This window comes from Alosa alosa, chromosome 10 (genome assembly GCF_017589495.1).
Source record: "Alosa alosa isolate M-15738 ecotype Scorff River chromosome 10, AALO_Geno_1.1, whole genome shotgun sequence".
NCBI lineage: Eukaryota > Metazoa > Chordata > Actinopteri > Clupeiformes > Clupeidae > Alosa > Alosa alosa.
The window spans coordinates 23,817,359-23,889,447 of NC_063198.1; the positions used below are offsets into that span (position 1 = coordinate 23,817,359).

The 72,089-nt window shown below is 42.3% G+C and overlaps 2 protein-coding genes and 1 pseudogene across 3 annotated transcripts; all 3 read left to right on the forward strand.

Annotated features, from left to right (window-relative positions):
• The first annotated feature begins 5,713 nt into the window (after positions 1 to 5,713).
• On the forward strand, positions 5,714 to 9,410 carry LOC125301650 (annotated as a pseudogene).
• Positions 9,411 to 26,129: 16,719 nt separating this feature from the next.
• Positions 26,130 to 31,498, forward strand: LOC125301646 (keratin, type II cytoskeletal 8-like). The gene is made up of 9 exons (XM_048254292.1): positions 26,130 to 26,563; positions 27,859 to 28,067; positions 28,192 to 28,252; positions 28,922 to 29,017; positions 29,193 to 29,357; positions 29,543 to 29,668; positions 29,858 to 30,078; positions 30,962 to 31,005; positions 31,155 to 31,498. The coding sequence occupies exons 1-9, from the start codon at positions 26,210 to 26,212 to the stop codon at positions 31,337 to 31,339; spliced, it is 1,461 nt and encodes a 486-aa protein (XP_048110249.1). The 5' UTR covers positions 26,130 to 26,209; the 3' UTR covers positions 31,340 to 31,498.
• Positions 31,499 to 65,916: 34,418 nt separating this feature from the next.
• On the forward strand, positions 65,917 to 70,366 carry LOC125301645 (keratin, type II cytoskeletal 8-like). 2 transcript variants are annotated; one of them, XM_048254290.1, is made up of 8 exons: positions 65,942 to 66,168; positions 67,467 to 67,675; positions 67,834 to 67,894; positions 68,000 to 68,095; positions 68,266 to 68,706; positions 69,062 to 69,282; positions 69,403 to 69,458; positions 69,646 to 70,366. In XM_048254290.1, the coding sequence occupies exons 1-8, from the start codon at positions 65,944 to 65,946 to the stop codon at positions 69,801 to 69,803; spliced, it is 1,467 nt and encodes a 488-aa protein (XP_048110247.1). In that variant the 5' UTR covers positions 65,942 to 65,943; the 3' UTR covers positions 69,804 to 70,366. The 2 variants fall into 2 exon arrangements, with proteins under 2 accessions (XP_048110248.1, XP_048110247.1); XM_048254291.1 differs by lacking the exons at positions 69,403 to 69,458; positions 69,646 to 70,366 and having other exon boundaries at positions 65,917 to 66,168; positions 68,266 to 68,430; positions 68,581 to 68,706; positions 69,062 to 69,286.
• The last annotated feature ends 1,723 nt before the right edge of the window (positions 70,367 to 72,089 follow it).

The following is a 72,089-nucleotide window of genomic DNA, read 5'->3' on the forward strand; positions in this document are numbered from 1 at the left end:
CCTCATAAAGCTTTCCCCACAAACCAGTGCAAGTCATTTGGCAACAAGTGTTGCAACAATATCTGTTTACAGACATTAGTGACTTCAGTGAGGATGTTTCTGTTTCTGTTTCTGTGAGGTATGCTCACTGGCAGAATATGCCTATAGGAAAATGTCAGAATATTTTCCCACACTTTTTTAAAATAGAAAAAGCAAATAAAGAATAGGATGTTTTGTTGCTGATGAAGTATTGAATTCGCCAAAGACATTTACCATTATCATGTCACCATTGTTTTGGCATCCAAAGTCAGTCCCCTTTTTTGCATCAGTATTGTTGTCCCATCTATTTAGGTTGAAATCAGCCTTGATGTTGGGAAAGCACACAATGACCTCAAATAAAATAAATAACTGAAAATTCGCCTCAAATGCTTATTGCAAAAGTAATGAGCTAGTTTCGAAAATGTAAGGAGTATTAAGTACAGATATTTCTGTGAAAATGTAGGAAAGTAAAGTAATACTTATGGCCGACTCAAGGGTTTGGTCTCAGCTTTAGTGGGGATGCATCCCCAACTCCTGTTGTCACGATACCAAAATTACTGTTTCGATACTAATAAGAAGTGAAGAAACTTGATTTTGATACGCTTGCGATTTTAAAAAAAATATTTGATTTGGGGGCCCCCACCACCTTGACGCCATCAGTAATATTAAATGCTGTGTGATCATTCACATCAGTGGTGATCCTAGACTTTGATTGACCCTCCACACACACACACACACACACACACACACACACACACAAAGTGTCTTATGTCATAGGTTTCTATTTCATATTTTGGAATTCATATAAACTTTATATATATTTTAAAATAATTTATAGTATTTTATGATCTGCATAAATACTAATGGCTAAACATATTTAGTATATGCCATAGGCCTAGGCTTTACCTTGACACACGCACTCAACAGACAGTTTTTTTCATAGAAATTGATTACTTTTAATTAATTTCAACATATTATTGATTATAATAGTCCATATCTCATTTCAATTTCACAATACAAAGAAATAGACTAAACGATTTAGTCTGTCCCATTCTCAATTTCACAACGTAACTCATTTAAACCAGAACACCGTCTCAGATAGGCTATCCTCAGTGTCAAACACAATAATGCATGTAGTGTAACTTATACACAGGGGAAAAAGCACTAACTGGCAGAAATGAATAAAGCCAGCCAAACTATGTTCTAGTAGGCTAATGTGTTGAACCGTGGAAAATTGACAAACAATTTTGGAGTTTGCACTGAGATATTGTCGGGTAGCCATTGAATATTCCGACATCAGAGATTGCTAACAGGTGTTTCAAAATAGCTGGGAACTTTCCGGAGCTCTGAATGGCAGAGGATAGATAGATTGATAACACAATCATTGTAGGCTGCATTATGACACACTCGCATCAAAGCAGGGTGACTTCTTCAGATTTGCGAGTGCTGTCAAATCGATACGGTTTGCTCATATAGTCTATAGAGAGACCCCCTCAGGTTTTTGACTTTGTTGCTTTCATGGGAGCCAGTCCTCACTCTATGGGAGCTCGGCTCCCTCTGGCTCCCACGTAATTCGAGCCCTGCTGGAAGGGCAAGGGGGTAACATCAGGACAACACAGAGACAGGCCAAATGGCAGGACTAATGTTATGAGAGTATTACAGTAATATGGGATATTCTACGGGAAAATATTAAAACGGCAAGACAGCGGGGGAAAAGTTAAAATACATGATAAACCCGGAAAAGTTGGCATGTTAGGTATTTTTTTCGGTCCCTGTGATTATTTGTGAAATTGTGCAAACAGCCTTTTCAAGTCATTTGAGAATGAAGGAGTGGTAGCATGCAAGCTCCCAAATTGACGCTCGTCTGAGAAATGGAGTTTTGGATAATGTTCAGCTTTGGCAGCTTTACAATGACTGAGGAAGCCTAGAGACGAGTCCAACCAGTTCATGTGTTGAATTTGTTATTACCCAGTGTGCTTTGTTGAATGGTCTCAATGTTTTATTGTTTTATTTCATGTGAATACTTACTAGAGGAGTAACTTATTTCGAGTAGGCTAATGCAGTTGCAGGAAGTGTGCATTTAGCTTCCATGCTTATTGTGTTTCCACAACAATGTTAGTGAGTAAATCTACTGAAAAATAGATTGAAAATCGTTGAAAAATTTCCCTTACTGTTTGCTTTTGTTTATGTAAAGCTCATTGAATGACCTCTGTGTATGAAATACGCTATATAAATAAACTTGACTTAACTTGAAGACAAGACAAACTCATGTCTCACACTGAGCATAGAAAAAACAAACTCCATCTTTGTAAATGGGGCATCACATATTACTTGAATCCTGATCGTCCATTATAAGTCTCCACAATTCAAATAGTTGCATTATCAATCCAATTTCACTTGTAATTTATCCAAATATAAATGTGTCCTTTGTCCTTTTCATATATCCGTCAGCAACACTCTTATGCAATTATCTTTTCAGGTGAGACTCTAGGAAAGCAGTCCCAATTTTTGGTAGCCTTCTTGGAGAGTGGCCATTTCTCCAGCTACCCCAGAATTTCAACAAGAATTCTGAATAGATTCACAGATCAAACTGCATTATAGGCTTTAATGCATAGACCATTTCCAGAAACAAAAACGGTTTCTAACACTGAAAATAGATTCACAGAACAGACAGTATTTTAGAGCCATTTCCAATACAACAGAAATTGTATTAACTCCCGACCAGCTAGGACTGTTTAGGACTACTCCCTATAATCCCACTCTGTCAAACAGGATGATGAAGATCTCTCAGCAGACCTGAATCCGAGTAAATCTAAAGTTATAATAATCTCAGGGAGGAACCTCCATAACTGATAGCATATTTTTACTACCATATTTCTCTAGAGACTCAGTCAGGACGATGGAAAATCAGGATACAGGCTTTTATTCTTTTCAATAAGGGCCAGTGCCCCTCAAGGGAGAGGTACATGTTTGTGACACCCCAAGCAAGGGTACACCAGTATTCTCTAACTCAACAGAGAAATGACCTGAGCTTAAGTATTACAACAAAGAGAGGGGTCGTGAAGCAGAGGGCTCATTCTCCTACACTTTAAATGGTAATGAGTTGTTTTGGGAATGCCGTCAAGTCTGGTCACCTTCTATTGTCCTTTAATTACAACTAACCCCTTTCCTAGGAAGTTCCTCAGAGGCCTGGCCCCGTACTGTTTCTACAAACATTGACGTTTCACACCTGGTGATAGGCAAAAGGCCTCTAGACAGGCTTTCATTGAATTCTGACCACAAGAAATACACACAGAGAATTATTCTGATTCACAATCCTTTCAGATGTCAACTGCATTTCATTGGCTCTGTACCTGTCTGCTAGCCTCGCGAGCTCCATTTTCTACTCACAGATTAGTCTGGCTTCTTGTGATGGAGAAAATTTGGAACCGTTCGCCAAACCAACAGCCAATCAGCGTTGGTTTTTGAGGCAGGTTTTAGTTAAGGGTAGCCTAGCTTGTGGTTGTATTTTTGTCGATTCTGTTAGTACATCATTCGCTTCATTGATCTGATTGGTTGATTTGGCCCGTCTATCACCAATATAGGTGGTGATGGTTTATCCAATCAGCTAACCAGTATTTTTGCCTCTTCCCAAAAGTTCTCCAACAGAGAAAGTTCCCAGATGGATATGCCGATCAAATGCGAAGCAATCCATCTGGCGGAGTCTCTGCTAAATGACAATAAAGTTGAATGTAATTTAATCTAAGATAAGATAAGACACATAAAAAATCTTGAATTTCCCCTTGGGGATCAATAAAGTATCTATCTATCTATCTAAGTATCTATAAAACACACATAAAAGCTGATTTGATTTTTAATTGCTGTGACAATTTGGCTTGTACCATACAATATTACAGTATTGTAGAAAGCTAATTATAATATAATACTTTTATTGTATCATATAATTGCACACACTCCCTTTGCGTGAGAGATTAATCCAAATTAATGTTACACATGTGCACACAATAACACAATAACTCCTTCCAGCCCTACTTTGTAAAGCTATAAAGGAGGAACACTGACCCTACTCGTCCCATTCCTCCATGGGCGTAGATTTAGGGTGGGACGCTAAGGACTCGTCCTAATCAATATTTTAAGATGACAAAATTGTCCCCACCAATATTTTAGCTTATTTGTGCTGCTGATCATTCCGATAGCCAGCACAACAGGCTACAAGAAACGTCGTCATATGATTTGCTGAAAAACAAAGGGGGAGGGGGAAGGGTTATCTGACATGCACGCTACAGTAGGCCTACACGCACGGAAAATGTCAGGCTACTGTACTTGTTTGCACCGGCAGTCAAGCGAGCGGGTGTGTCAACGACAACGGTAAGTTAGGGCTGTCTGCCAATACACAGCCTATCCCATAAAAGGCCAGAGTAAAACATTGTGATATTCTCTTTGCCCTTCAGCATGTACATGTTTGCCCCTTTTTGTGGTTTGTAGATCAGCTATGCCACAAAATACGAAGCTTTTTCATTGCAGTCTAGGCAAAATAATTAGCCATACAAACTGGCAACTGGTGACCAGGCTTTCAAATGCGGATTTTACTGTGTAAAATAGCATTAGCTGTTAGGATATTACCCAGGATATTGTCACAACGAACCTAGCTTCTGTAATCTTTCAACCAAAGTTAGGAGTCATGTTGAATAAGGGTGTGCCGCAGGGACAGTCACATAGGCTATAAGTCACCATCACTGACTGTTAGGCTAATTGGGCTACCAATCTTGCAGTAGCAATAAACAATGGATCCGAGACATTTTCCTGTTCCTATATTCTGTTTATGTAGGCTAATGTATTTGTGAATGTAGCCTGCACAATGCAAAGAAATAAAAGATAAACTGGTGCATTTCCATACTCATAGAAATAAACATTGCGAGACACTTATCTCTTCTATGATCTCATCCCAGAAAGATTTTCTTTGACTTGTTAGTTTTTTGAACATTTATTATATCTAATGACATGATGAAACATGATGAATTTAAATCAAACATGATGAATTTAATCCACATATCCTTGCACTTGCGAAACTATTTTTCAGCATTCACGTTCCTCTTAAAGTGACAGGCACTCAATTAGATTTACACACCAAATGTGATGATATAGACAAGTGTACCCTAATAATTTAAATATCAATATGATGTAATCAAATTACTAAATATGTTTAGCTATTAGTAATCATGCAGATCATAAAATACTATACATAATTATCAATACAAATGTATAGTTTATATGAATTCCAAAATATGAAAAAGAAACCTATGACAACCATCACTTTCAATGTGTGTGTGTGTGTGTGGAGGGTCAATCAAATTATATGATTGCCACTGATGTGAATGATCTCACAAATCACACAAACCAAATCAAATTTTAAAAAATCGCAATAGTATCAAAATCGAGATTCTTCACTTGCTATTGGTATTGAAATGATAATGTTGGTATCGTGACAACAGGAGTTGTGGATGTGTCCCCACCAAAGCTGAGACCAAACCTACGCCCTTGCATTCCTCCCTGTCTCTCCATCTCTCTTCCTCTCCATCTCAGCATTGTGCGTTTGGTAGACTACAGCAGGATGTCAGGCCACTTCAGTAGCCATACAGACTTCATCCGTCATCGCGGTTATCGCGTTGCCCAGATCAACAAGGCAGGGTACGCTGTGGGAGGAGTGAAGATGGTGCAGGGGCATGCACGGTATGGGGTATCGGATTACGCGTACCGGGTCGGGGGCTGGTGCAACAGGCCGGCCGTGAGCGCTCCACTCCGTACACATGTCGACTACGACAAGAGGCTCCTGACCCCCATCACCATGAATATCGACCCCGACTACAAGAATGTCCGCAATCAGGAGAAAGAGCAAATCAAAGTCCTGAACAACCGCTTCGCCTCCTTCATCGATAAAGTGAGTCTCTGTCAATCGATCTCTGCCTCTACCCAAAGTGCAGCGCTTCGGATTTTTCTTTCAAGTCAATAGAACCAAATGTGCTTTGATGTGTCATTTTTTGGAACATGATTCACTATGATTGTCAGATTTATCAGTGCTTCTGAGAGATCTTTTGTTATGCTTCAATAACAAGTAGGGATGTAACGGTATGGAAATTTAACATCACGGTTATAGTGACCAAAATTATCACGGTTTTCGGTATTATCACGGCATTTCTAAAAGTGTTTTCAATATGTCCAGAAAGCACTGATAGGCCTACACAAGCTGAAATAGTTTATAAGTGTCCCGTTCACTTTTTTCTTCATGTTTAATCGGCTATGTGCTTATAGCTTAACTTACCCTATAACTTGGAGTTAGCTATTTCTGTTATTTGGATGCAATGAGTGAGACCAAAGTAAGCGTTCAAAATAAAACTTTAGGCTACTGTATTCTCCTGATAACGTGAGTGGAATGGATTTAATGTGGACGTGAACATGATACAGTGCACATTTTGCGGTGAAAAAGTTCCGCCTTTTAAAATTAGGTGTAACCTAATCCGAATCATAGTTAAAACCATCAATTAGACAACAGAATCAGTAGGGTACCAGTATTGTTCCATTGTACCAGGCCTACTGTATGTCAAAAGCAGGCTCGGATGAAGCTGGGAAGGATTAAACACACGGTTTCCACACCGCGGTAATCAACAGTGATAATCATGATGTTTGAAATGAAAACGGTAATTATTATCGTCAACATTTTTATCGCGGTTTACCATTATACCGGTAATCGTTACATCCCTAATAACAAGTATACATTTAAAACAGTGATGTGGGTTCCTCCTGATATTGTAGAGAGTGTTATGCAGCGGCAGGGTCAGTGTTATATGTTTGGGTCTCATAAAAGCAGCAGCACCAGTGTTACAGTACCTCTTATTGTTTATTGTTACTGAGGATGCTTTTAAAACGGATTTTACATTAGGATTGTCACAAAATAACATACATTGATTGTAAGGATAATTAATGTGTCCATCATGTGTGTATCATGAACTGCTGACCGAATCTGCTTAGATGGAATGAATGAGAAGTTAAGAATGTCTTATAATGTACTAAATTAGCGCAGGAGAATTGTTGGGCAATTAAATCATTAAGTAATTAATAGGGTAATTGGGTATCGGAACTCCCCCTATTACCATCGGTCCCATATTTCCGCCGTCTTGCGTGTATGTGTCACTTAATATCCATTTCTATTCAAACCAAGACGGCGGACTCCTAAAGAAACGCAACCGCCCACACCATAGGTGTATCTAAATTAGCTATGTACCAAAAATTACATTTTACCGTGACTCGAAGAGCTGTAAACAGTTTTGTAAGGCTGTGTGTACACAACCGCTTGAAGCTCCAGTGGAATTTTAATTTCATGACGAGAATTCTCGGTCTAAGCGTTCATGTGCCGTTGAAATGGCGTAAATAGGCGACCCATCAGGCCAGCACTATAACTCCCTAATGCTCCCGATAAGAACCAAACCAGATTTTGTTCAAAAAATGTAAGGTTCATTTAGCAAATGTTATTTTGAAGTGTTAAAAAACATTGTTGTTTTAGAATTTCTGAACAAAAGTGGTAATAAATGGGGGTGTTACAATAGTTAGGTAAGGAAGCTTTATGGAGGTATAAAGTATAAGAAATACGTGAACTGAGAAGCTTTGATATAGACCATTTTCTTCACAGAGGGTGCGTAACCTGGAGCAGCAGAACAAGATGCTGGAGACCAAGTGGAGTCTCCTGCAGGACCAGACAACTTCTCATTCCAAAATCGACCAACTATTTGAGGCCTACATCAGTAACCTGCGCCACCACCTCGACTGTCTGGGTCATGACAAGGTCCGTCTGGAGGGAGACCTGCACAATATGCAAGAACTGGTGGAGGACTTCAAGAAGAAGTGAGAGGATATTCACACACACACAGACACAAACACACACACACAGCTCTGATATACACATACACACAGCTCTGACAATAGTCTTTATGGCATGATACGCTAACTGTCTGTTGTTCAGATACGAGGATGAGATCAACAAGCGCATTAGCTGTGAGAATGAATTTGTGCTCTTGCAGAAGGTGAGAGTTCCCTCATGGCCACACTCATACACCTTACACACACATCCACATATACGATCACAGCACACACACATGATCACGTCCACATATACGATCACAACACACACACATGATCACACCCAAATACACAATCACAGCATACACACATGATCAAATCCACACGCCTCACACTCACATGATCACACCCACATATACACTCCCCCTATAGGCTACTTACTATATATATCCCAGATACTCACACAAGTTCATATCCATATAACAACATCCCCCAACACACACACACACACATATTCACAACTCCTTGTCTGTTATGTTGCCAGGACTCAGAGGACGCCAAGATGGCTGCATGGGAGCTGAAGGCAACACTAGACAATCTGAATGATGAGGTCCACTTCCTCAGGAAGCTCTATGACTTGGTACTTTCACTCACACACTTACACACTGCATGCACGTCTTTATCTGTAATGTACACTGTTGACTGTCATGACCATGAGAACTTACCAATGTGTGTGTGTGTGTGTGTTTGTGCGTGTGTGTGTGCGTGTGTGTGTGTGATTATAGGAACTGCAAGAGCTGCAAGCCCAGATAAAGGACACATCCGTGGTGGTGGAGATGGACAACAGCAGGAATCTAGACATGGACGCCATCGTGGGGCTGAGGTCAAAGCCCAGTATGAGGACATCACCAACCGCAGCAAGGCTGAGGCTGAAACCTGGTACAAACAGAAGGAATGGCCCTGCATCATATTCCTCGAATACACGCACAATCACTCACACACACACACACACACACGCACACACATAACAAGTCTTCCTCTGTGTTGTAAGTTTGTACAAAGTGTTTTCCTTTCCCTTGAATAACAAGTGAGTGTGTTTGTGTGTGTTCAGTATAAAGAGATGCAGGTGTCTGTCACTAAGTCCAGCAGTGAAATGCAATCCTCCAAAGCTGAGATTGCTGAGTGCAACCGCATAATCACAAGGATTCATTCAGAAATCGACACCATCAAAGGACAGGTAGCCTATGACCGAATGCACTCACATATGCACACCTACGTATTTAACCATCCTTAACCTTTGGCCCACCCTTATTCAGCGGGAAAAGCTAGAGACACAGATCGTAGAGGCAGAGGAGTGTGGACAGCGGGCAGTGACAAAGGCCCGTGGCAGCATCAAGGACCTGGAGGCTGCCCTCCAGCGCACCAAGCAGGACATGGCAAAACAGGTGCGCGAGTACCAGGAGCTCATGAATGTCAAGTTAGCGCTGGACATCGAGATCGCCACCTACAGGAAGCTGCTGGAAGGAGAGGAGAGCAGGTGAGACTGGCATGATACTGTACTACCACTATATATTTTACTGCCTCTACAAATGCCACCACTACTACTACTGCTGCTGCTGCTACTCATAACGATAACAGTCATCATCATCATTTTACAAAGATGTTTCATATGGAGAAAAAAAAGAGATGAAAAAATAAGCCTAGTATCATGACGTTAGACTGTATAACTAATGATAACTACAATAAACCTGATATGCAAAATTCAATATTATTTGTAGAGCCAACTCACAAACATGAATATGTCACATAGATAGATAGATAGATAGATAGATAGATACTTTATTGATCCCCAAGGGGAAATTCAAGAAACATACAGGACATTAAACAAATCAAATAGAGCAGTAAGAACATATTCCATATTCAAAGATTAAAATTAAACTAAAAAAAAAAAAGGAAATTGTGTAGCCATAGACTGAGTGGAGTTAATACGCTTTTAATAATGAGACTGTTTTGAATAATGATCTCTCTTCCTGTGACCCCTACACTAGACTGGTACATGGCTTCCAAGCCATCGCCAAGCACAGATGTGAGTAATCATCTTATACACTAATTCAAGACTGACACTTCTCTTCTCTTCTTACAGTCACAAACTACGCGTTCCCTTTGGAGACCTCGGGCATGACCCTTGACCTCCACTCCCCAAGCCCGATGGAATCTTCGCGCTACAGCCTAGCTCCTCATCCATGACCGCAGGGACCTCAAGGGACATCGGTGAAAGTGTCCCAGTCAAGGGCCCAACAGCAGAGGAGTTGATATTAGGGCTGGTTGATATGGCTTAAAAAAAATCTCAGATTTTTTCACACCAAACCCGATTTTGTCCTTTTATCCTATATGAGCTGGTAATTGCATAGGTTACAATGTGCGAATTGTAGGCTGTTTATTTGGACCTTTTGACCTTTCTGTCTCTAATATATGTTATACCTTGTCCTCTTTGAATGGCTGTGTGCATGAAATAACCAGTCACATAACATAGCCTAAACAATAGCAATATTATCTGGCTAATGCATTTCATGTCTAGGCCTAGTCTGTTTTCTTTGATGTGAAGGCCTATTAGTGAAAAAACTGGCTGTGTCACTACTTGAGTCCCAAAGCTGGAAAATGTACCATGTTTCTATTGTTGCACATATAGCTGCCAAATATACCCCATGGTCAACAACCACTTGAAAAATCATACCAAGAGTGGGGAACATGCCAAATATACCCCATGGTCAACAACCACTTGAAAAATCATACCAAGAATAGGGAACATGCTATGTTGGCAATCAAAAATTACTTATTTGTCTGCCTGATCCTCAACAGCTGTCTCAAAGTTATTGGGAGGGTATTTTGTAAACATTCTGTTCATGAAATTTAATTTCGGCATACTGTATGTTTTACAATCAGAAATGATCATATTATGTCCGATAGAGAGAGTAGATTAGCTGGAAACAGCTGTCACAGTTTGCAGGTTTTCACCAGTATCAAGCACCAACCTTTAATCACCTTAATAATTTACGTAATAATTCATCCATCTGTTAGCTATATATTTTTCTGATAATGATGATGATTAGCCTTTATTGCCTCCTAAGATAAATTATTTTGTGCAATCTGGAGACAGAATAAAGTGGATGCACACAGACAGCCAGTGGTGGGTAGTAATGCGTTACAAGTAACGCAAATGAGTAAAAAAAGTACTTTTTTCGGGTAACGAATACTTTCCAAGTTCCTTTTTTAAGGCTGTAATTTTACTCTTACTCGAGTAAATATTTGAACTAGAATTTGTACTCTTTACTCAATTACATTTCCCATTGGGCCTTCATTAAAATGAGCATTTCGATAGAAGTAGGCTACACATATCTTTGTTGACTATAACACAAGCATACATGTTAGCGACACGCCCTCCCTAGGTTGCAACATTGTTGCGATTACACAGCAGAGAAGGGAGTCGGCCGTTATGTTGGTACTGAGGACTAGAAACGCCATGGATGCAGAGATGAACGTTAGTAGCCTACTACCAAAAGCAGCCCCGACTCCCATGGTCAACGTCTGGCCACATCTGCAACACTGTTCCGTCCCATGCGAAGGAAGGGAGACAACCGTATAATGAAAGGAATGTGTCAGCCTAAGCATAACAATATCAGCCTTCAAAATGTTGAGGTATTATTTTCTATCAGTGGTTCTCGTAGTGCTACTTAGCGAGCTAGTACTAGCTGTAGGCTATTCGACTGAAACAAAGGCTATTTCTTGACATAACTCAGGGGTCTCCAAAAATGGTGCCCGCGGGAGAATAGTTATTATACAATGCGTGAACAAAACAGGCATGAACTTTTTAAAAGATTGTGAACCGTGGCACTGAGGATGAAGAATCTTTTATGGTATGTTGGTCTCAAGGGCCCACATCAATCTGGCCCATAATCACTCATTTGTGATTTGCACCCCGGTAAAAAAAATGAAAATGCAATATTATTCTGCTTTAATCGCCCCTATCTTCAGTTAAGATGTTCAGAACTGCACCAATTTTATGTGTATGATTGACCTGGCATTCTCTGGGGGTATGCCAAGTTTTGTAGAATTTCATCCATGGGGGGGTCTAAAAAAAATTAGGTTATGTGTACATTTAGTGACTGTACACTCATTGGCCTGTAGATGGCGGTGCACACATATACACATGCACACACACACAGGCACCCACATACTATCGGTATTAGAGCGGCCCGATACATAATTACAAATTCAGTAGGATTAAAGAAAGCCAAAATAAATATTCATCATCATCATGATGGCTGCATTTCCAGTATTGGCGATAAGTAGTCGTTTGTCCACTAGATGGCGCGTCGTTGCAGTGGGACGTAATTTTGTTGGAAGCTAAAGCATTAATGCCATCTTACTCCCTCTATGGCTACGGCAGAGCCTGCTAGCATAGCAACATGCTAACACATTAAGCGCCCACATATAGGCGTTTGAGTGCACATACCGACGCGGGAGAGGTATGACTCAACTCGTGAAAGTTAAGGTAAGAACATATATTACTACTGATTTTGGGTGTCGTGTTCCTTTAAAAGTGGGTTGGAAAAACAATGGACGCTTCATACAAGGAGTGTAGTTTACTGCAGAGAACATCTAATAAGGATAGGATGACGTTCAAATGAAATGTAATTTCCATTTCTTCTTGAAGCCGAAATAAGGATGTTTATCGGACATGCTTGGTTTTTACTGCAGGTACGTTAATCTTATAATATCAATAAGGACCTAGGTAATGTTACTGTTAGCGTTGGTTGAGTGATGGAGGTCAATTTGATTGATTGCATTTGTAGAAAACTATAAATGCGGTTATACCAAGCAAATTGATAGCAGCACTGTTTGTATCTTTCGACTGTCATTTATTGCACGTGCTACAAAATCATTCTGTGCAATGGAAGATTTACCAGCGTTACACGGTCTGATACAGTTTGCCTATACATGCGTGAGACTGAGGCGCATGTTTATTTTGTTTTAAGTGCGTGCAGGGTGTGAGAGGGGAATCGATGTGCTTTGATTCCAGCTTGGTAGTTGTAGTCTGTGAAATTAAAAAGCACGTGTGTGTGAAGTATCCAATGCAATCCAATTTCATTATGGCTGCTTTAGCAACACACCTTGCTACTGTGTAGTGGGTCCCATTTAGAAGTGGCTACTTCATTCGGCTTTCCTTGACTCATGGAGCTGCGTGAATTTTATTACAACTTTTAAGCCCGCGATATGGCAGTTTAAGTCCGCTTGATACTGTAAAGGCGTAAGCCATTGGTTTCAAAGGAGATTCTATTTGTGTCGCCAGCATAGCCTATTGACAATTTATGTTGTAGGCTAAATAGGCCTACCTTATAAGTAGCTTAGGAAGCTATCAGCTTTCTATTAGGATCTAGTTTGTTAGTTACAGTTTTGTCATAACTCCCTGATGCATTTTTGCATTTAGAATAGCCAGGCGTGGATATCTCAATCGGAAAATTAAACAATATCGGTGCCTATGGACTAGGCTGGGTGAACCAGCCTGATCTGCCCGCAATTTATTTTTTTTTTTTTGATTTCTTAAAAGATTGAGCTTGGTCTGGTGAAAGCCAGACTAGCCATGGACCTCAGTTACACAATGCAAGGGAACATGAATCAGCCTATATTTGCACAAACAATAGCGGACAACAGCTCTTCAACTTTGGCCCGTTAAAATGTGTATATGAACAGTCTGACGCATTTCATCAAGGCCCATTTTCGACATGTCAGTTATTTTGCACCACTGGTTAGATGTAAAACAGCATTTTGTTTCAGACTACTGTTACTTAATTTGTGCATTAACAATAACGTTTCAGACTACTGTTACTTAATTTGTGCATTGACAATAAAGTATTACATGAACTAAAGATGACTAAAATCTTATGTAGAAGAAGAAACATTCACAAAAAATCCATCCATCCAAAAATGACCTTTGTTTTTGATAGCTGTTGAAAACGGCATGGAACTAACAGAGATGTTTCGAGTGCTTTAAATAGCAACCACAAGCTTCGAGTCAAGAGTGGGGGATGGAGTAAAATATGGAGACAAATTGAAGTGTGATTTCTTTTCGAGGAACGGATGTACAGGACTGAGCGGCGGGCATATTTTGTACCGCAATGCAGTACATCTAGTATTTAATTTATACTACTTTAAACCACCTTCTGAAAACAACTGTACACTGTCTACACTGCACTATATCTTTTGTCTGTCTATGCACCAACTACTTTGTATATCACATTGCACTTTTCTGCTTTTTTGCACTTCTGGTTAGACACAAACTGCATTTTGTTGTCTCTGTACTTGGACTCTGCACAATGACAAAGTTGAATCTAATCTAATCACCTGCATTCGCCACTCTCCCATTTTCCCACTGTCTGGATGACTCTGTCCTCTTTTATGGAGTTTACCCAGTTTCATTATGTACTGCCACCTGCTGTCTGTAGCACTTGTGTTCTCAGTCAAAGTGTATCTAAGCAATTTTAGCAAGGTGGACTGGGAACATACAAAATTGCATGTACCGTCACCAGCATGACAGTAACCTCTGTCTCACTGAGCCTGTGAAGACACTCCCAGATTCTTTACTGATTGCATTGAACAGGGCTGATCTCAGCCGTTTTTTAAAATGTTTCTTAATTCCTCTTTATTTGATCTCTTCATTGGGGCTGGAACCTGTGAACTGTGAATAACACATGCTGGCCTTTTTGTCTTGTATTAATGAACTGTTACACTTACTTATGCCAAAAACCAATGTTTGTTTTTTAACGATCAGAAACAAACCTACAAACTTGCACTTTTCAATGTTTATGGAACTTTTCTAACAGATATTGAACCCAGTTACACCATTTCCTTTACTTATTCCAAACCAATGTCTGTTTATCAAACTTTAGTTTTGAGGGCACTGAACTTAAATATGAAAACACTTGAAAATGTGTATGGAATTACAACTACATTTAACTCATTACAACTTGTATCAAACCAGTTTTTGTCTATGCTGTCAAACATTATGGATTATGTTCCCAGTTTTGATGTGGGATGTCATCACTTTATATGATATACAGTATCAGAATATTCTATTACTGTTAAGCCACAATGAATATTAAAATACACACAACCATGTTTCCTGTATCAGCTCTTCTACTCTGAGTCAATTTACTCAGGTTTGTCACTCAACCACGTAGCCTACTTGGAATAGCCTACCCCTCAGGTGTCTGAATGGCTGATCTCACACTCGATCAGTAAGAAAAATGTGGGCAGGGGAAGTGGTTGAGCACTGCTCTTCCATGCCCACATCCACGGCTGAAGTGCCCTTGAGCAAGGCACCTAATCCCCTTACTGCTCCCCCAGCGCTGCTGTAGCCGGTAGCTCACTGCTTGGGGGTAGTGTGTGCTTCACCTCACTGTGTGTTCACTGTGTGCTGTATGTGTTTCACTGATTCACAGATTTGGATAAATGCAGAGACCAAATTTCCCTCACGGGATCAAAAGAGTGTATATATACTTATACAGAAAGGTTCCATAAACATTTACATGAGATCAGCCAGGGAAGGTGGGGTGAACAGTCTGTGGTTGGGGTGAGAACAGTCTTTGATGATGCTGCGCGCCTTACGCAAGCATCGCTTGCCCTGGATGGCCTCGATGGAGGAGAGTGAGGAACCGGTGATGCGTTGGGCAGTTTTCACACCCTCTGCAGTGCTTTCCGGTCATGGGCAGAGCAGTTGCCTTACCAAAAAGGTGATGAAGGTGGAGCTCATAAATCAAATATTCAGTCACAGTCTAGCAGATGCCCTGCAGTAATGCAATGTAAAGCTACACCTTCCTCAGTTCCAGGGGTGTGAGGAGACCGTTCAGCTCATTCGTGGTAGTCCTTGAGCAAGGCAGTTGTTCTGGGGAGATATAAAATAAATAAATGAATAAAAAGGGATTTGAGATGCATCTTATTTTTGTTAGAGTGAATTACATGTGAATAATACAGTGTTGGGCAAGCTACTTGGGAATTGTAGTGAGCTAAACTATCAGTTACTCTGCCATGAATAAAACTTCACTACACAAAACTACCACCCCAGTCAAATGTAGCAAGCTTAGTAACACAAACACAGCAGTAGGCTAGTTCACTACATAGGAAGCTACTTTAAATTGTGCTAATTTCACATGACAAAAGTGTAGCTTGTTTGGCCAAGCTACTTCATATAAAGAAGTTAAGCTATTGAAAAGTTACTTTATTCAGGAAATAGTGAAGCTACCACCAACACACTTATTACTAGCTAAGCTACAAGTAGCAACTGCCCGATAATAGGCTACAGTCTGTGCCACTTGTGTAAAATTAAAGCGGACCAATGTTATATTAGTAATATTTGATTCATTTCTACAATAGCATTCTTGTGTCAGTTGTAATGTAAGTCAGTGTAATGGAATATGACTCATCAAGTCTCAGTTCATAGCCGGGTGAACATCTGAACACCTAGCAAGTAGCCTAGCTAGCTGGCTACGATTTACATACAATAACAAAGATCCTTGCTCCTTTTCAACTCTCTGGTAATATTGCATTCACAAAATACAACCAATAGTACGATAATGTTAAATCTTACTTGTGAAAAGTAATCCCCCGAGCCCTGTTTGCGATGGTCCGCCGATTTGAGCAGGAATATGCTGCACATTGCTCTGGCATCTCTCTGCTGCAACTATAGCGGCTGCATTTACTGTTTCCAGCAGCCAATGCCGTGTCTACTCTGGCACAAAGGCTCTGGCATTGCAGCAAATCACCCAGACGTCATTTTTTTACCTCTGACGTCAGACGCTAAGTTTTTGCGCGTGGCACACGTAAAAATGTGGCGTCTGGCGGCTCAGCCGTCTATTTTTTACTCCTGAAGAAGTAAAAAATCTACACGTGGAGGCGTTATTTTGACAGACGTTTTGTCTTGAACGGCTTGCCATATTTTTCAGGCATCTGACCGACCGGGTTGATACTTCAGCGTGAGAAATCAGGGGTGTGGCTAGGGTTGCCACCTGTCCAGGATTTTCCTGATTGTCCCGGATTTTCATGGTCTGTCCAGGAAAATAAAAATAAAAATCCTGGACACTGAATGTCCCGGATTTTTGTACATGATGCGCAAAATGTGTATTTCAGTTTAATTGAAGCGTGCCTACGTCCATAAACGTATGCACAGCCTTATTGGCTCTTAAATGACGTAGCATAACATGGGTGGTGGTGGTGGAGACTTGCACCGGGTCCTTGGGCAACTACACTACGCCACTGGCCGGCAACACCACCTGCTTGCACAGCAAAGTGGCCTCACTCACAGCACCTGTCACCACATCAGGTCCGTAGAGTACTGCAACACTATTGCCACTGAGGTACCACTTCAACAGCAGGTCCTAGACAAAATGCGCTAGAGCAGGGGTGGGCAAACTTTTTGGCTCAAGGGCCACATTGGGTTTTGAAAAATGGCCGGCGGGCCGCACAACGGCCAACGGTCATTTAGTATCAAAAGTATGCTTTAAAATATTAATTGCTAATGCTGCTAATTTGATACTGTTTAACAAATGTATAAATTGTGCACTGTCGCTTTAAGGACAGTTTATAAATGGTCAGTAGTGGGAACTACTGTTGCCTTTATGATTTCCTTTTAAAAGTTTCTTATAAGAAGGAGATATCAATTATCAACAATGACAAGCCAGCTGGAACCTGCCGCTCTCTCTCCCTCTCGTGAGCGCAGACGCGTTCCCAATTAAATGGAGTAGCATTACGTTCAAGTTAGATCTGCTGCAATGGAGATAACTAATAGTAGGCCTATCATCTCTATTTAACATGATGTTTTGACATTGACATTGTAAACGTTTTCTGAGGAGAGTGAAAAGCAGTTTGCAGTAAAGCTAACCAACGTTGTCTCTATCGCAGGAAAAAGCGAACAGCCTGATAACCAAATGAAATGCTCGGCGGGCCAGATACGGCCCGCGGGCCGCAGTTTGCCCACCCCTGCTCTAGAGCAATTTTTTTAATCACTCCAAGGTGGCAGTGTGTAGACCCTCTTGTGTGTGTTGGTGGAACTGGGTGGTTCTAAAAGTAATATTTGCCTTTCAATCTACCAAGGCTACTACAGCACCTTGGGCAGGTTAACTCACATTAGCAAAAAGAACACCTGGCATTGCCCCTGTGCAAAGGGAAGCACATCTTGTCCTCACCAACATATTGTGAAGTGTCACCTTTTTCAGACAGAAAAAACACCTTTTCATGACCACCCACCACAGCATCACCACCATCAACTCCTCTTACCACAGAGATGGAGAGAACTGTGAGGTATGTGTATGGGAGCACCTGGAAGTACCTGCCACTCTTCTGAAGCTCATAGACATTAGCCTCTGTAGTTGTTTCTGGCTGAAACAACATGGCAGTTGTGTTCAGGGAACCCCAACTTAGAGGAGGCCGTGCAGGTCACCAGCAGAGATAAAGTAGCTGGCATGAAAAGTGTTACACAAAGTAAGTTCAATACATCTGTTGAAATTACACATACATCCAATTTAATGCCCTGAATCTATGTCAGACATTTCAGCTTACAGAAGAAGCTGTGTCTACTTAAGGAATACGCTATTGTTTTCGATGCAATTCCTACAGGATTCATAATGCTCTTCATTTACCCCCTACACACCTTGCTATGTAACTGCCTTATCCAACACTGTTGTGGGTGACTTATGTCTCTCTACAAGACATCACAACATAAATAGGGAAATTAGAGCATTATTCCAAAAAGACATTGTTACTGTTCCTTACATCATACCTTTCTGGAATAGTGTTACAGAGAATACTGTATACCATGGAGAAAAGTTTGGTCATTGCCTTTCAAGTATATATTGTCATAAAAGAGAGAAGCTTCAATAAAACAGTCAAAATGTCACAAAATCACATAGGCTGTTACAAATATATATCCTACTTCAAATATTTTTATATAACATAATTCAGTGATAATTTAGAATGACATAATAATTCTTTAATATCAGCTATTTCACTAGTAAGCATTAATGAGTCCCGTATTTAAGTCCCACTTATACTCGCACCACATACAGAGTGTTATACTCACACCAGAGTATAAGTCACACTTTGGCTGGTCCTGTGACTTATATATCTATATATATATATATATATCTATATATATATATATATATATATATATATATATATATATATATATATATATATATATATATATACATATATATATATATATATATATATATATATATATATATATATATATATATATATATATATATATATATATATATAATTATATAATGTAACATGTTTTGAAATATTAGTCAGTATGAATTGACATGAACACTACATGAAACATTACCGTCTACAGCCACGAGAGGGCGCTTTAAGCTTGTGGAATGTGAACTTGCCTCAGGTCAGACATTTTTTCATTTCAGCCCAAAAGTTAGAGGGGGTTCGGGGTTGTCACCACAGGGAAAATGTATTAAATATTGTTATGTCAAAATGTGCTAAATATTGTTACGCACTTTCAGTCAGAGATTATGGCTTGCACTATTTTTTTCCCAAGCTTATTTATATAGCACATTTAATACACAGCGGTCATTCAATGTGCTGTACATAAACAAAAGCAAACAGTAATAACAATTAAAAGCATAGAAGGGCAATATAGTGAAAGATAGTTCAAAAGGTAAAGATCATAATAAAAAGAAAACATAAGGTAAAATCATTTTAAAATAAAAAATAATTAATAAGCAAAAAATAAAAACAAAGGCAAAAGTAGTAAAAAAAATAATAGTAATAATAAAAGTAATAAAAGACAAGGTTGAATAATTTTCAAGGCAGACAATTTGAGTTACAATTTGTAACTCAGCGCATTTAGCAGAAAGCATCTGAGAACAGTTTGGTCTTAAGTCTAGATTTAAAACTGGCTATAGTATTTTTTATCTTTTTGATGTCATCCGAAAGTTGGTTCCAGAGCTAAGCCGCATAGCAGCTAAAAGCTGCTTCACCATGTTTAGTTCTAACAGTAGGTTTTACTAACACGTTTTTCACCTGGGACCTGAGAGGATGAGAAGGTGTGTAGTGCTGAAGCATGTCTGATAGGTATTTAGCTCCTGCTCCTTTTACTGATTTATAAACAAGCAGTGCTTTAAAGTTAATTCTGTGACTTACTGGTCAGTTCTTTTAATTTTTGTTAGAATCCTAGCTGCTGCATTTTGTATCACCTGAAGCTGTTTAATAGTATTTTTAGGAAGGCCTGTGAACAGTCCATTGCAGTAATCAAACCTGCTGGAGATAAATGCATGAATGAGCTTTCATGTTTTCATCAGTCATCAGCCCCTAAGTTTGGCAATATGTTTGAGGTGTTAAAAAGCTGATATACTGTAGTTATCGCTTTCATGTGGCTGTTGAAATTTAGATCACTGTCAATTTATACACCAAGGTTTTTAACAGTATCCTTTGCCTTCAACCCTAGTGGCAACCCTAAGTCTTTCCTCCTTTTTACCAAATCTAATTACTTCAGTTTTTTCTTTGTTCAGCTGAAGAAAATTTTGAAACATCCAGGTGTTGATTTGTTCTATACACTGACACATAGATTCAAGGGGACCATAGTCGTATGGTGACAGCGAAGTAAATTTGTGTGTCATCTGCATAGCTATGATATGAAATCAAATTATTTTGGATGATTTGTCCAAGTTGGAGCATATAGAAGTTGAATGCCCCAAGATCGACCCCTGGGTAACACTACAGGTCAAGGACGTTGGTGTTGAGGTACAGTTTCCGATGGCAACAAAGAAGCTCCTTTCTTGTAGATATGACTTTAGGCAATTGATAACTATGCCTGTAAATCCAACCCAGTGTTCTAGTCTGTGTAGTAAAATATTGTGATCAACAGTGTCAAATGCTGCACTAAGGTCCAATAGCACTAGGACTGATGTTTTACCTGAATCTGTGTTGAGGCGTACGTTGAGGCTGTATGTCATTGAAAATTTCGATGAGAGCTGTTTCAGTGCTGTGATTTGCACAAAAACCAGACTGACTAATCAAAATACTAAATTTGACGTTAGGAAGGTGGTTGATTAAAGACTACTTTTTCAATAATTTTGCCTATAAAAGGTAGATTGGATATGAGCCTGTAGTTGTTTAGCATGGAGGCATCCAGGTTATTTCTCTTGAGAAGTGGCTTTACAACAGCTGTTTTCAGTGACTTAAAGTGCCAGACAGCAGTGATACATTTACAATTTGACGGACATCTGCCGCTATAAGGTGAAAAACAGTTTTGAAGAAATTGGTAGGCAGAGTGTCTAAGACGCATGTGGAAGAGCTAGCTATCTATCAAGCTGAACTCCGACATCAAGTTAAGTTTCCCTCTGTTTGTAGCTGGAAGTTCCGGTTGTTGAATTAGTAATTGAGCAGATATGTTGAGTCTGATTTTGTCAATTTTACCTTTGAAAAAAGATGAAGAGTCATTGCATTTATTAGCTTATAGATGCCTAAAACACGTGTGCATACCGTAAATTTGCCTACATTGTTTCGATTTAACTAATTACCTACATTGTTTCGAATTAAAAGAGCTCTTCTTAATATTTTATATTGTTGGTTGGTTTAATACTGCTGTTAATGAAAACTCGTCCTATACACTGGGTCTCCAACACGTCACACTGGTGCATTTCGACTCAAACAGAGTCTTTATCAAGGTGCTAAAGGTGATAAAGACTGTTGAAATGCGCCTACAGTAAGCGTCAGAGTGCGCTCAATAAAGGACTTTTTATCAGCAGAGTGCCTCGGGATCTACCTTCATTCTCAACATGGACCCATTGCTCTGAGGAATAGCCTTATTGTCATCAAATTATACAGACTGTCATATTTCTGGCAAAAAGAAGGGAGGCGGACTGGTGCTGTACATTAACAATAGATGGTGAAGGGAGGCGGACTGGTGCTGTACATTAACAATAGATGGTGAAGGGAGGCGGACTGGTGCTGTACATTAACAATAGATGGTGCAATCCCGGACATGTAACAGTAAAGGAGACTGTATGCTGTAAGGATGTGGAGTTATTAGCGGCTAGTCTCCGTCCGTACTACATGCCGAGGGAGTTCTCGCACGCAATTGCTGTCTGTGTTTACGTTCCACCTCGAGCTCTTCCGGATACAGACCTCATGTATGCAAACGTGAGGGATGCATACAGTGCAAACCCCCTCCCCCCACTGGGAAAGTCAGACCACAACCTCATTCATCTCCAGCCAATGTACAAGCCCAAAGTACAGAGGCTACCAGTTCCCACACGCACCTTCAGGGAAGTGGACACCCAAGTGGATGAGGCTCTGAGAGACTGCTTCGAGTGTACTGACTGGAGTGTGTTACAGAATGGAGAGGACTTGGAGGAGGTCACACAGTGCACAACTGACTACCTGAACTTCTGCATGGACATTGTTGTTCCCACCAGAACTGTACGCTGCTTTCCCAACAACAAGCCTTGATAACCAGCAATGTCAAGACCCTTCTCAACAGGAAAAAGATGGCTCAGAGAGGGGACATGGCAGAGCTGAGGCGCTGCAAGAGGAACTCAAATTCAAGCTAAAGGAAGCTAAGGAGGATTACAGAAAGAAGGTGGAACAGAAGCTGCAGGAAAAACAACTTAAAGGAGACATGGGACTGCATGAAGGTTATCACTGGCCTGAAGAAGAACAGCAGCTCTGTGGAGGGGGGACCTGGACAGGGCTTAACCAGTTGAACCACTTCTACAACAGGTTTGACTGCCCTGCTCCAGCTCCAATGGCGGTGGTCTGTCCACCATCCCCCAGCCCCCCCACCCTCACACCCCTCAATACCAGCAACACTCACCTCCATCATCACAGGCTATCGCATTCCCCACCATCAATGGATTTTTGCACCCCTCCCCACATGGCGATCATGAACAATGAGGTGACAACGACCTCAGTCAACAGCCATCAGACACACACAGATCCCAGATGCACCCCTCCCTCCCCTCACCATTACACCCCTCACCATTACAAAAGATCAAGTGACAGTCCAACTTAAGAAATTGGCGCAGCAATAAAGCAGCTTGGCCTGACAGACTGTGCCCAAGGCTACTCAAGTCCTGTGCTGCTGAACTGGGGAGCCACTGAAGCACATCTTCAATTTGAGCCTACGCCTTTGGACAAGTTCCAACACTGTGGAAGACATCATGTCTCACCCCTGTCCCTAAGAAGCCACACCCTAGTGAGCTTAATGACTACAGACCTGTCGCTTCTTACATCACATGTGATGAAGACAATGGAGCGATTGGTCTTAGGCATGCTCAGACCCCAGGTATGCCATGCACTAGACCCGTACAGTTTGCTTACCAGGAGAAAGTGGGCGGGACGATGCCATCACTTATCTTCTACACAGGACACATTCCCACCTAGACAAGGGGAAAAGTGCTGTGAGAATCATGTTCTTTGATTTCTCAAGTGCTTTTAACACCATCCAGCCCCTCAGATTGGGAGACAAGCTCTTGCAGATGGGTGTGGACGCCACCTGGTAACCTGGATTACAGATTACCTGACCGAAAGCAACCACAGTTCGCCAGACTGAAGAACTGTCTCTCTCGCTGTGATCTGCAGCACCGAGCCACAGGAACTGTGCTCTCTCCAGTCCTGTTCACCCTGTACACATCTGACTTCTGCCACAACACCCGAGTCATGCCACATGCAGAAGTTTTCTGATGATACTGCAATTGTGGGGTGTATCAGGAACGGGCAGGAGGAGGAGTACAGGAGCCTGGTGGAGGACTTTGTGCAATGGTGCAAACTCAATCATCTTCAACTTAACACTTCAAAGACCAAGGAGATGGTGGTGGATTTCCGCAGGTCTAAGCCCACTCTGCTACCAGTTCACATTGATGGGGTCAATGTGGAGGTGGTTAGCACCTACAAGTATCTGGGTCTCCACCTGGACAATAAACTGGACTGGTCAGCCAACACTGATGCACTCTACAAGAAAGGGCAGAGCAGGCTGTACTTCCTGAGGAGGCTGCGGTCCTTCAATGTGTGCAGTAAGCTCCTCAGGATGTTCTACCAGTCTGTTGTTGCCAGCGTCCTCTTCTATGCAGTAGTATGCTGGGGAGGAAGCACAAGGAAGAAGGATGTGGGGCGAATTGACAGGCTGGTAAGGAAAGCTGGCTCTGTGGTGGGAGCTGAACTGGAGTGCATCACTTCACTATCTGACAAAAGGGCCCTGAACAAACTGATCAACATCTTGGACAATAAGTGTCACCCACTCCACAGCACTATTGTTAAGCAGAAGAGCCTGATCAGCTGGAGACTTCGCTCACTGCCTTGCACAACTGACAGACTGAGAAAGTCATTTTTGTCCCCAGGGCCATTGAACTGTTCAATGCCTCACTTAAGGAAGAGGAGAGATAGACTTCTCTGCATAGTCTGTCTGCCTCTTCACCCCCTCCATGTTTGGTACTGTCTGTCCACTAGCCACTTGTACCACTGTCTTTATGCCTCACTGTTTGCGTGCTATATTAGCACATTAGCACATATGCATAACCCCCCCCTCCATGCCACAGCCGAACTGTGGCCACACTTATACATTTTCTTAAATAGTTAAATATATAGATATATAGACTTTTACTTTACTTTATTTCTGCATTGTTGCAGTGTTGACTTACTCATTTGCACTATCACCATGACCACTATCACCATTGCACTACCACCATGACACTCATTCACACAGAGCACATACCTTACTATGCACGGAGAACCACAGGCTCAGTCCCTGCCTCAGTCATTGCAAGCGCCTCTGATTTATGAAATCACCACTATGTGGATACTGTTTTTAGAATTGATTTAGATTAAGTGTTAGTATAATTTGTATTTTTGTAATTTGTATTTTAGTATATTTTTATATATTGTATTAAGTGTTAGTATAATTTGTATTTTAGTATATTTAGCATATTCTTTATCTTCTACTGTCCTTACTGCTTAGTTGTGTTTTTATATTATATACTTTAATTACTCTTTCTGCTGTTAAAGAATGTGTTTGTGTTGTATGTATGCTGCTGCTGCTGAGACCTTGAATTTCCCCTGGGGATCAATAAAGTATCTATCTATCTATCTATCTATCTATCTATCTATCTAGACATCAACTATGACTATGAAATCAGTGTTTGATTATTGTCATCCTGTGACCTCAAGGGCAAGGGTGCTGTGCAGATCTGCCAACCATCACGCATTTGATTGGTGTAAGAGTGTGGAGCCAATCAAATGAATGAATCTCACTCTCAATGTGTGAGAGTTGGCAGCTCTGGCTGTGTGTGTAGGTGTGTGAGAGAGGGGTTGTTCAATAAAGACACACAAGCATTTAAAAATGTATTTTCTATACTGTCTACACTGAGTTATATATTTGCTCTGTACCACACAGAAAGAGCATAGACACTTATCAATAACCTATGTGAGATATGAGGCACGAAGAAGAATGACTGGGTGTTGGCAGGGCAGGAATGTAAGGAGTGTCAATTGGGGGTGAAGGGCACCAGGCTATCAGTACACACACAGAGAGACACACAGACAATCACACACATGCACACACACACACACATTCACACCCACACACTGACTCACACACACACACCCTAGATTTATCTGTTTATTGGGCCATGGTGAAGTGTCCACAATTAAAGACAAACACAACTTTTTTTTCATACTTACACACCCAGTACTCCACGGATGATCTGTAAATTAAACTCTGCTAAACAAAAACATTTAAATAAACAAAATAAAAAGTCCATACTTCTGCAACTGTGTACAAAACTATGCTTTATTTATGTAGAGTAGTTTATGTTTTGTTAATGAAGAATGACTAACCATGATGAATCAAATTATATTTCTATTCGTAAAACGTTCACTGAAGATTAAAGGAGAAGGATGGGGAAATAAAGTTAAGGCAAAACACTTGTACTGCAGTGTTCTCACATCAATTGATGTTTTTATGAAACACAGTTGAGTACCATTGAGTAAATTGCACACACCCCTTTTGCACGTCCCTACAAACATGCAGACACATGTAGAGATAGGCGAATTATGTAAGTTATGAGAACTGTTCACATGTACCCTAGTATCCATAGAGATTAACCAAGTTAATGTTTCATGTGTGCACACACAATAACCCCGTCCAGCCCTACTTTGTAGAGCTATAAAGGAGGAGCACTGACCCTACTCGTCCCATTCCTTCCTCTCTCTCTCCATCTCTCTTTCTCTCCATCTCAGCATTGTGCGTTTGGTAGGCTTCAGCAGGATGTCAGGCAGCAGCAATATGAGTTCGAGAAACTACAGTAGCCGTACAGAGATCACCAGTACCAGTTCGGCCGGTCGTCCCAGTCATGGCGTCGCCCAGATCTACAAGGGAGGGTACGCTGTGGGAGGTGGGATGGTGGGGGGGTATGCGGGATCGTTGGATCACGGGTACCGGGTCGGGGGATGGGGTAACAGGCTGGCCGTCTGCCCACCACACCTTACACAGGTCGTCTTCAACAAGAGCCTCCTGACCCCCATCACCATGGATATCGACCCCGACTACCAGAATGTCCGCAATCATGAGAAAGAGCAAATCAAAGTCCTGAACAACCGCTTCGCCTCCTTCATCGATAAAGTGAGTCAATTGATCTCTGCCTCTACCCCTACCCAAAGTGCATCGCTTGGGCTTTGTCTTTGAAGTCAATAGAACCTAATGTGCTTTGACGTTTCATGTTTTGGAACATGATCCACTATGATTGTTAGATTTATAAGTGTTTATGAGGGATCTTTTGTTGTGCTTCAATTACAAGTATGCATTTGTAATGTAAATGTAAATCAGGTTTATAGGCAAAGTATACTATACTTGCGTATACAAGGAATTTGGTCTCTGCAATTAAGTAATTAATAGGGTAATTGGGTAGTTACTGTAGGTAAGGAAGCTTTATGGAGGTATAAAGTATAAGAAATACTCTGAAAGACAGGCTGGGGTACTTTGGAGACTAAACCCAGGGATGACCAGAGCACTCCGAATACTTTTAAACTTTTTATTGTGGTGCAAACAATTGACTGACGTTTCGACACATTGCGTCTTCCTCAGATTCCAACCATACAGGCAACATTGCGCAAATAATAAAGACATTTCTCCCCTCCCTCTCTCAAGGCATTGGTTAATGGTAAGGGGTGGGTATTTGCAACAATTAACCAGTAAGAGCATTTAGAAAGAAAAGTGAGCATAAAGTACATCTTTGGTCAGTGTGAATTTCAAGGTTTCTATAAGTGCGGTCGCTGCACTCACTGTTCCAACGACACTAAGCACTTTTCTCACCCACACACTGATAAACGTTACAACATCAATGCAATTCACACTGACCAAAGATGTACTTTATGGCCACTTTTCTTTCTATGAGTTCTCTTACTGGTTAATTATTGCAAATACCCACCCCCATTCACACTGACCAAAGATGTACTTTATGGCCACTTTTCTTTCTATGAGTTCTCTTACTGGTTAATTATTGCAAATACCCACCCCCATTCACACTGACCAAAGATGTACTTTATGGCCACTTTTCTTTCTATGAGTTCTCTTACTGGTTAATTATTGCAAATACCCACCCTTACCATTAACCAATGCCTTGGGAGAGGGAGCGGAGAAATGTCTTCATTATCTGTGCAATGTTACCAGTATGGTAGGACTCTGAGGAAAACTAAGTGTGTCGAAACGTCAGTCAATTGTTTGCACCACAATAAAAGTAAAAATGTAAAAGTATTCGTAGTGCTCCGGTCATCCCTGGGTTTAGCCTCCTAGAAATAGTCCAGCCTGTCTTTCTGATCCTGTGGTCCTGGACTGTGAGCATCAAAGAGACCTGAGTGCAAGTGACACCCTTCTTACAAGATGAAAATATTCTATTCCCTCCCTTTCTCTTCATGCAGGTGCGTTACCTGGAGCAGCAGAACAAGATGCTGGAGACCAAGTGGAGTCTCCTGCAGGAACAGACCACTTCTCATTCCAAAATCGACCAACTATTTGAGGCCTACATCAGTAACCTGCGCCACCACCTCGACTGTCTGGGTCATGACAAGGTCCGTCTGGAGGGAGACCTGCACAATATGCAAGAACTGGTGGAGGACTTCAAGAAGAAGTGAGAGGATATTCACACACACACACACACACACACACACACACACAAACACACAGACACACACAAACAAACATATGGACATACACACAGCTCTGACAATAATCTTGATGGCTCTGTTGTTCAGATACGAGGATGAGATCAACAAGCGCAATGAATGTGAGAATGAATTTGTGCTCATAAAGAAGGTGAGAGTTCACTCATGGCCACACTCACATCTCATATATACGTGTCACAGCACACACACATACGATCACAGCACACACACATGATCACACACACATACGATCACAGCACACGCATACGATCACAGCACACACACATGATCACACCCACATACGATCACAGCACACACACACATGATCACACACACATACAATCACAGCACACACACATGATCACACACACATACGATCACAGCACACACACATGATCACACCCAGATATACGACCACAGCACACACACATGATCACATCCATAGTTTATATACATATACTAAGATGCCCCACACTCACATGATCACACCCACATATACAACCCCCATGGGCTACTTACTGTATCCCAGACACTCACACAAATTCATATCCATATAACAACACTCAGTCATTCTTCTTCGTGCCTCAGATCTCCCTCAGGTTATTCATTATCCTCAGGACATACACAGGTTATTGATAAGTGTCTATGCTCTTTCTCTGTGGTACAGAGCAAATATTTAACTCTCCGTTTTTAAACAGTAGACAGTATAGACAATCAATCAACTTTTACATGCTTGTATGTCTTCATTGAACACCCCCCCCTCTCTCTCACACACACACACACACACACATTCACAGTTCCTTGTTTGTTATGCTATCAGGACTCAGATGCCGCCTACCTGGCCAGAGTGGAGCTGGAGACTACACTGGAAAATCTGAATGATGAGGTCCACTTCCTCAGGAGGCTCTATGACTTGGTACTTTCACACACACACATACACACACACACACACACACACACACACACACACACACATTGCATACACGTCTTTGTATATGTACACTGTCGACTGTCATGACCATGAGAACTTACTGTAGTATTGATTTAACCAATGTGTGTGTGTGTGTGTGTGTGTGTGTGTGTGATTATAGGAACTGCAAGAGCTGCAAGCCCAGATAAAGGACACATCCGTGGTGGTGGAGATGGACAACAGCAGGAATCTAGACATGGACGCCATCGTGGCTGAGGTCAAAGCCCAGTATGAGGACATCACCAACCGCAGCAAGGCTGAGGCTGAAACCTGGTACAAACAGAAGGTATGGCCCTGCATCGTATTCCTCGAATACACGCACAATCACTCACACACACACACACACACACACACACACACACACACACACATAACAAGTCTTCATAGTAAGGCTTCTTCTGTGTTGTAAGTTTGTACAAAGTGTTTTCATTTCCCTTTGAATAACAAGTGAGTGTGTTTGTGTGTGTTCAGTATGAAGAGATGCAGGTGTCTGTCACTAAGTACGGCAGTGAAATGCAATCCTCCAAAGCGGAGATTGCTGAGTGCAACCGCAGAATTACAAGACTTCATTCAGAAATCGACAACATCAAAGGACAGGTATGACCAAATGCACTCACATACTGTATGCACACCTAAGTATTTATCTATCTCCTTGCCTCATGGTGGACATATACAGTAAACCTATAGTTTGACCCTGGCCCCTAACAAAGTGGGCAAACGCACACCAGGATGTTTGTAGGAGTTGGTATCGGCAGCTACCTTAACCTTTGGCCTTCCCTTATCCAGCGGAAACAGCTAGAGACACAGATCGCAGAGGCGGAGGAGCGCGGAGAACGGGCAGTGACAGAAGCCCGTGGCCGCATCAAGGACCTGGAGGCTGCCCTCCAACGCACCAAGCAGGACATGGCACGCCAAGTACGCGAGTACCAGGCCCTCATGAACATCAAACTGGCTCTAGACATCGAGATCGCCACCTACAGGAAGCTGCTGGAAGGAGAGGAGAGCAGGTGAGACTGGCATGATACCCCTTACAGAAATGTCAGGTTTCTGGTGAAAAGTTGCCGCAAATTTGCAGCAAGGTTATATTTTCTCATGCAAATTAGGTTTCTGGCAAACAGTTGCAGTTAACTCTTGTTAACTGGCAGCGTTGCAGCAAATTTGCAGCAATGTCATATGAAAATTAGGTTTGTCACCAGAAGTTCACTGGAAGTTTGCCATTATTGGCTAACTGTAGTGGCAAATCACTGGTGAACACATTTGCCACTAGTGGCAAACTTCTCATTGTTGCCAGAACTTTGCTGGAAGTTTGCCTCTAGCGGCCAACATTGCCAAGCTTCTGGCAATGTTTTCTAGTAAACTCACAAATCACCCACAAGTTTGCTGCAAATCTGCCACAAACATTTAATTTTTGTAAGGGACTGTACTATCACTATATATTTTACTGCCTCTACAAATGCCACCACTACTACTATAACAATAACAGTCATCATCATCATTTTACAAAGATGTTTCATATGGAGAAAAAAGATGAAAAAATAAGCCTAGTATCATAACACCAGACATTATAAAAGATCCAAAAGAGCTACAAAATAATTACAATAAACCTGATATGCAAAATTCAGTATTATTTGTAGAGCCATAACATGAATACCGGTATGTTTTAATCACAAACATGAATATGTCCCAAGGCACCATACAGGATATTAAACAAATAGAGCAGGAAGAAAATATTCCATATTCAAAGATTAAAATAAATTAAAATACCGGTAATGCAGAACTAAAACCAGACGGAAATTGTGTAGCCATACTAGACTGAGTGGAGTTAATACGCTTTTATTAATGAGACTGTTTTGAATAATGATCTCTCTCTTCCTGTGACCCCTACACTAGACTGGTACATGGCATCCAAGCCATCAACATCACCAAGCACAGAGGTGAGTAATCCTCTTTCTCTCTCTCTCTCTCTCTCACATACATACACACACACACACACACACACAGAGAGACAGAGACAGACAGAGAAATCCGTACACACATGCTTATACACCAATTCAAGACTGACACTTCTCTTCTCTTCTTACAGGCATGCACTACAACGCGTTCCCTTTGGAGACCTCCGGCATGACCTTTGACCTCCACTCCCCAGGTCTGATGGAATCTTCCAGCAGCCATAGCTTTAGCTCCTCTTCAAAGATCGTAGGGACATCAAGGGACATCGGCGGAAGTGTTACAGTCAAGGGTGCAACAACAGAGGAGTTGATAGGTTAAAAAACAATCAGGAAGTTAAGGGATTTTTTTTTTTTTCACACTTCCAAATGTATGTCCTGTACAAAACTATTACTAGTGGAGAGTATTGGTCAACTCTGAGAACTCAGGGCTCAGCATGTTCACAACTTTTTGAAACTGAAATAAAATAAAAAAATATAATTTGTGTTTTAATTCACCACCACTCTTTTTTTTTTTTTATTTGCAAACATCATTGACATTACAGAAAATGCAACACTACGACATGCACATGAATACTACATACCGACAAACAGGCGTACATTACATAAACACATACTGTAACTTAACAAGACATCACATTGACTTGGCTTCCACAAACATAACACAACATAACATTAATAACAGAAAGGCTAAGGATGATTTAAGTCCAGGATGATTACAGATATGATTATCAGGGATGAAATTGATGACCCGGAATGAAAAGAAGGGGGGATGGGGGTCTTGGATGGTAGCTCTAAGAGTGTGAATGAGGTGGTGTTGGGATGGGGTGGGGATGGGGGTGAGGGGTAGTGAGGATGTATGTGTGTGTGTGTGTGTGCGCATATGTATAAGGCTGGCTTGCTGTTGGGCCAGGAGGAGAGAAGCTGGAACATAGAGAGGGAGGGTTTCAGAGGAGAGGAGTTGTAATTATTCTATTAATGATAAGTATAATGATAGGAATAACTGATTGCCTGGTTGATTGCCTGACTGATTGCCAACCTGGGCACCCATTAATGGCCACAGTTCCACCCAGCCCCTGCAGTTATACTGCGACGAGCTGACAGAGGGGGAGACCTGCGTGCCACCCATCGCCCCAGGCCCCCAGCATATGCACACATCCCCCACTACCACGACCAACCACACCTCGCCCCCAGACCTTCACCCAACACGCCACTCTTGACCTAAATATGTACAGTATGTGAATGGCTAGGTTGAGGGGTCTATCTAGAGTGTAGTATTAAAAGAAGTGGGCATGCATGGTGAATATCTGTCAGGATTTCCCCATGCACACCACACTTACCCTGTGTAAGATGTATGCCTCCTCAATGTGTGCATTAAAGGCATGCAGATAGACACCTGATGAGGCATCTACCTGCACTCCACTCTTACCCTAGCCTGTTTTGTAGTTTTTGTTTATGTATGTCACCTAACATGTAGTGCGATTAAAAGAGAGTAAAGCGTGCTGTGTGCTTCCAGGACAAGGCGTGTGCATGAGCGTATGAGGAGGGTGCACACCGGGGGCCCAGGGCCAATAGATAACCCACAGGACCCAACCAATGCCAAAACCACACAGCGACCCGCCAGGACCGAGTCTCCCAAGCCATCCAATGGGGCCCCGTCAGAATAACGATGGGAGAGGCAGAGAGAAAGAGTGAAATTAGTATCACTAATAAGTAAGTTTATCAGAGAATGTAAATAAAAGGGGGAGGGAAAGAAGGGGATGCTATTTATATTACTAATAATAATAATAATAACAATAATAATAATAACAATAATAGTTCCAGCTACCCTCCCCTGCCTAGTGTTCGATGATATGTGTGTCTGTTGATGAAGTGTGTTATGATCGTGTGGAGATGGAACTCAGGCATAGAGGGTCAGGACTGTAAGTAGGTGATAAAGGGGTACCAAGGAGAGGTTGTATCCTGAGTATTGATTAAGTTTGTAGTTGATAGGTTTTCTAATGATATATAGTCTGTTAACAAGTTTTTCCAATGAGTGATGTGAGCTTTTTCTTAGATTTCCAGTTCATGAGGATTGTTTTCTTGGCGATAGTCAAGCGCTACCAGCAGTGTTTTATTGCAGGAGTTGCTTAAATTGACTGTGGATGTATCACCAAGTATGCATAAGGAAGGGGATGCTGGGATGTGACAGCCAAAGATGGAAGAGAGAGATTTTGTGACACTCACCCAGAAGTGGTTGATTGGAGTGCAATGCCAAACCGCATGAATGTATGTATCTGGGTTATTTTGTGTGCAGTGAGTGCAAAGATCCGAGCCAAACCCCATTTTAGCCAATTTATGTGCAGTGAAGTGGAATCTGTGAAGAACCTTGTATTGTATTAGTTGTAGATTACTATTCTTTGTCATGAGGTAGATGTTTTTGCACATTTTGGTCCAGAAGTCGGCACCGGGGAGTAATTGATAAGTCTGATTCCCATTTGTGATATGGCAGGCCAATTGTTTTTTCTGAACGAGATATAATTTTGTAAATTTGGGAGAGTATTTTTTTGGGAGAGGGAATATTAAGCAGCTCTGAGATTGGTGGGGAATGTCAAGGTTAGCTGTCTGGATGTTAATTTTTCCTAGGATAGATGATTTAATTTGCAGGTATTGTAAGAAGTGTTTACTCTCGATGCCGTGCTTCTGGACCAAACAGGAAAATGAGGCCAGATTATTGTCTTGAAGAATGTGTTGAAGGTGAGTGATGCCCTTTCCATCCATGTGTGAAAGTTAAGTGTTTTTATTGTGGTGAAATCTGGGTTATTCCAAATCGGGTGCTTGATTGATGGTGCTATAGGTGAATCAGTGATGTGGTAGAATCTCCACCAGGCTGTCAGAGTAGCTGAAATTGTTGGGGCTTTGAAGGATGGATGTTTTTGACCGACTGACTGCAGAAAGGGAGATCTGAGATTTTAATTTCTTTACAGATTGTTTGTTCTAGGTCTAACCAGGTGTTGTCTGAGGGGGGGGGTGTAGCCATTTGTGGATGAAGTGGAGCTGGTTGGCCAGGGCATAGTGCTGGAAGTGTGGGGCCTCTAGTCCTCCCATTGCTTTTGGTTTTGGAGAGTGGCGAGTTTGATCCTTGGGGTCTTATCTTTCCAGTAGAATTTAGTGATTAATGAATCGAGAGACTTAAACCAGAGGGTGGTGGGCTGGGTTGGAATCATAGAGAATAGATAGTTTATTTTGGGCAGTATTGTCATTTTGATTACTGAGATTCTGCCCATGATGGATAATGGGAGGTTCTTCCAGCGTTGAAGGTCATCATCTATTGAAGTGAGTAGAGGGAATAATTTAGGCTAAATAAGTCTGACAGCCTGGGGAGACTTTTATCCCTAAGTAAGTGATATAGTTAGTGCAGAGTGGGATAGGTGAAGAGTTGGCTGTCACATCCCAGCTGTTGGGATGTAATGGGAGAACTGCAGATTTATTCCAATTGATTGAGTATTCAGAAATTTTAGAGAATGTGTCAATGAGTTTGATGGTTTCTTCTACTGATGTTGTGGGATCTTGAAGAAAGAGAAGAATGTCGTCAGCATAAAGGCTGATTTTGTGATGCATATATGGAGTCTGGACACCTTTGATGAGGGGGTTCTGACGGATGGCAGCTGCTAGGGGTTCAATGAAGATTGTAAATAGTGAGGGGGAGAGTGTCTAGTGTCCTGTCTAGTTCCCCGGTGAAGAGTGAAACTTTGTGATGTTAGTCCATTGGTGATTACTGTGGCTGAAGGAGAGGTATATAGAAGTTTAATCCAGTTAATGAACGACTCCCCGAAGCCAAACCTCCCTAATGTGGAAAACAGGAAATTCCAGTTCACCCTATCAAAAGCTTTTTCTGCGTCCAGAGTTGCTATGATGGTATTATCTTGAAAATTTGTAGAGTGATACATTATATTTAACAGTCTGCGGGTGTTGGTGGATGAAATTCTACCTTTAATGAAGCCTGTTTGGTCTGGGTGGATAATGGATGGGGTGACCTCTGCTAATCTGTGTGCTAGCATTTTTGCGATTATCTTATTGTCCACATTGAGGAGAGAAATTGGTCGGTAGCTGGATGGCAATGTTGGGTCCTTATTGGGCTTGAGGAGCAGTGAAATTGAGGCTGTGGTGGAACTAGTTGGAAGACGTCCTTTCTGTTTTGATTCATTAATCATTCTGATGAAAAGTGGAGCTAAGATGGTCCAAAATTGTTTGTAGAACTCAGCAGGAAAGCCATCCGGACCTGGTGCTTTATTATCGGGCATCTGTTTCAGGGCATCAAACAGTTCTTATTGAGTTATAGGTGATTCTAGGTTTTTGTTTCGGTCTCATTGAGTTGTGGTAATTCGATGCTGTTTAGGAAAGAGTCTATGAATTCCTGGTTGCGGTTTATTTCTCTTTTTTTAACATATCAAGGAATATCAGAAATACTTCAGAAAATACAGCATTCATGTTCTGAGTATGTTCTTAGTAATTGTGATTATATGAATTTATATATAGACGTTTAAGGAACACAATGTCCGAAAAACTGGCATAATCCTTAACACCCTACAAGCATGCCACATGGCAACATACTATTTTAAGATCAGTGTTCACTGACTTGGCATTGTATAACTACTTTTGGCTGGCTTGGTCTGATCTGACTAAACACTGGTCTCATACTTAAGATTTACATTTCGTTTTTTATGTGAAGCTAGTTTGAAGTAAAATACATTCTTGTACAAATGCAAAATAATCATGCTACTAAACAGCTACCTGAGAAAATGGCCAGTTCTCTCAACATAACATGCATGCCGATTTTGTTTAAGAAATGTTTGGGAACTGGGCATCACCTGTGCACATGAAACTTGCTGAGCTTTTAACCCCAGTAGGCTGATAAGAAAGGTGAGGTTTTGGAACCCAGGGGATTTCCTAGGGGTTGAAAAATAAAAAGATACCCGCACACTGTTTCTATAAGCTCCCAGAGTGGTTTATTAACACAACGTTTCGACCAGAGGTCTTAGTCAGGTATCAAGAAGATGAGCGGGTGGGTGGAGATATATGATATATAGACAAAGTAGTGGGTAATGCCCCATGTCCACCAATCAGTCTGTCCTATCCATTAATGCATCAGACAATTGTAAGCAAATGGCCTATATGGCCTACATCAGCCCACCAAGTGTTACAGTTGCATCAATTCAATCCTTTGTATAGGTCATTATACATCAGACTGAAAAACACACCCAATCCCTCACATCTGTACAAGTGCCACACATTACAAGAAAAAAAGAGAAAAAAAGGAACATAAGAAAAAAAGGGAAAAGTTGATATTTCCAAGTGTCCAATGTCTTGTGTCAGTAAATGTGCAGTATGGTCAATCTCACACACTCTCATCTCACAAGAAACAAATGACAGATTTTTAGAAAATAATTATAAACGTTTTGAAAAACACTTATAAAAAGGGTTTTGTATCAAACTCCTCGTTCAGTCCAAATGGAGCCATGGTATTGAGGGCATGTATATAATACGTTTCACGCTGTAAAAGCAGTCGTTCAAGGTCACCACCCCTAGGTGGCCGTTTCACTTTTTCAATGCCCATATAGTAAAGGGTGCTGATATTGTGCCCAGCTTCTTTAAAATGTGCCGCTACAGGGTTCCTCACATCCCCACACCTGATATTACTCCGGTGTTCACTAATGCGTGTGCGCAAAGCTCTACATGTCTTCCCAACATAAGCAAGACCACAAGGGCATTTGATCAAATGTACAACAAACGTGGTGTTGCAGGTTATGGCCCCACAGACCTTAATGGTTTTGCCACTGTGAAGGTGTGTGTATGTCTTACATCTAGTGGTGTAGCTGCACTGTGCGCAACTACCACATCTGTAGTTACCGTCTGGAATGTTTATTGTACCAGTGCGTTTGTCCCCAGGTGTATATGATCTCACTACCTGATTCCTAATGTTGGGAGGGTGTCTGAAAACCTGCTTAGGTGGCTCCTTGAAGACATTTCCCAGTCTTGGGTCAGATTCGACTATGTGCCAATGCTTACGGATAATTTTCCTAAGCTCAGACCCGATTGGTGATTTTTGGTTACACAGAAGGGGGAGTTAGTGTTTTTGCTTCTAGCTTTAGGATGTAAAGCCTCATCCTGAGAGATGGCGCTGAACCGGTCAACAGCAGCTTCAACCCATTCCTGTTTGTAACCCCTCTCTATGAATCTGTCAGCTAGGTCAGTAGCTTGTTTTTTGTAACTGGTATCAGAACTGCAGATTCTCCTGACCCGATGGAATTGACTGATGGGGAGACTTTTAATGAGATGAGCGGGATAGAAACTATCCCCACGTAATATAGTATTCCTATCAATGGGTTTCCTGTATAGATCTGTCTGTAGAGTTTTTCCTTGTTTGATGACCATAACATCCAGAAAGCTGATTTTGTCTGGACTAAATTCTAAAGTGAAATTAAGGTGTTCATCGACCGAGTTCAGATACTGGTGAAATTGTTTCAGAGCCTCTATCGTGCCTGTCCAGATGAAAAAAATGTCATCAATAAAGCGTTGGTACTTGGTACAGAAGGATATTCGTAAAATATGTATTTACTTCTGGATTAAGGACAAAATTATTCTCAAACAAACCCATGTATAGATTGGCGTAATTGGGAGCCATTGTACAGCCCATAGCAGTACCCTTTGTTTGTAAAAAGTAGTCCTTCTTAAAAAGAAAGTAATTGTTGGTAAGTACAATCCTGCTCAGGTCAGTGACACATTCAACACTAGGCGTACTAGCAGGAGGATGGATGGATGGATGGATGCTTTCTTTATTGATCCTCAAGGGGAAATTCAAGAATTCACTTTTGACTCAGAAAAAAATCCACTGCTTCTAAACCGCCATTGTGTGGGATATTGGTGTAAAGACTGGAAACATCCAATGTAGCAAAAAAGAACTCTGCACTGGGTAAATCTACAGTCTTAAGTTTACCAATGAAGTCAATTGAATCCTTAGTATAAGAGGGAAGTGAAGTTACCCATGGTTTTAGGCAGTAGTCAACAAAAGTGGAGATATTGGAGGTTAAAGAACCTATGCTACTAACTATGGGTCTACCCACTAGGGGGATCGTTTGAGATTTATGAATCTTCGGAAGTCTATAGATCACAGGAGTGATGGGGAAGTCGTTTTTCATAAACTCATATTCTGATTTATTGATTTCACCGCTCTCAAACCAGATTTTGAATTTCTCATCGACCACAGTCTTAAACTGAGTGTAACGGATGCCAGCTAGCTTAGCGGTGCTTGTGGAACGTTGGTAAACCTCACTCCCCGACGCCTCAAGAGTGCTGCTGGCATGCGAGCCAGTAGCCTGGGCGATCCGAGGTGCTGCTGTTCACGGGTTCGAGTCCGGGTGTGTGCAGGGTATACCTCTCCTGCACTTTTTGGGGCGCGTTGTGGATTCCGTCCTCGCTGGGGATTCCCTCAGCCTCAATGTGCGCCCCCATGTGCGCCCCGACGTGCGCTTCCATGTTGGTAACGTCGTTCGGGATTTCCTAAAAAAGAATTCCTGGATCACAGAGGGAACATGTCGACCAGCATCAGCCAAACATACTACAAGAATGGCCATCTACTTCCTCAGTCGACTCCAACTGCAGCATTCAATCCAGGAATTCTTTTTTAGGAAATCCCGAACGACGTCACCAACATGGAATGACCAATACAAAGGATTGAATTGATACAACTGTAACACTTGGTGGGCTGATGGAGGCCATATAGGCCATTTGCTGGATAGGACAGACTGATTGGTGGACATGGGGCTTTACCCACTACTTTGTCTATATATATATCTCTACCTACCCGCTCATCTTCTTGATACCTGACGAAGACCTCTGGTCGAAGTGTTGTGTAAATAAACCGCTCTGGGAGCTTATAGAAACAGTGTGCGGGTATCTTTTTATTTTTCAATTGTTGGCTAAGCCTTATACCCAGCACCTGTTTAAATTTTGCAGATGTGCGTGCATTCCACTCTTTGATTTCCTAGGGGTTACCCACTCTCTGTGCTGGGCCCCCTAGAATTCAGGTAGTCAGTTGTTGTGGCATCCGTTGCAATGAGGTAAATTGACCTCTAGGAGGCACATCACACTAGGCCATTTGGCTGCTCATTTCTGATGATGTGCCACCGTCAATAGAAAAATCTAGTATTTCAGTTGCCAATGTCTTGTGGAAGTTGGAAATTGAATGATATTTCACATGTAGATAATAGACATATTGGATGCGCACCCAAATCTGTAAAATTGAGTCTGTAAGAGCAGGCCATGCAATTGATCTCTTTCAATCTCTCATAAACCTGCATCACACAAGGAAATTCCCTTACCGAATACTTTTTTTTATCAGGTAAACTGAAGTGTAGTTGAAGTATAATTCCTAAGTTTACTTTAGGTAGTAGTATATTAGTATAAATGTATACATGGTATACTTGTACATGTACTATGTTTACACATCTTCAGACTAAATTGGCCCACTTTCAGTTAACTAACAGTAAACTCGTAAGTACTGTAAGTAAACTATTGAAGATACATAGTTATACTGTATACTTCTAGCACACCTTTTAATTCATTACAGTATACATTAAAGCGATGGTTCGGAGTTATTTCACTCTAGGGTCCTGACCATCATGATCCCGAGCCAAACACCCTCCCAGAACCCTGTTCACCCTCCCAGTTTTCCCTTGGTCGAACCCTGGTCGAGTAGCGCTGTCAGAAACAAATGACTTTCTGCAGGCGCTAATGGAACCAACTTAGTATCTCGTAAATTACCCCACTAATAATTCCCAGAATGGTACGAAACGCTGGTTACGTATGTAACCATGGTTCTATGAAGGAGTGGAAGACCGTCAGAGGCAGTCGATAGACTAGTGGAAATCCTCATGCGCTCGCGCATTGGTCGAGAAACATGTATAAAACTTCTGTCATCACGTGACCATGAGACCGCAAGGTACTATACAAATACCGATGCACGGCTCATGATGTTCTCAGCGGTCATTCTCGCCCTTCCGAGTGACCAGAGTCACTTTGGTCAGAGGCCACACACAAAGTTTCAGCCTCTCTGGGTGGGAATGCCAGAGGGTCCCTTGCATTTGGGACAACAGGTCCCGTCTGAGTGGTAGAGGACAAGGTTGAGCTGCAAGCAGCGACAGCAGAAGAGGAAACCACGGCCTGTACGGCTGGTGAGGAGCTATTAGCAGGACTCGGCAGCCTGTCTCTTGGATGCATGTGAGAGTCATCCAGATGAGAGAGGGGGGGGGAAAGGCATAAAGCAGGCAGTTGGGCCATTCGTGAGCTAGGGCATCCTTTTTTTTTATTTTTATTTTTTTTATTTGCAAACATCATTGACATTACAGAAAATGCAACACATGCGACATGCACATGAATACTACATACGACAAACAGATGTACATTACATAAACACATACTGTAACTTAACAAGACATCACATTGACTTGGCTTCCACAAAAACAACATAATATTAATAACAGAAAGGCTAAGGATGATTTGCGTCCAGGATGATTACAGATATGATTATCAGGGATGAAATTGATGACCGGAATGAAAAGAAGGGGGGATGGGGGGGGGGTGCGGATGGTAGCTCTGAGAGTGTGAATGAGGTGGTGTTGGGATGGGGGGTGAGGGGTAGTGAGGATGTATGTGTGTGTGTGTGTGCATATGTATAAGGCTGGCTTGCTGTTGGGCCAGGAGGAGAGAAGCTGGAACATAGAGAGGGAGGGTTTCAGAGGAGAGGAGTTGTAATTATTCTATTAATGATAAGTATAATAATAGGAATAACTGATTGCCTGGTTGATTGCCTGACTGATTGCCAACCTGGGCACCCATTAGCTAGGGCATCCTGGCCCAGGGACCCTGGTTCGTTCATCTCCGCAAACCAAGACGGGCACAGTAACGACTGCTGGGTGGCGAACAGATCTGCTTCCGCCTCGCCATATGTCCTCCACAACATCTGAGCCACTTCCTTGTTGAGACACCAATCTCCCGCACGCAGGCCTCCCCGAGAGAGGACATCTGCGGTGTGGTTCGTGACCCCTGGAATATGTGCTGCTCTGAGAGACAGCAGATGCCTATCTGCCTAGACAAGAATCCTCTGTGTCAGGGTCAGACACTGCCTTGACCTGGTGCCCCCTTGATGGTTGATAAAGAACACTACTGAAGTGTTGTCGGTCCGAATTAACACATGCCTCCCTCTCAGTTCCACTTTGAAATGGCGAAGTGTCAACCACACAGCCATAAGCTCCAGCAGATTTAGGTGCTGGGAGCAGAGCTCCAGCCCCCAGCGTCCCTGTACTCCGCGGTTCCAGGCCCCTCCCCATCCCGTCAGAAAGGCGTCTGTCGTCACCACTTCTCGCCGCGCCCGCGCAGGCCCTAGTGGCACACCACGCAATAACAGACTCTGCCGTTGCCATGGCAGTAGTGCTCTGATGCAGCCCTGCGAGATATGAACAAGCCTGTACTGATGTCGTTCTGGGGAGAGTCGTTTGGACTTCAGCCAGCGCTGGAAAGGATACAGGAGGCCGAAAGGGTACAGGAGGCTGAGTTTCACAACCGATGTTGCTGCAGCTAGAAGACCCGCAAGGCGAAGCAGGGTCAAGAAAGGCAAGTGACGACCCCTGCGCACCAGTGTGAGGGTGCCTTTGATGGCAAGCTGTCTGGCCGGAGTTAGAGAGGCCAACATCAGCCTGGAGTCCAGATTCATGCCTATAAATTCCACTGACTAAGATGGAGTCAGAGAACTTTTTGCCCAGTTGATGGTAAACCCCAGGGCCATCACATAATTCAGCAGTTGGTGAGTATTTATCGCCACCTGTTGCGGAGAGTGTGCAATCAGCAGCCAGTCGTCGAGATATGGCAGCACTTGTAACCCCTGACGTTGCAAGGGATCGAGGGCAATCTGCACACAGCGTGTGAACACACGGGGAGCTAGTGAGAGGCCAAAAGGAAGGACGCAAAACTGATATACCCTCCCTTGAAAAGCGAACCTGAGGAAGCGACAATGTTCTTGGGCAATAGGTACATAAAAGTATGCGTCTTTCAGGTCTACTGAAGTGAACCATGCATGAGGCATGACTGCTTGTGTGACATCTTTGATGCGCAGCATGCGAAATGGTAGATTCTTGAGATAACAATTTAGTCCTCTCAAGTCCAGAATGGGCCTGAATCCACCACCTTTCATTTTGACAAGGAAGTAGGTTGAATAAAACCCGTCTGGGTGAACCTGTATATCGATGTGTTGTATCGCGCCCTTCTGCAAGAGCTCGAGAATCTCTAATTGAAGAGCATGTGTCTGTCCGTGATTGCGGACCATTGTGGGTCGCACCACGGTATGAAGTGGGGGTCGACAGCGGAATTGGAGACAATATCCCTCTGAAAGTGTACGCAAGAGCCAGCGATTGGAGGTAATCTCTGAGTTGAGCTCCTGTGAACCACCCCACTGTCGAAGGAGTCAGCGACGTGGGACAGTGGTTCTGGTATCTCTAGGGGGGCACCGACGAAGCAAAACCCCTGTAGGCCTGAAAGTATGTGGCTCCTGATGTCTGGGTGGCTGCCATTGGGTTGAGGTGTGTCCCCGGCCAGCGGGAGGGCGAGGCTGAACAGCAGGGCTCCGAACCGGTTCAAGGAACGAAAACAAAAACCGAAAACGAACGGAATTTTACGGAATTTTATGAGGAGCGGAAACGGAAACGAAAACAAAATGGTCTTCAACTGTTCCGGAACAGAAACGTTATTCTGAAATCCACAAAACCGGTTAATAAGGTTTTTTTTTTTCTCTATATATTTTATAAAATTTCACAAAAGCATATCCTATGTCAGGGAGACTATTTCCGGTTGTGCGAAAAACAAGCCCGCATCTACACTGTTAATGTGAGCTAACAAGCCGCTATGTAGCCAACTACCTATCCGTCTGCCACTTCGGATCCAGCTCGTAGCGTAGGCTACTGAAACTGATTTGGAAATTGTTTGTAGCCTATGCGTAATAGCCTATTTTGCCTGTCCACGCCTTGTCGTTTTAAAGTTGGGATTTGAAATGTTTGTGCAATTATAGCCTATTCTATGTAGAAGAGTTAAACGGGAAATTTGAGATAGGCCTTGTCAGCAACAGACAGGTTCTTTTATAAACAGGGTTGGAATTATAGCGCAAGCCTTTGAAGATCTCCATATGGATAAAACTCCTTACAACCAGGTAAGGAGTTAAGCACGTATCCAGAAATATTTTTGATAAGAAATTATTTATATGCATAGGTTAGGCCTACAGTAAGTCTGTAGGCTATGGTATAAGCTAAATCAAGGGTAAATAATGAGTACCTCTATTCTAGGGTAAAGTTCACAAAAATAGACTTGATAGGCTCGCTAAACACTGTCGGAACTTTAAGAACGAACGATATTTTGCGTTCCGAACCGGTTCAGGACCGATATGTTGGTGGCGGAACGCATGCAAGAATGAAAATGTTAAACATAGGCCTACCTGAACCGTTCGGAACGGAACGTTTGAAAAATAATTTCGTTTTCAAGCCCTGCTGAACAGGACGTGCGGCTGAGCGACGGTAGGTGGCAGCCTGATGATGAAAGGCGCCGGCGCCATCACGGCGTCGTGACTGAGGAGTCTGTGTGGGGCGCCGAAAGGCTGGCTGAGAGCCAATGAGATGATTTCAGGTCTCGGAGACAAGGACGCGGCGTTCAAGGGCCTCCTGAGCTGCGGGACCGAAGATCTGCCCCGGAATTAAGGGCAAGGCCCTCATACTGTTCCAACAGGGTTCTGGCAGTGGGGATTGGGCTAACCACACCTGCCTCCTGGCTTGTACCAAAAGCCCAAGGGTCCGACCACATTCGTTGGCAATTGCACCAAAGGACTGAAGAGAGGCGTCCATTAACTCGTTCACCGTAGCATCCGCAGATGGCGCAAGTGATGTATGCATGGCCAGCAGCAGGTGAGCCAAAGAGTTACCTACTCTACCAAGAGAAGCTGTGCGGCGGCATTCTGCATTTGGGCAGCGAATAATCTGCCGCAGGGCTTCATCGGGTGAGATGATAAGAGAAGCAACACAGGGCTCCACTGTAGGCATTCTCCCAAGTCCAACAGTATCAGGCTCCACCATTGCCGCCAATGCACGAATAGTGCAATCAAGTCTGGATGCCATAGCCATTCGATATGAGTCTGTGACAACACCAGTGAAATCAGGGCACTGTGGCATGCGCAGGTCATCAGAAGACCCAGCAGGGCAGCGCAAAAGATTAGAAGGTCCAGGTGTAGTCTGTGGGACCGGCCAAAGCTACCTTCAGTGTGTTTTGAATGGGTGCTGCTGAAGGATTTGATGCTGATGCAGAGCTCTGGGGATCCAAACCGCTCCCACTGAGCGAATGTGTTGAAAGGGCATGCTCTGTAGCAGGCTCCTCCTCACCATAAGCACTGGCCAAGCTGCCAGAGAAGAGGGTCTCAGAAGCAGCGACTGACACAGCATCTGAGTCTAGCAGAGTGATTGAGTCTGCGCTAAATTGTGACAAAGCTGAGAGCGGACCATGTTGTCCCTCTCCAGTCTGTAGCCTGTCAGCAGGAGCTGGGTGCACAGCAGACAACAAGGCTTGTAAATGCTGAACACTACATGATAGCTCAGCTAGTTTGCAAGCCATGTCCACAGAAGATAATTTCTTGTTCGCTTTGGAAGCAAGCGGTCCACAGCCTTCCTTTTCTTATCAGCAGCACTCACCCCCGAGGGGGGGGAGAGTCGCATCAGAATCCCAAAAAAGGCCAGGCTAAAACATTTAATATTCCCTTTACTCAGAGTAATGGGTGAAATCATCACTTGTGAAGGTGTCATTAAAATCATTCAACAAGTGTATTTTGTCATGACTGTCAAAGAACATGATACTGAAGTACATATCTCATTCAATCGCTGCTGCTTCAGTGAGTGACATGGAGACTCTATGCAAACTAGTGGTGAGGTTTCGTCCTGATCAATCACCACCTCTGAGGTTTTGAGAGGCTGTGACACACATTCTTGGCAATGAGTGATCATTTAGATTTATTATCATAGTTGAAATATCTGAGCCGGATGTATCGTGTGAACTAGACAACTATGAGATGCCGTTTAGGGCATTCTGCTTATAATATATCAGTGATTCTCAGTGAGCATACAGCACATTTGGGTCAACTAAATGTATTATCTTTATTGGTGGTCACTTTGGCTAAAAGCTTCCGTTAAATAAGTAAATAAATGTAAATCCAATATTTGAAAATGATCCAGAGCACTGGAGTTATATAAAACATTTAATGTTCCCTTTACCCAGAGTAATGGGTGAAATAATCTCAGAAATAATTTGTTATTTAAAAGAGACTAAAATGTTTTGACTAAAACTTGACTAGGCTACCTTGAGTTCTCTTTTAGTCGACTAACACTTGACTGACAAAAATTATATGTGAATGACTACAAAAACTAATAAGAACATATGACACAGGACTAAGACTAAGTTAAAAAATGAAAGACAATAGTCCTATAATTAACCTTTTCAGATTTGGTAGTGCTTTTAGCTATCAGCTTAAATGACTCCATGACCTGCCTGAGTAGCCGGTGCCAACAGACTTCTCCCCACATTAGGACAATTTAGCGTAAATGTAAATGTTGAATGACCCTGACAAGCCAGTATAATTCAATGAATAGCACATGTCTTATTACCCCCTTTCCAATTACATCATATAATTTTCACTTTCACCACATACATCACAAGTACCATCAATTAAACATCTATTGAATCTTTTTTTTTTTTGATGAATGATGATTTGATATATGATGAATAAGCAAAGGCCAAAAACACACAATAAAATGCAATATGGGAGCTGTTGGATTCTAATTCATGATGCTGATGTCTCTCCTCGCCAGCAGATGTCACCCAGCTCTTCAGAGAAAATCTCCTCTCGTAGGACTACTTACAACCTTGCTAATTCTAGCACTTATCTCCTGACTAGAACTGACACCTGACTGTATAAAAACAGCACTCTGTGATGCACCAACTTGCTCTTTGTGTACTCTACCTTTTAAATTGTTTTAAATTGTTCTAGAATTGTTGGGAGAATTAAAAAAAAAAAGCTTTAAACTGTTTACCATGTTGTAAATCGCTTTGGTTAAAAACGCGTCCGCCAAATGTAATGTAATGTAATGTAATGGGCTGTGTGTAATGTCACTCACAAGCACAACCTCCAACATCAACCTACTTTTCAGTAGAATGGTTTGAAAGTATATGTGCTGAAAAAAACCTTGGTTTGTCATCACTAGCCACAACCACTGGGGGGGAAATCTCCCATCAAATTAAAAGTCCTATCTATGGTGAGGTACCATGTACTGCATATGGATATAGGTTTGTTTGAGACGTGTTACTGTGGTTGTATAAACTCTTATGGTCCAACCAGCAAGCCTGGATCTTTGGTGGGTTGCGGGATCTCAGGGTGGGGGATCTCAGGGTGTATTGCGTTTGAACTGGAAAGATGGGTTCTCGGCCCAATGAGATATGCTGTCTTTACTTGCTACAAAATTGAACTTCTGCTATCCAGGATACCTAAGGTGACATTTGAATAGGAACACCACGTCTCACAGTAACATGCCACATCATTCCCAGCAAGTCAGCAGCTAGCAGACCTACAGTATTAATCCTCAGTGAAGAGTTGGGCAGGGTGTCTCCATGGCTGCTTGGCACACCCTCTGGAGACAAACATAGTGCACTAACAGTGCAGCACTCTGCACAAGGACACTGAAGTAGTGGTTCTCAGAGGAGGTTGGAGCGAGCAGTGAATCATGCAATTGCAGAGGGTGTCGAGTTATTCAGTTTTATTGTCATCGGCCACTGCCTTCATACCTAGTCTGGCCCCATCCATCTATCTCCATTCATTTTAATTTCAGTGAGATACTAGTCTGCCATCTGACAATACGTTAAGGTTTCCCACAGCCATCAGGGTGCTTGGCCAATCAGCAACAATGGGGGATGAAGTTAGTTTCGAAATGTGGCTGTGGTAAACAGTAGTAGTAACGGTTCCATACATAAAAAAGTCGGAAGAATGCAGAGGTGGACAGTAACTATATTTATTTAATTACTATACATAAATATGATTTTTGAGTATCTGTACTTTATATTTTTGGACACTTGTGATTTTTACTCCCCTACATTTGAAAGACAAATACTTTTGACTCCACTACATTTGAATTATGAGCATGAAGTATTTGTTACTTTTAACCACATTTGATTCTTTAAATGCAATTATTGCATCTATTTGGACAGTTGCAAAGTTATGAAAATAGGTAAAAGTTTTTGTTGTATGTATGGAACTAAAGGTCGCTTAATAGTCCTATGACCGACCAAAGGATGTATAACTTATTAATGACCAAATAAACATAACATTACAATACATTTTAAAGGAAAAATACGTGTACTTCTGAATACTTAAGTATTTTTAAAGGCAAGTACTTCTGTACTTCAACTTATGTAAAAATCTGACTTAGCAACTTTCACTTGTATCGGAGTAGTATTTGACATGGTGTATCTATACTTTCACTTAAGTAAAGTACTCTCTCCACCTCTGGAAGAATGATGTACAGCAAAGATAAATAACTTGTTTCCTGACTGGTGATGCGGTTTATTATCAGTTTGTAAAGGTTAGGCAAAGTAGAAAGTAACGTTAGTCGTAACGTTAGAAGGCTACTTCAAACCCAGCTTTTCATATTACATAGAAAATATAAAAATTCTCACCACATTCCAAATGTAAAGGGTGCTGAACATATTTTTTGCCGTCTTTAAATTTCACTTTTACAACATTGCTGTTTTCCATCCAAAATAACAAACAGACAACAATTTAGAGACTCCACAAATTATCTATTTTAACACAAACATGATTTTTATTTAGTCATGGTGCTCAACCTCATTGGCAACAAGTAGCAGGCTGCTGGAATTGGAATGACACCAGCGTGCCACGTTACAGTTGCTCTTTTCAGAGTCAAGACACTGGACATAAATTATATATAAATAAAGTTGATTTGATAAACCGGCTGATAAAACACAAAAAGCTACCCCAAATGCAATGCTATCACACATGCAATCATTTTCTAATTCAAGGCTGGAACTATTTGGAACACCTTGTCAAAAATCGCTATGAGACTTATTCCCCTTGAATGGTACTGAATACTGATTGACCAAAATTATGGGGTCTGGCTCAAGGACTGTTTGTGATTTTGATTGCTTCACAGGTGCCAGTGGAAAGTTGAAATTTGCAGAAATATGACAGTCCTGTCCGTACCCTTATTAAATCTACAAAATGTACCTAGCATCCATCATTATAACCATCTTGATGTTTGCAAATAAATTTTGTTGTATGCACATACAGTACACAAAATACCAAGTGGGTGTGCCCTTGGGGATCTTGACTGCCTCCATTGGCAACCTCAAACATGCCAATGGAAGAACTTAATACTAAAGTACATATCTCATTCAATCACTGCTGCTTCAGTGAGTGACATGGAGACTATGCAAACTAGTGAGGTTTCATCCTGATCAATCACCATCTCCGAGGTTTCGAGAGGCTGTGACACATTCTTGGCAATGAGTGATCAGAAACACACTCAGCACACAGTGAGGTGAAGCACACACTAATTCCGGCGCAGTGAGCTGCCTGCAACAACAGCGGTGCTCGGGGAGCAGCGAGGGGTTAGGTGGCTTGCTCAAGGGCCCTTCAGCCATGCCTACTGGTCGGGGTTCGAACCGGCAACCCTCCAATTACAAGTCCGAAGCGCTAACCAGTAGGCCACGGCTGCCCCCAGACTTCATCCTGGGTGGCAGGTCCTTCAGTGCCTTGGCCCCCAAAATCTGGATTTTCCTCCTGCAACCTTCTTGTCCCTCTCTTCCTTTCTTCAAAGCACATCTCAAGATTTTTTTGTTTAATGATCACTTCTCCTCCACACCCAACACATACACTGTAGCTCTATACACTTCTCTTTATTGTTTTGTATTGTATTGTTTTGTTTGTTTGTTGTATTTTCCTTCCCACTATGTAAAACGTATTATTATTATTATATATTTTACTAAAAATATAAACGTATTGAACAATCCCTTTTGCATGAGCCGACCTCACCATGAGCCATCATAGTTCAAAACCTGATACAATCTGATACTGTTGATTTCTAGAGAGAGACTAAACTGCATGTTCTCAAAGCAAGCTGGTGGAATTTGTTAAACATCACTTGCAATTCAGTGTTGAAGTGCTAATATATTCTGTTGGTCTTTGTTAAATATATATTATGCATTGTATTTCTTTATTCTTTGGGTGTAAATCTTGCCGATATGGACTCAAACATACTCACACTGTACGCCAGTCCACAAACCAGTTTTTATCACCTGAGGATGAAGGAGTAATTAGACTTATGGTACAAATGAGACAGATTAAATCTGTTAAAACACACATTTACGCACCCAGATACACACCTAACAGGAAGACTGTGCGGCTGAGAGGGAAATTAGGCTAATGCTTTAAGCAATATACAGTAGTGTGTGTGTGTGTGCCAAGCGTGTGCCTGTGCCTGCAGCCAGCACTGGGGATTAAACCACTCTACAGGCCTCGACAAACAACCTCTCTAAGTCTTTCCTCCAGCTATGGAAGTCTAGACTGGGTGCTGCCCAGTGATGCCAGTAACGCGTTACTTAGTAACGCGTTAGTCTATTTTGACCACTTTAAATCACTGTGCGTTACTATTTTTGTCATTTTCCTTAGTAAAAAGATATATTCTTTGCTTTCTTCTTGTCTCGGGGATTAACGTCATGTAGGCTATGCCAACCTTTTCAGCATGAGGACAACTCACGTGTAAAACCATGCAGCAACACAAACGTAAACAACAATGGAGGAAGGAGAGAGATGCGCGTTTTATCTATGCAGTCATTATTTTGAGTTTGTGTCAACTAAACATGACAACATTAAGTACGTTGTAGGCTACATTCTGTGCTGGTGACAAAGTACTGGGAGTTTTGGGAGTCTCCCACATATTGATATCCTGACGCCCACAAATTACATAAAATCTCCCGGAACTTAGAGCGAACAAGAGGACGCAAGCCAGACCGGACTTTGCGTGTGCATCTAAGTTTAACACGCACACAACGGAGAGGGAGAGAGAGAGGAGTGGTGCGTGTGCGCCTGAAGCGCATCCAAGACAGAGAGCATCCTGGTCTGTTTTGCTAAATCAACCAATCAGTTTTCAGTGTAGGTGGGCTTATATCTCTTTTCTCCTGAACTTAATTAATCAGTTCAGTTAGTGTATCTAGGAACAGGAGCGTCATGGCTAAGGAAAGTCAGTGCCCCTCAAAAAGGAACATTTAAGACCCATTTCACATCAGACTACACAAAAGTACTCATAATGATAGTATTGCACACTGCACTGTTTGTAACAGTGACTTTAGCATTGCTCACAGCGGGTTAAATGATTGCAAAAGACTTGTTGAGGTGAGTTTAACAAGTGTAATTTCATTTGCATATTACTCAGGCCTATACAAAACCGGTTATCATTTTTATGTTAAGGCGGTGGGGGTGTTGTCGGCAGCTGCTGAAAGTAACTAATAAAGTAACTTGTAATTTAGGGTCTAAGTTACTTTTAAAATCAAGTAATCAGTAAAGTAACTAAATGACTTTTTAAAGGAGTAATCAGTAATCAGATTACTTTTCAAGGTAACTGTGGCAACACTGGTGCTGCCATACTCAATGCAAAATGATGGCTCAAGGGTTTGAATTTGGGTTAGTGTGAGTGTTAGAGTAACAGAGTAAAGGTCAAGGATAGCATGTTTGAAATTCTCTCTCCCTCTCTCTTTCTCTTCTTTCCTCATTATCTTTCTTTCCATTTTGGGCATGGTAACTCTGATAACGGCTGAACAGGCTCGGTGTCTTCATACAGCCCCATACTTCAGCATGATCATCTGCCTTCCATGCGGCTGCACTCTGTTATATATAAATCTACCCATACAGATGTGTGAGTGACTGATTTGGAGCATTGTGTTCCAGGGTAGGTTGACATGCCACAGTGTCTTTATAGCAGAATATTTGTTGAGCGATAAGCAGAGAGGGTGTGTGTGTGTGAGAGAGAGAGAGAGAGAATGTGTGTGTGTTTATAATATACACATCAGATTATTAGTGTAGAAATAAATAACAATTCTTCTCCCACAGACAGCCTCCCTTGCCCTCGCACCCTTCACAATCATGCATGTACACACACACAGACACATGTAGAAACATGACACAGAAACATGTAGTCATGCAAAGACAGACCCACACACACGCACGCACACATACACTCACACGCACTGACACACACACTCACATGCACGCACACACACACACACACACACACACACACACACACACACAGTGTCATGAGTAATGGAGAGACGTGGTGGCTGTCATGGGTAAACACTCCGGTGCACAGGCCTGCTGCTGCATGCTTGGGGCTGGGTGTTTTTTAGAGGAAGGGGATTACACATGCATACTTTCTCAGATGTATTGTGAGTCCTGTTCTCTTTCCTTTATTCCTCCCTTACTCCCTCTTTCCCTCTCTCCCTTTCCTTCTCCCCTCTTTCTCTCTCTCCCTTTCCTTCTCCCCTCACCCATGTACAGGTTTCAGAAATGCTTCAGCTTTGGTTTGATTTGACAGCAATAAGTGCTTCTCCAAACACACACACACACCGCCCTTGTTTCTCTTTCTTTGCATACCTGGGTGTGGCAGGTAGCCAGTGAATACCTCGCTGAGGTGTGACTGAGCTAGTGTGTGGGAACCCATGAGAACATAACAAAAGTAGAACAATGTCACTTTCTCTGTCTTCATTTCAGGAAAAACAAAAAGCTTTATTTTATTTCCCTGATCAGATCTAGTGATTTTATTAATGGATGCACACATTGCAACAGCAGTTTAAACTAAGTGTGAGAATATGGCTTAAGGATTGTATATATATAAAAAGGCTCTACATGTCTGCCCTACTTTAATGTAATTTGAAGGTTGGGTCCAGCTTTCTTGGTCCTTCCTATAATGTACTAAAACCTTTGTAAGAGCCCAAAAGATTCAACTTTGGTACCAAAATGGTGGTCATGTACAATACAGTGTGCAGATGGGTGTTGTCAAACACAGGCAGTGACCTCTTACCCAAGACTGGTGCAGATTTTTGTATTGTTGTTGGCTGTGACAGTAAAGTCAAGAAGGCCGAAGATCTCTCCCTCATAAGACATCATCCCCACACTCAAGATGCTGCTTTCATACACACTCTCTCAAAAAAGAAAAAAGAAAAGAAAATTCTGAATGAATCTGTCTTTTGTCCAGCCTAGTGACATAATTGATGTCAATTTAACATCAAATCTCCTGAGAAATTGCCATTCTCTATTCTCAGCCAAGTCAAATTTAAGTTCAACAGAAGATCTCAAAACAGTCTTTTTTTCCTTCTCAATCTAAGAGACCTCAATAAGAGAAGATTTATTTCTTGTGAGACAAAGCAAAGACATTTTCAAGACAAGAAGTGGGCATGATGACATGACAGTTCCATGGAACGGGTACAGCCCAAGGCAAGCCACTGATGTGCCGGTGAATCTTTCTGCACCATGGCCACATACCAGATCAATTTCACATTTCAAAGTGCATGCCAGGAGGTAAAATATTTGAAACTGGGTGGTGCAAGTGTATGAAATACTAAGGCATATCGAGGAATGCCTGGTATTATAGTGCTTAGGGATTGTGAGTTTGATCACAGGTGCTACCAGCATCGAGCCTATTCAAGGCACATAACCAAGATGCTCAAGGGATAATGTCCCTTTAGTTCACTGGAAGTCCTTCAGTCCTTTCATTCATCACACACCTCCTTACATTCCACTTATTTTTATTTTTATGCATGAATCAATAGCAAACACTATATGTCTTTGTGAAATACCTGCATGTCACTCAAAGTCAGATTATGGAAGAAGGAGGGGAAGGGTGTGTGTAGGCGTGGGTGTGTTAGTGCAAATGTAAGTGTAGGTGGAGGCACTGGCCTGTGTATCACAAAGAAAATTCACAATTTCAATTGCATAATCAGTTCACTTGTTTGAGACACATAGTATATACTTTGTTTGAAACACACAGGTTGATACATGGTCTTAGTTTTGGCATTTGGTATTGTTTTTACTGGTTGTTTATCTAATCTATCTATCTTTGCAAGTTGCTTTGGACACAAGCATCTTCTAAAAACCTTATGGACCCTTTCAAGAGAGTTCCATTATCAGCATCATAGTTGGCCCCACAAGGCTTCCGTTTGTTCCATTAAACCAAGATTAAATTAAGATAACATTCCATATGTTATCTTAATGCAGAGGAAGTAGATTGGGACCCAAATAGAACGTTCAAGCATTGTTTTTGTTTTTATTGTTGAAAGGGTCTATAGCTTTAACTAGGACTTCTGTGGTTACTGCATGCTGTTCAGATACCACAACATATGCTTGCTTAGGGGTGACATGCATGTTTACACTGGTTTGTGGCTATAAATAACAACTTACAACTGAAGTTATTAAAGGTGTGTTTGTGTGCACCCATGCTTGTATTTTAATTACAATGTGTTGATGATTGCGTAAAAGCCTGTTAAACAATTTACAATTTTTGTCATTTGGTGATCCTAATTAATAGTAACTGTGCAGAATTAGTTTATCAATTTATCCAAACAGTGAACTGCATTTCTAGATCTAGTAACATGGACTGAACATTACCCCTGAATTTCACTCATCTTCCCATTACTTTTGACTGGATTTGTGATGAAGTTTAGTTTCATTTCACCTGCTTTGCCACTGCAATGGGCTCACAACCAAATGGATATGGCCACAGATGGTTAATGATTATGAGAAAAAAGAGTAGACCTTGCACATGAACGCTACGCTAGATTAAGAGGACTCCTTAAAAGGAGTGTCGTTATGCCTGTGTTCCATCACCATAGCAACATGTATTTTGACTCCACCCTTTAGCAGTGGGCAAGGAGGGGACGTTGAGATGCAGGTAAGGAGATTCAGATGCAGGTAAGGGGTGTGGAGGCGGTAAGGGGTGTGGAGTGTTGGTAGGGGCTACCAGTATGATCATGTTTTCATTGAAATGATAAGACTGGGTTTCCATTTGATTGTGTCCCTCAGTTTAGTTCATCAATACAGCATAAACAGCCTGGCAGTAGCCTAAAAGAATATTGAGCAATGAATAGTGTTCAGAATGAACACTGCCACCAATAGTGACAAATAAACAAGTCTTCGCAGTGCCCAGTGTCTTCATCAGCGCACAGCTTGAGTGGGTGGTAGGGTGTGTGTAAGGGGAGGGGGTGTGGCATGACTCCAATCTTTGGGAAGCTACTGGAGAGGCTGAGGTAGACAGCATGGTAGAGCCACAGGATAGTGAGGTCACAGCAGAGATATGACAGTTGCTAGGAGCAGCAGTGCAGCAAAACAAACAAACACACACATAGCCTAAACACACACACATACACACATGCGCGTATGCGCGTGCACACACACACACACACACACAGGCAGGCAGGCAGACTTTACACTTCCTCTAATAGACTCACATTTATAATCTCAGTCAGATGACACAGAATTGATGAATGAATGTACTGACATGAATTGTAAGCATCTAATCTAATTTTTAAAATGTTAAACTTGTAATTTTAACTTTTCTTTCCATGCTACACACACTGTCATGTAATCATTGTCGGTTAATGTTTCCGACATTTTGGTTTCTGCAGTCTTTTGGATGAGCAGATCTTTTGTTGGGATCATTTTGTGAAGCTATCCTTACATCACTCGTGATCAGCACGATAATTTATCTCTTGACAGGAGATTTTTTTAGCTTGCAGCATTTATCAGTTCCTAAGTCCTCTGGCTTGCGGATGTGTTTGCTTGTGTGGGTGTGGACCTGCATTCTGGCTATGATGGTGTAAATGGGTACAAACAGGAAGAGAATTTTAGAGCAGTTATTTAAAAAAAAAAAAAAAAAATTCCAATGTTCTTTTAGTTTATTTCTTTTAGTTGATTAATTTGACTCAAGCTATAAATAACTCAAGCTGAGTGCAGTGACGAGTAAAATATGTCAATTAGAACTTTTATATGAGTTTTCATATGAAATTGTTTACATGGTCATTTAACAATGCGGCCTCAAGCCTAAAATGATTTTATTGTATTCGATCATTTTTAATTGAAGGTTGAAATGTAAATACCAGGAGCTTGACTTGGGCTGTAACCATTCCATGGAAAACTGTCATGCCATCATGTCAATTACTTATCTTGAAAATGTATTTTCTTCTCTCACAAGAAATAAACTAGCATTTTTCACCTAAACCCCCTGCAGGAGAAATAAAACAGCAAAAGATTGAGAAGGAAAGAGTATTTTCCACTGTAAGTGAAAGTGTGCTTTCATAAATGTTAAAATGTTCAAATGTTTTAATATGCAATAAACATTGTAGACATGATTAATGTTGTTAATGACTATTGTAGCAGGAAATGGCTGAATGTTTATGCAATACCATACCATAAGCGTGTGAATGGCAAGTCAACAGAGGATGTGACCTCAGGAGGCAGGCCTTCAAGGCAGAGTTATAAATAAAAAGCCATACTGGCAAATGAAAAGAAGATTAAGACGGGCAAAAGACAATGGACAGAGCAAGAAATATGGAAAAACATGTTATGGAGAGACAACTGTACGTACACACCGCCGCCGACTTGAGCTTGCAAAGAAGCTCGGGTCGCCCTGTCAAGGACGCTTGTCAAAAAAGTACAGGGAAGCTTTGGCCGCTCTTACGTGGCAGCATTCTATGTTCGATCATGTTCTATCTTACTACTTTATTTAAAGGCCGTCTATTTCGATTGGTTGCTGGACGTTGGTCGCTGAACCGCGTCATAGCTCATTACCATAAAGTTGACTTACTTTCAACTTTCTGCCTGACGCTCAAGACGCGATGCCGCAGCTGAGAGAAGCCGGCTTCCATTGAAAATGAATGACTTCCTGAATCATTGGAAGCTCAAGTCGGTGGCGGTGTGCACGTACAGTTAGGTGTTAAGGTTGCGAAGAGGAACATTCAGACGCAGACCAAATGCATCTGTCAAGCATAGCGGAGGCAATATGATGGTGTGGGAGTGCCTTGGCAGTGGTATAGTGGGAGATGTGGCTATATGATTTATGGAATGTGGTATAGTGGGAGATTAATTCATATTGAAATATATATATATATATATGTGTATATATATTTATAACTTGAGCAGCAATGTGCATACATGGTACAACGCAGAAAGTTATCATGTGCACCAGACTGTTGATATCAAAACTGAAATCTCTCTATCACTCTCTATCATCCTGTGAATCTTTCATGCTGTCTGCTCCCCAACCTGTTCATCTGTAGTTTTCCTTTTTTATTAAAAGGTGTGATTTGATCCAGTATCTAATTTCATACTTGGAAACACCCATTCACGTGTGTTTCCAAAGAACCACACCTTGTACTGTTGAATTCTTATCTTGCAACAAAGATAATCATAATTACTGTAAGCACAGAGCATCATACAGACCTGCAGAGTAAAAACACATTACTTCATACTAGCCTGATGAGCCAGACTCACATAAAGATGTAGGGTCTGGGGACTCACCATTTGCAGTGCTCAGTACAAGGGGCGGGAAAATTCCCTCTGCACACAATAGGATAGCGCTACAACTCATGAGTCCCATGCGTTTTCCCACCAGCGGAGCTAGCTAGTTCAAACTTTTGCCAACTTAAAAAAAGCTTAAAAAACCAACCAAATCTTTTGCCAACTTAAAAAAAAACTTGTGTCACGCTGTTTGCCAACAGCAACATCCATCTTCTTTGTTTTCAAGTAGCAGGGAACCGTTGCAACTCTGTCATCAATCATTATGTTAAGCCCGCCTACCGACTCTATACACGATGTGATTGGCCTTATCGAAGTTTAATATTTTCAGCGGAGAGTTGCTAGACTACCCTGGCAGCAAATTACATTTGCGGCCAATAGGGTGCGTCTAGATTTCTAGGCTAGGCTCATACAGTAGTTAGAGTTACTCAGACTAAAGAGATAAACAACAAGGACTTGAAAGGCGTATGAAAGTAGACACACACAATTAGTTTGATGCACCATACTTGATGGGGGTGTAAGAAAATATCGATAAAACCAAATATCCCATTTCATTCTGCAATACTGTATTGATATATTAAAAACCATAATATTGATTTTTTTAAATGATTATTATTTATGTATTTAATTATGTTTGTATTAATAGTTTACAATTTGTTGTATTAATAGTATACAAGCACTTTCTTTTGTTATTGACATAGGCAGAACTGTACTGTACACAGTGTATTGAATTGTTTGTCTAAAGCAGACTTTTTTTGCTTACATTTTATGCGTATGATGGTGTCTTCTTTCTTTATAATATCAGTTTTTCTAAAATTAGACTGAATCAAAATGCAATATATCGCCTTTCGCACAGTATTGAAATATATCGCATTATATTGAATCGTGACCCATGTATCGTGATATGTATTTTATCACCAGATTTTTGCCAATACACAGCCCTACTCAATGATAAAAAAATAACCATATCATATAAAATGTTACCAAATTGTAAATACACTGCCAACACAATCGCAAGTGAAACAACCCGAAATGAGCCAGACACCCCCTACATTTCTGCTGCAACTCTATGGCGTGACATAACACACAACATGATACTACCCAATATATACTCTGAGCTGACTCTATAAAACACGCTCCTACTGATAAGCAACTGCTACTGTCACTGCTGACATTACGACCTTCACCAGCTTCTTCAGATGAATTCATGTCTATCAGCTGACATGGCCATGGAAGCAGTCCTCACTACCTGTTGTTTCTTGTGTGCACTCTGAGACTGTATATGCAGCAGGCAAAGGGCAGAGCAACTGCTAATCTTTCTCATTGCGCAGATGAGCGCTACCATCTGTACTCAATTTGCTTGAGCTGCAGGGCTTTCTTGTTTTGTAACACTAACAATATCTGAATCCATGTTTGGCCAGTTGCACTGTAATGAATTTGCCAAGAACTTTTTAAAGCAAAGGTTGAAGTAACCTCTGTAGCAGCGTATCTGATTTGTGGTTAGTTTTGGAACCTATTGGTTAATTCAGTTACCCAACACACCCACCCTGAGCTTCACTTGCAGTAGTCAATGCCATGTAGTCAATGTGTAGTCATGTAGACAATTTGTAGTAATAGACAATTTGCATATGATGTCTTTGGTACAGGGATAGGATTGGAGATAAAAAGATTAAAAAAAACTTTCACTGAAAGAGGTTATACCTACTAGGCCTAATGCAAAATGGCAAAACAAATTCAAATTCAAAATAATCCTTAACAGAGAAGACACAAAAAGAGAAAACAAGTGCAAGCTTCTCTGGCATATAAAAGCCCAGATATCCATGCACAAAAAAGACAGAAATATGAAAAATACCAATCGTTATTTTTAAAAATATTATAGCTTACAGACAAGCCCAGAAAAGTGGAGAGGGCAAGCAGGCCTTCCTGTTTCATTGTGTCAAGAAGTTGTAGCATTGTTATAAAACCTTTAAAATCTCTAAACAATCACAAGTAGGGCAGTTCATCACAGTTCATCCATTGCAACTGGATTGATGAAAGGTCACTTACACCTGTAGGCTACTTTGTATTTGGGAAAAGCAAAAGGTATCAGCATAATGTTATATTTTTATTTATTTATTTATTAATAATCAAAAACATCTCTTGTCAGTTCCATGCCGTTTTCAACAGCTATCAAAAACAAAGGTAATTTTTGGATGGATGGATTTTTTGTGAATGTTGAACCAGTGGTGCAAATAACTGACATGTCCAAATGGGCCTTGATGAAATGCGTCGCTAGACTGTTCATACACATTTTAACGGGCCAAAGTTGAAGAGCTGTTGTCCGTTATTGTTCGTGCAAATATAGGCTGATTCATGTTCCCTTTCATTGTGTAACTGAGGTCCATGGCTTGTCTGGCTTTCAGAGAGGGGGACATGGCAGAGCTGAGGCGCGTGCAAGGGGAACTCAAATTCAAGCTAAAGGAAGCTAAGGAGGATTACAGAAAGAAGGTGGAACAGAAGCTGCAGGAAAACAACTTGAAGGAGACATGGGACTGCATGAAGGTTATCACTGGCCTGAAGAAGAACAGCAGCTCTGTGGAGGGGGACCTGCACAGGGCGAACCAGTTGAACCACTTCTACAACAGGTTTGACTCCCCTGCTCCAGCTCCAATGGCGGTGGTCTGTCCACCATCCCCAGCCCCCACCCTCACACCCCTCAATACCAGCGCAACACTCACCTCCATCATCACAGGCTATCATTAATTTCCCCACCATCACTGGATTTTGCACCCCTCCCCAACATGGTGATCACGAACAATGAGGTGACAACGACCTCAGTCAACAGCCATCAGACACACAGATCCCAGATGCACCCCTCCACCTCCCCTCCCCTTACACCCCTCACCATTACAAAGGATCAAGTGACAGTCCAACTTAAGAAATTGCGCAGCAATAAAGCAGCTGGGCCTGACAGACTGTACCCAAGGCTACTCAAGGCCTGTGCTGCTGAACTGGGGGAACCACTGAAGCACATCTTCAATTTGAGCCTACGCCTTGGACAAGTTCCAACACTGTGGAAGACATCATGTCTCACCCCTGTCCCAAAGAAGCCACACCCTACAGTCCATACACTACAGACCTGTCGCTCTTACATCACATGTGATGAAGACAATGGAGCGATTGGTCTTAGGCATGCTCAGACCCCAGGTACACCATGCACTAGACCCGTTACAGTTTGCTTACCAGGAGAAAGTGGGCGTGGACGATGCCATCACTTATCTTCTACACAGGACACATTCCCACCTGGACAAGGGGAAAAGTGCTGTGAGAATCATGTTCTTTGATTTCTCAAGTGCTTTTAACACCATCCAGCCCCTCAGATTGGGAGACAAGCTCTTGCAGATGGGTGTGGACGCTCACCTGGTAACCTGGATTACAGATTACCTGACCGAGCAACCACAGTTCGTCAGACTGAAGAACTGTCTCTCTGACGCTGTGATCTGCAGCACCGGAGCGCCACTGGGAACTGTGCTCTCTCCAGTCCTGTTCACCCTGTACACATCTGACTTCTGCTACAACACCCGAGTCATGCCACATGCAGAAGTTTTCTGATGATACTGCAATTGTGGGGTGTATCAGGAACGGGCAGGAGGAGGAGTACAGGAGCCTGGTGGAGGACTTTTGTGCAATGGTGCAAACTCAATCATCTTCAACTTAACACTTCAAAGACCAAGGAGATGGTGGTGGATTTCCTCGCAGGTCTAAGCCCACTCTGCTACCAGTTCACATTGATGGGGTCAATGTGGAGGTGGTTAGCACCTACAAGTATCTGGGTCTCCACCTGGACAATAAACTGGACTGGTCAGCCAACACTGATGCACTCTACAAGAAAGGGCAGAGCAGGCTGTACTTCATGAGGAGGCTGCGGTCCTTCAATGTGTGCAGTAAGCTCCTCAGGATGTTCTACCAGTCTGTTGTTGCCAGCGTCCTCTTCTATGCAGTAGTATGCTGGGGTGGAAGCACAAGGAAGAAGGATGTGGGGCTTAATTGACAGGCTGGTAAGGAAAGCTGGCTCTGTAGTGGGAGCTGAACTGGAGTGTATCACTTCACTATCTGACAAAAGGACCCTGAACAAACTGATCAACATCTTGGACAATGAGTGTCACCCACTCCACAGCACTATTGTTAAAACACAAGAGCCTGATCAGCTGGAGACTTCGGCTCACTGCCTTGCACAACTGACAGACTGAGAAAGTCATTTGTCCCCAGGGCCATTGAACTGTTCAATGCCTCACTTAAGGGAAGAGGGAGAGATAGACTTCTCTGCATAGTCTGTCTGCCTCTTCATCCCCTCCATGTTTGGTACTGTCTGTCCACTAGCCACTTGTACCACTGTCTTTATGCCTCACTGTTTGCCTGCTATATTAGCACATATGCATAACCCCCCCCCCCATGCCACAGCCGAACTGTGGCCACACTTATACATTTTCTTAAATAGTTTAAATATATAGATATATAGACTTTCCTTTACTTTATTTCTGCATTGTTGCACTGTTGACTTACTCATTTGCACTATCACCATGACCACTATCACCATTGCACTACCACCATGACACTCATTCACACAAAGCACCTTAGAGCACCTTACCATACCTTACTATGCACAGAGAATCACAGGCTCAGTCCCTGCCTCAGTCATTGCAAGCGCTTCTGATTTATTAACCACTATGTGGATACTGTTTTTAGAATTGATTTAGATTAAGTGTTAGTATAATTTGTAATTTTGGTATTTGTATTTTAGTATATTTTTATATATTGTATTAAGTGTAGCATATTCTTTATCTTCTACTGTCCTTACTGCTTAGTTGTGTTTTTATGTAGTTGTGCTTAGTTGTGTTCTTGTATGTATGCTGCTGAGACCTTGAATTTCCCCTGGGGATCAATAAAGTATCTATCTATCTATCTATCTATCTATCTATCTATCTATCTATCTATCAGACCAAGCTCAATCTTTTAAGAAATCAAAAAATAAATAGCGGGCAGATCAGGCTGGGTTCACCCAGCCTGGGCCCCACCACTCCCCCCCGTGCTGGGGCCCAGCACGGGGAGTGGCCCCCGGGGACAAAACAAAATTTTTCCGTAAAAGTCTAGTGGGGCTACATACCCACCAAATTTCATGTGCCCCGATGGTTCGGTGTCCCGGGTATCGTTGACCAAAGATTCAGGATGTAGATGACAGGGGGAAAAAAATCCCTATATGACCGCTTCGCTAGCGGCGATCATAATAAGTTAGTAACATCTGTCAGAGAGGCTTTGATCATCCTGAGGTTAGTGTTTAGTTGTGGAATCTGCTACTCTCTGATGGGTAATGCAAATGCATAAAATGCCTACCTCCAATGAGTCACATTTTATTTGCAGTATTTCCTCAACTTCAATATTACACTTTGTTTTGCAAGTCCACCTGGTGTCTATATGGAGTTTGATTGTGTTACTGTTGAACACATTACACCACCTCTCATCTCATACAGTGCCTTGGTATCTTTCCAAAAGTTTACTCTTGATATGCAGTGACAGTGCTGCTTGGTATGAAAATTGTGTAAGACTATTGTGTGCACCCCCTACACCAATAACATAAAAGTTATTACCGGTAAGTCTGTAATGTCTAGACAGGACAGTCACATGCAAACCATGCTGACCATAATGTTGAACATTTCCCTTTCTTAATTTATCCTTTGACAGATTTTGGCCAAAGGTGCTGCAGAGGTGTATGTGGCACGTTATGTGGTTCTATCAAAATCCATATCGTCATTTTTTCTCAAACGTTTCTACCGTGTTCCAAGATGTTCTCTTCTAGGGGTGACACAATGTGAGGCCCTTATTTCAAGAGCTGATGAATACCAACATCTTTTCTGCAGATGGCTTTTTTTGGCAAACCTGTTGCTTAGCTTAGCTCCTGCTGACAATGAGTTCCCTCAGGCCCCTGTGACAAGTTTCTTATGCTTCCTTTGTTCTGTAAACACAAAACCTGGCTGGCAGCATTTTGAGGTGGTACTTCTGCATAACTGCATTCCTTGTGGCATTGCAGTTTCATCAATGCTCGAAGTGTCGCTGAGAGAGAAACAGGGTGTGTCCCCTAGGGGCGATGACAAACATCTGATCCAATCCACACCTCTGACACCCACACCCCAACACCTGTCCCACCTCCGCCCACACACACACACACACAGAGGTCAGATGGAAAATAGTGTTTTAAATGCACTTAGCATGCAGAAGCAATTGAGTGGCTATAGTCATTTGCAACCTTTCTATAATAATAATAGTAATAATAATTAAAATATCAATAATTCTTTTTCTTTTTATTATTATTATTTGCATCCTTTCTGATGTTTGAGAAAAAAGTGATGACTTCAGCAGGTCAACCAAAGATAGGGCAGCAATTTGAATGCTGGGCAAATTGCAAAGTCTAACTAAAGCTAATTCAATAGGCTAATATGGCAAAATGAATTAGCTAATGTAACACCATGGGTAAGACCTTAAGCGCAAACATTGATGACGCTATTTTGATTTCACACTTTTCCAGCCTTTCAAGTTCAATGGCCCATATATGTCTTTGAGGGAATCCGTGCTAAAGTACATAATCTCCATTGGGAGACTGTTTTGTAAAGCCAGCTTTCATGAGAGCGAATAAGACTTGCAGAATCAGACAAAGAGCCATGGCTTCCACTAGTGCAGGAGACTTTCCCTGTTACGTAATATCATCACATAGTTTATACAAGATTGGGTGATTTGTGTATTCACTCACTGCATTATGTATGTATCAGTTTTACCACCTTGCTAGTATCTCCATGTTCAATGGATCTGAACTATGCCTTTGTGCCCTTATTAAAAGCAAAGACTTCTGTAATGATCATTTGTAGTATATGTGCTGCATGCTCCTAGAATGCCAAACATCCTCAGTCCTTTAGAGACTGCCATTGTTAAGGAGGATTATGGACCCACCCAACATGATGAGTGTTTGCTGCTGCACTGTTAACCTTGGTAACCCTCTAAAAAAACTTCTCACTACCTCCCACTCCTATACTTGTCTTTGGACCTCTTCCTGTGCTGCCACGTTCCACCTGCACAACTGTGTGGCTCGCGACAGGTGAGACATAAGTGGCACTTATTTGAGTCGACTCCACCTTTAATGCACTGCTTCATGATTTGTAGTCTACCTCACCTGTGGATTGGAATATAAAGTGCCTGTCAAAGTCTCTTGCTTCTGATTTTTCTTTATGCAGTGACATTTTACCTCCTTACTGAAAATAATAAACTAAACTAAAATGTTTAGGTAATGGAATGCAGCCGGGAACACAAAAACAGAAAGGATAGTGATCTGAAAACCAAGTAGTTGATAAACCACATTCAGTTGTTGTAGATTGGTGCATTAAACATGTAGCATAGACTAATATATATTATATATATCCACACACACACACACACACACGCACACACACACACGCACACACACACACACACACACAAAATCTTGCAGGAACATTCTCTGTCACTCACACACCAACATACACACCCACACCCACTCTCACTCGCACCCATACACACACATACACACACACACACACACACACACACACACACACAAATTAACAAATTAGCTTGCATACACACCCTTTTCAACTTGCAGGCTTTTTGTTCTTTTGATTGAGTCAATTTGTTTTGATTGAGTCAATTTGCCGACGGCCCATCCCCTGGCCATGAGAAAGGTGTGACACCATCATGGTCCGCTCGTGCACACCTGTTCTCCAGGTTGCTGTCTCAGTTCCACACAAAAACCAGCGGCTCCGGCCTGATTCAGGCAGCTGGAGCACAGACAGAAATTATACGTCCCCATAAGGGAATCTGTGAGAAACTGTCTGGCTCGTGTTCCAACTTGCAACACAATGAAATCATTGTCAGATGACTCATATTCATATTCATCCTCTAGTCAGTAAATGACCACATCGCTGTGTGCACACACACACCTTTACCCCATATTTCAAGCGATTCTGTAGGCCAAATGGGCACTCTGCTTTTCAGGACTTTAACAGTATTTTCACAGAATCACCCGTTTTCCTGTGCTTTGCCACCACATAGACACTGCTCTGCAGTTCTGTCTCTATATACCGGCAATAAACTTCTTCTGCATTGCTGCCTTAAAAGATGGTTTCTGAACTGCTTGGTCAGTCATATGTGTGCAGTTTTACAGAGGTCTGCTGTTGTTATATCTTAATGCCCATATAACATTTTCTCTCTCTGCAAGTGGTCTTTGATAAGGTGTGTCTCTCATGTACCTTTAAGTTCCTGTAATGCCTCGACTACCTGTCCAACAAGTAGGGTGTGTGTGTGTGTGTGTGTGTGAGCAAAAAAAAGGGGAGGGTGTCAGAGTCCCCTCCCTCAGTCGGTGTGTTTAAAAGCCGGCCGTGGGCAGTGCAGATACACACAGAGGGACTTTGACTCTCCTTTGTGAAGTAAGCCTGCTCTCCGCCTTCTCCTTCGGCCTTCCTCTTCTCTCACACTTTTGCTCACCCACACACAGACAAGCAGCAATGGAGTACAGAGCCACCAGCTACCGTTCCGGCCCAACCGTGACGAAGAGAAGCTTCACCAGCCAGTCGGCCATCGTCCCTGGCTGGCGGGCGTTCCCCGCGGTCAGCATCCGTGGTCCGCTCGCGCTTGGCAGCAGCAGCTCGGGTGGCGGCGGTTCAGCGGGCGCCAGCAGCAGCATGGGTGGCGGCAGCTATAGCTTCAGCAGCAGCAGCATGGGTGGCGGCAGCTATAGCTTCAGCAGCAGCAGCATGGGTGGCGGCAGCTATAGCTTCAGCAGCAGCAGCATGGGTGGCGGCAGCTATAGCTTCAGCAGCAGCAGCATGGGTGGCGGCAGCTATAGCTTCAGCAGCAGCAGCATGGGTGGCGGCAGCTATAGCTTCAGCAGCAGCAGCATGGGTGGCGGCAGCTATAGCTTCAGCAGCAGCAGCATGGGTGGCGGCAGCTATAGCTTCAGCAGCAGCAGCATGGGTGGCGGCAGCTATAGCTTCAGCAGCAGCAGCATGGGTGGCGGCAGCTATAGCTTCAGCAGCAGCAGCATGGGTGGCGGCAGCTATAGCTTCAGCAGCAGCAGCATGGGTGGCGGCAGCTATAGCTTCAGCAGCAGCAGCATGGGTGGCGGCAGCTATAGCTTCAGCAGCAGCAGCATGGGTGGCGGCAGCTATAGCTCCAGCATGGGTGGCGGCAGCTATAGCTTCAGCAGCAGCAGCATGGGTGGCGGCTACGGCGGCGGCTATGGTGGCGGCTACGCAGGAGCGCCCATCACCGCGGTGACAGTCAACCAGAGCCTGCTGGCCCCCCTCAACCTCGCGATCGACCCCACGATCCAGGCTGTGAGGACGCAGGAGAAGGAGCAGATCAAGACCCTCAACAACCGCTTCGCCTCCTTCATTGACAAGGTGAGTGTTGCACATCGCCTCCATCTCACACTCTGTCACTGACAAACTCTCTCTCTCTCTCTCTCTCTGGACTGATATTCTGCCTCATTAAATGACAAACTGATAATTAGTCCCACTCTTATCATGTCACCTAATTCATTGACAAAGTGTGTGTGTCTGTGTCACTCTCCCTCACACACTCTCTCGCTCATCTCGTAGCTCTAGGACAGCAGTCTACCCCCTGTGTGTGTAAACAAGACATTATGTTCTTTGTCTTAGCTCACTCAGCATATCACATGTGCTCTGTATTAGTGCATGTGCACCTTTAACTATTGTCTTCTGTGTGAGTACTACTGTACTACTGGTCTGCCGCAGTGCTGCGAGGTGTCATGGGAGCACATATGTGCCCAGGGTTGCCGTACGTTGGGTAGCACTCGATGCCTGCTGCAGGCCGCACAGCTTTAGGCTTGTTTAGACATAAAACATTATGGTCAGGTCCTGTGACCAGTGGACACGCCTGTATAAACATGGGTGTAGCTCCAGCAGTCATTATGACTCATGTCAAGTGGAGTGGAGAGAGGTTGAGTGTGTGTGTGTGTGTGTGTGTGTGTGTGTGTCTCACTTTGTCTATACACTTTACACTTTTTCTGTCGGTGTACTGTCAGCATGCCAGAAACACCCATATTGCCTCTGGGCAGAAAACGGGACACACCCTTAGGTGCAAACCTGCCTAAGGGCTGTGTGTGTGTGGTCAGAGAACACACCTTAACAGAGTGTGTGTGTCTGTGTGTAACCATAAGACACACCTGTCTAAACACACACACACACACACACACACACACACCACACACACACACACACCAAACTAGAGGTGAAGAGTTCTTGAGTCACATTCCTGCGATGTTTTTGCCTCACCTGTGGTAGAATCTTCACCAACACCAGTGTTATCAGACTATTTTCTTAAGGGTGTGGACACAAAAGGATATCAGTTTACTTAGTAGCTGCATTCATACCTGCACAGTGCTCAGTTCACTGTGTTAAACCGTCTCAGGCATAGCCTCTCCGCTCCACCCCTTTTTCCCTTTCTCTCTATCTTGCACACACACACACACACACACACACACACACACCACATTCACACACACACAGCACACAGTATGTGCTGTGTGCCTATTCACTTACAAATATTTCATATATAGTTCATTCATACACACTGTTTGTATATATTTCATCATCTCAACAAGTTAAGAAGATCAGAAGAGAGCCAATACATACCAGTGCCTCAGCAGTTAATTAAGCATGTATGAATCTCCCCTCAGGTGCGTTTCCTGGAGCAGCAGAACAAGATGCTGGAGACCAAGTGGAGTCTCCTGCAGGACCAGACCACCACCCGCTCCAACATCGACGCCATGTTTGAGGCCTACATCTCTAATCTGCGCCGCCAGCTCGATGGCCTGGGCAATGAGAAGTGCAAGCTGGAGGGAGAGCTGAAGAACATGCAGGGCCTGGTGGAGGACTTCAAGATGAAGTGAGTTAGCCTAGAGTTGCTAAAATCAATCTAAACACTGCAAAGTTAAGCATATAGAACTATAGCACACTCGTTGAAGTTAATGCTAATGAACATGTTAAATGTAAGGCTAAATGCTAAATGTAGCCTAATGCTAAAGCTAATGTGATGGTTTACAGGTATGAAGATGAGATCAACAAGCGTGCAGGTGCAGAGAACGACTTTGTCCTCCTCAAGAAGGTAAGACCTTGACATGTAAACCCTTTTAACACATTTTAAAACCTCTAAAAGTCTTATTCAAGTTGTAAAATCGCATCTCTCTCTTCTCCTCCTTTCTCCTCCAAGGATGTCGATGCTGCCTACATGAACAAGGTGGAGCTGGAGGCTAAGGTCGACGCCCTGCAGGACGAAATCAACTTCCTTAGGGCCGTTTATGAGGCGGTAAGTTAACTGGATTGTGAACCCCACAGCCCACCTCCACTGCCTCTTGCTGACTAGAATGTTTTTAGTTAGTTTGTTTGCTTTTTGGTTAAATCGTAAGAAAGTTAGATAGACAGAAGGATGGATGAACAGGTGGATCTTTAACATTCTTCTTCTTGTGCGGCCCTCAGGAGCTGCGTGAGCTGCAGTCACAGATCAAGGACACCTCAGTTGTTGTGGAGATGGACAACAGCAGGGGCCTGGACATGGACTCCATCGTGGCTGAAGTGCGCGCTCAGTATGAGGACATCGCCAACCGCAGCAGAGCTGAGGCAGAGACCTGGTACAAACAGAAGGTATGGAAATTTATGCTTTCTCTTCCTCTCTCTCTATCTCTCCCTCACAGACACACAGACACACACACACACACACACACACACACGCAACAATTGTGGTATTTGTGTTGGTATTTATCAGTGAGTTTGATTTTCCTTTCCTCCCACCAGTACGAGGAGATGCAGTCCTCAGCAGGTCAATACGGAGATGATCTGCGCTCCACAAAGGCAGAGATCGCCGAGATCAACCGCATGATCGCCCGTCTGCAGAACGAAATCGATGCTGTCAAGGGACAGGTGAGCACAGTCTGCCAAAACTGATCCTACCCCATTCCTCTTGAAACCATGGCATAGAACTCCATTAAATAAAGTGTTTGATCCAAAATGCAGTCATAACTAAAAAAAAAGAAAAAACACAGTTTTTGCACATCTAATTCAAATTTCAAATTTCTTATCTTGATGTGCACTCAGACATCACATCAGTATCACTACCAGACCATAACTAGCCACCCAGACAGTGAGGCTGCAGCCTACTTTTAGACCCGTGTCTCCACGCATACGGCTCTATGTGCTCTATGTGCTTCTGCCCCCTATTGGAGAATAATTTAATTGCTTTTCCAAACACAAACCCTTTCTCTCGTTCCAATTGTAGCGCGGCAACCTTGAGGCACAAATCGCAGAGGCTGAGGAGCGTGGGGAGCTGGCAGTGAAAGATGCCCGTATCCGCATCAAGGACCTGGAGGATGCCCTCCAGCGCGCCAAGCAGGACATGGCACGCCAGGTGCGCGAGTACCAGGAGCTCATGAACGTCAAGCTGGCGCTGGACATTGAGATCGCCACCTACAGGAAGCTGCTGGAAGGAGAGGAGAATAGGTGAGAAGGGGATTCATTTTCTTAAGATCACTTGCATGTGCTTTCAATTTTCATTCACTGCCCAGCCTTGTTGTTTAAGTTAGTTCAGCAGTTTAATATGTAAAATGTGCTTTTCCATAGGCTGACTTCAGGTGGCTCCAATGCTGTTGTTCATGTCCAACAGAGCAGTGGTGGAAGTAAGACAAACTTCATTACTCATTAATGCTTACTAGTGAAATGGCTGATATTAAAGAATTATAGAGTCATTCTAAATTATTACTGGATTATTTTATATGAAAATATTTAAAGTAGGATATATATTTGTAACAGCCTATGTGATTTTGTGACAGTTTGACTGTTTTATTAAATCTTCTCTCTTTCTAGCTCTCTCAAGCGCTGGCGGCTTTGGATATGGTGGTGGATATGGTATGGGTGGCAGTATGAGCAGCGGTGGATATGGTATGGGTGGCGGTATGAGCAGCGGTGGCACCACCATCACCAAATCCTCAGTGATGTCCAGCAGCAGTTCACGGCGTTACTGAAAAGCCCACACTCCCTCGCTAATACTACTCCAGTTCCTCAAACCCAACCCTTAAACCTTTCATTGCCGGCCATTAACCTTTATGCATACATTGAAGTTCCAAACGTAATCTTGACCCCGATGTCACCAGCTTACAGTGACATGACAAAATAACAAGTGAGCCAGCGGCCATCAGAAGGGGGAGGTGCAATCGTTTGACCCCACCCCCATTGCCCACAAAGGGGTGTGGTCATTTCTGGTGCTCCAGTTCTCAGGGTACTAAATGTTTACAAATTGCGTGGTAAAATGAGTCAATTTGTTTGTGCCCATGATAACTAAACATGGCACAATTTTCTCTGTTAAAGTTGAAAACTACATTTATGTCAAATGGCTCAGAAACTGTAAAAGGAAGTTAGGTCAAAAGTACCTGACCACTACCACCACCACACACACAACCCTCCTCCCTCTGTCTTACTGGCACTGTTTGCTCTCCTGTCGCAAAATCTAAACAGAAGCATTGTTGTAACCAGGTTTATTTTTGATCAGACCATCAGTAAACATAAATAAATCTGAGATATAAAGACATATTCATGTGTTGTGGTTTATATTTTCTCTATATCATGTCCAGGTTTGCAATATTATTTACTGCATAGCACCTGTTGAGGGTATCATAGTAATCATTACAATAGAAAATACAGTTAATTACAGCCAATGTACAGCTAACTCAAAATATGCAATATATGAAAATCCAGGACAGAACTGCGTGCAAAATGAGTAAGTACAGCTCCCGTTAACAGTGAAACAATCTGACATACTGCTATTCTGCAGCAGGTGTTAAAACACAGTAGATTACCTTCCAGAGTAGTGTGATACCTTATACAAGTAGCAAGATGATCTGAACCCATCCCACCATTACATCGAGTAACTCCTTCCAGTGGTCCACCTATGCCGAGAGCTTATCTTGGGTGACATCTCCTGGTGACAGACTGTAGTACATTCCAAAGGGAAAAAACAACATTTTGTCTGTCTTTGTGTGTCTATCGGTATTACCTTAACAAAAAAGACTGGTCCAATTAATTTCAAATCTTCATACAAGGCAGAGGGTCACCTTATCTAAGTCCTCCAACATGATGATAAGGACAAGGGTCTGCAGTTGCTTGATGGCTTTTGTTTGGGCACTATGGTTGCTACAGTACATGTACTGTCTGAATTGAACAGCAATCCCAGATGTCCATCTAGGCTTCTGACTTCCATCTAAATGCTTTTAATTCACTTGACATTTTCCTTGTCCTTGTACTTCTAGAGCTTAGTACGGCCTTTGACACAATTGATCCCAACATACTGTTCGATAGACTGAGGCATTGGGAGGAAATATCTGGTACGGCCTTAAAATAGTTTTCATCATATCTGATGTCCTCAGACACTGTACGCTGACGCTGAATTCACTTAACGACTATCATTGAGAGGTCAAAAAAAGGGCTGTCAAAATTTTCTACAGCTAAATCTGACAATCTTATGATAAGGTTCCAGTACATGGTAAAACAAATTCCGCATTCTATGGGTTCCCTAGATTGCATCAAACCTGTCACAAAGTATCTTAGCATCTAGTTTGACAGTAATCTAAGTTTTGAGAAAAACATCACAAATCTTATGCGATCTTAGAAATATTTCCAAAATAAAACCTCTCATATGCTTAAAAACACAGAGACTTTTTTTTTGCATGCCTTTATCACATCACACCTGGATTTCCTGGAAGTCTTTTTACCTGCCTAAAACTACAAATCCATACATTGACTTCAAACTGTTCAGAACTCAGCTAGGTTTTTTAACTAAACTAAGAGGTGTGAGCACATCACTCCTGTTTAAGCCTCTCTAAAACCTGAGGAAATCAGGTTAGCTGAATCTCGATGTCCCCTCTAAGGTCTAACGCCTATTTTATGCTTCTGCGTCGAATTGATGGCTAAGCCTTGAATGCTTTCGGACATCAGTTGATAAAAGATTGAGTTTGAGAGGCTCGCGAGGGTTAAGCACCGAGACATGTCGTTAAATTGACAACACTAAAAACATGTCATAAACAAGTTTACGTTTTATTGCAGTTGTTTACTGATGTTTTTTCCCCCCAAGCTTCAAGCCTCCCTTTGGGTAACCCTGTGTTTCACATCACATACTTGTTACTTGTTTTGCCTTTAGTCCTGCACCCAGTTTCAAATTTAGGATGTGCGTGCTTTAACTGCACCTCACACCACAAAGCCATCAACTGTTGATAATTCCCTTGGGTAAAGTCTGCATAAATGCCGACTTGTGGGAA

Coding starts and splice junctions, on each gene's coding strand:
- LOC125301646 (XM_048254292.1), top strand. CDS start 26,210: ATGTCAGGCAGCAGCAATATGAGTTCGAGAAACTACAGTAGCCGTACA. Junction 28,253..28,921: donor AATTTGTGCTCATAAAGAAG/GTGAGAGTTCAC, acceptor TTATGCTATCAG/GACTCAGATGCCGCCTACCT. Junction 29,018..29,192: donor TCAGGAGGCTCTATGACTTG/GTACTTTCACAC, acceptor GTGTGATTATAG/GAACTGCAAGAGCTGCAAGC.
- LOC125301645 (XM_048254290.1), top strand. CDS start 65,944: ATGGGTGGCGGCAGCTATAGCTTCAGCAGCAGCAGCATGGGTGGCGGC. Junction 67,895..67,999: donor ACTTTGTCCTCCTCAAGAAG/GTAAGACCTTGA, acceptor TTCTCCTCCAAG/GATGTCGATGCTGCCTACAT. Junction 69,283..69,402: donor CTGGAAGGAGAGGAGAATAG/GTGAGAAGGGGA, acceptor GCTTTTCCATAG/GCTGACTTCAGGTGGCTCCA.